At 26.6% G+C, this 72,089-nt stretch overlaps 3 protein-coding genes and 1 long non-coding RNA gene across 5 annotated transcripts; 1 reads left to right on the forward strand and 3 right to left on the reverse strand.

Annotated features, from left to right (window-relative positions):
* The first annotated feature begins 3,195 nt into the window (after nt 1-3,195).
* LOC135922930 (proteasomal ubiquitin receptor ADRM1-B-like) lies at nt 3,196-10,795 on the forward strand. The gene is made up of 8 exons (XM_065457465.1): nt 3,196-3,369; nt 3,424-3,540; nt 3,581-3,719; nt 7,470-7,620; nt 8,236-8,438; nt 9,110-9,282; nt 10,088-10,190; nt 10,503-10,795. Exons 1-8 carry the CDS (start codon nt 3,199-3,201, stop codon nt 10,574-10,576), a joined length of 1,131 nt encoding a protein of 376 aa, XP_065313537.1. The 5' UTR covers nt 3,196-3,198; the 3' UTR covers nt 10,577-10,795.
* On the reverse strand, nt 10,653-21,888 carry LOC135922929 (chondroitin sulfate synthase 1-like). Of its 2 annotated transcripts, none has more exons than XM_065457463.1 (4): nt 21,439-21,888; nt 20,625-21,131; nt 13,775-14,001; nt 10,653-12,700 (listed from the first exon to the last, which is right to left on the reverse strand). In XM_065457463.1, exons 1-4 carry the CDS (start codon nt 21,752-21,754, stop codon nt 10,985-10,987), a joined length of 2,766 nt encoding a protein of 921 aa, XP_065313535.1. In that variant the 5' UTR covers nt 21,755-21,888; the 3' UTR covers nt 10,653-10,984. The 2 variants fall into 2 exon arrangements, with proteins under 2 accessions (XP_065313535.1, XP_065313536.1); XM_065457464.1 differs by having other exon boundaries at nt 21,414-21,544.
* Nucleotides 21,889-35,476: 13,588 nt separating this feature from the next.
* LOC135931461 (acyl-protein thioesterase 1-like) lies at nt 35,477-48,759 on the reverse strand. The gene is made up of 7 exons (XM_065468590.1): nt 48,634-48,759; nt 48,560-48,591; nt 48,446-48,511; nt 48,355-48,402; nt 48,241-48,311; nt 48,028-48,203; nt 35,477-35,835 (listed from the first exon to the last, which is right to left on the reverse strand). Exons 1-7 carry the CDS (start codon nt 48,676-48,678, stop codon nt 35,626-35,628), a joined length of 648 nt encoding a protein of 215 aa, XP_065324662.1. The 5' UTR covers nt 48,679-48,759; the 3' UTR covers nt 35,477-35,625.
* A 10,356-nt stretch (nt 48,760-59,115) lies between these two features.
* LOC135925195 (uncharacterized) lies at nt 59,116-59,534 on the reverse strand. The gene is made up of 4 exons (XR_010571583.1): nt 59,463-59,534; nt 59,379-59,413; nt 59,215-59,289; nt 59,116-59,167 (listed from the first exon to the last, which is right to left on the reverse strand). It is a non-coding gene; the product is annotated as an uncharacterized LOC135925195 (long non-coding RNA).
* Nucleotides 59,535-72,089: the final 12,555 nt, after the last annotated feature.

Raw genomic sequence — 72,089 nt, forward strand, 5'->3', positions numbered from 1 at the left:
AATATTAGAAATTTTTGGTAAATCACGTTTAGTCCCCAAGTAATCGCTCTAATGGTTTATGATCAGTTGGAAGTAAAAATTTGCTTCCATAAATAAATGAATAAATTTTTTTAATACCAAATAAAAGTGCTCGAGCTTCTTTATCAATCGGAGCGTAGTGTTTCTCTGATTCTAATAAAGTACGTGATGCGTAGAAATAGGTTTTGTCCTTCCGTCTACTAATTGATGTAACAACCCCCCTAATCCTGAATCAGATGCGTCGCATTCCAAAATAGGCAAATGCGCGTTATAAGAAATTAACGTTTCCTCGGATGACAATAATTTCCTAACTTCATCGAAGGAATTTTGTTCATCTTTCGTTGACCGCCAAGGTACTTTCACGCTCGTTAATCTATGTAATAGCCGCTTTACAATGCAGATTACGAATAAAACGTTCATGATAATTCACGAGTCCTAGAAAAGATCTAAATTGTTGTATATTTTTAGGTTTTGGTGCATTTTGGATAGACTTCACCTATTCTGGATTAGGATGTATACCGAATTATCAATAATCACCCCTATAAAAATGAAACCGATTTTTGTAAAAATCTCACTTTCGTCAATTTCGTCTTAAAACCTGCTGTCTGTAATCTGTCTAACACGATTCGCAAATTATTTATGTGCTCCTCATCGTTGACCAGAAATTATTACATCATCTAAGTAGACACCAGTCATTTGGCAATCTTTTAGCAACTCATCCATATATCTCTGGAATATAGTAGGTGTACTTGCCAATCCAAAAGGCAATTGCTGGGACCGGAAATACCCCTTATGAGTCACTATCGTTAGTAATTCCTAAGATTCCGATTCTACTTCCATCTATAAATACGCATCTTACAGATCTATCACGGTAAATTTATCGCCACCTTGGATTTTCTCTAACAAATCGTCTAAGGTAGGAATAACATGATGGTCATACAATAAACACGGATTGAGTGTAACTTTGAAATCAGCACAATTCGAATATCGCCATTACTCTTGCATACATTTACGGTTGGCGTTGACCACTCTACCCTAATTATAGTCGAATCAATCTTTTCGATAATTGCAGCCTCTAATCATTCTAATTCATTTTAATTGCTTTGCGAAGTGGAAATGTTACCCTACGGGCTGGAAAAGATCTTGGTACAGCTGCTTTAAATGTATTCGCACCGCAAAATCATGTATATGACCCATCTTATTATCAAAAATTTCTGGATGTTTATTAATCAAATCTCGAATTCTAGAATCTAGTGTTATGCAACATTTTTCCTTTCAATAGTGTTGACCAAATTGCGTACTTGTTTAATCATAACCTGACGAGACATTCCTAAATTGAATGCTATAATCCATGGTAATCCGAAAAGAGGCACCCCAATTGTATTCATTGTTACCACTGGTAGGTTCCTTGTCTGTGATTCAATCCTAACATTGACTTGGGTCTCGCCATTAACGTCTAACCGATTATCACCATATGCAGTCAATAAACTGGTTGGCCTAATTTTCGGTCGTCCAATACTTGTCCATATATCAATTCCTAACAATAACGCTTATGCCCCAGTGTCAAAATCAAATTCAAGATCTAACCCATTTATCTCTCCAGTTAGTTTTGCTCGATTCTCTCGATTTTATTGAATCTTCCATATATTATGAATTGAATCACTTGATGACACTCTTGTATAATTTAAATTTTTTGATTTACAACAAACTGCAAAATAACAAATTTTTTTACATTTGTTACATACCGCATTTGTAGCTGGACATCTCACTTCTCGGTTATGAATAAACTCACATATATAACATTTAAGTTTATTATAATTTTTATCATTATTGTATTTGTATTTATTATTCTCTTTATCAATATTATTATACTTGACTTTATTATATACTTTATCAAATCAAATGTAGTCGTTTTAATTGGATGTTTATAATTATTATAATTTCTTTTGTTATTATCATTTATCTTATTAACAACAGGTATATTTTATTAGCCATTTCTTTATCTCCTCGCTCAAAAGCTAATGCCAGATCAAGAATAAATTTGAAAGTTAATACATTAATATCTCTATCAAGACCATCGGGGTATAAAGCTTTAAGATCTCTTTCCAATCCCAGCATTTCCATGCCAACCATAAAATGATCACGTAAACGCTCATCAGTATCATTAGGATAATGACAACGCTTGCCAATTTTTCTAATTTTATCTGCAGATTCAGTTATGGTTTCAGTAGTTCTTGGTAATCTAATGAAATCAAATCTAGAAGCAAAAGTTGTTGAGGTCGGTTTAAATAATTTATAATATATTGACTTAATTTTACTAAAAGATAAAGTTTCGATCGAATTAGGATAATAAAAACGGTCCATTAACTCAATTTTCTTATTGCCAAAAAATGTTAAAAATATATCTTTATATTGACATTCAGATGGGCTTACGTTTTTTAACCGAAAACTCTTCCCATTGAGAAAAATAACGAAAAATAGATTATTCGCCATCGAATTTATCAAATTTAATCATAGATAAATCCGCCAATTTTCTTTTATTCGTAAAATTTTCTGAATCACCATTTAAGGAATTATCTCCATTTAAGGAATCATCCATTCGTCGCAATTATAATAAAACGACTACGACTACTTATTAGCTATTTTAATATATATCGTTTATTTAATTTCAAAATTATCACATCATATTTATTAATTTTTAATTCGAATATTCCATTCTTTTTTATAAAATAAAATAATTTAATACAATTTATTACAGCAGTAAAATGTAAAATTATTGTCTCTTGACCAATGACATTATATCATTGCTCTTGACTTGACTCGAAGTGGTAATAAACTAAAATTTTATTAGTTAAAAAAAAATATTTTATTTAAAATTCTCCATTTTTATATATTTCAATTATGACAGCATTATTTTATTAAAAACTACAAAAATATAATTGTAAAATTGCCTATACCTTATAACGATGCTCATTCTTGTAAAATAAAATTTTCCACAAAATCAAGATAATCATAGCTATTCATTTTAAATAAAATAAATTAACTTCCAAATGACATTTAGATGATTATATTAAATATAATTACAATATATTTTATGAAACATCTTTTTATCCTTTTTATAAGCAGCCATTTTAGCTAATATTTAGATTTATAGGCCTTTTGTCATAATAAATGAAAGGCATGGCTTCTATAAAAATTGAAAATTTAATTGAAATGAAAGCTGGTAAGATGTATTTAAAAGGCGATACCATTTTCCCCGATAAACGTAAAGGGCTTTTATATTTATATCGTTCTGATGATGCCCTTGTACATTTCTGTTGGAAGGATCGAACAACTGGTCTTGTTGAAGATGTAAACATAAAATTTACTTAATAATTATTTTATCAAAAACTTTATTGAGATTAGGATTTAATCTTGTTTCCTGATGATGTGGAAGTAAAAAAAATTGAATCTTGTAAAGATGGTAGAATATATCTTCTAAAATTCAAATCTGCCCAAAACAAACAATTTTATTGGATGCAAGTATTTTACTATTTATTAGTCTTGCTTTAAAATAATTCAGGAGTCAAAAGTTGAAAAGGATGAAGAGAATTGGAAAAAAATTATAGATATTGTTAATGGGGATAATGAATCAGAAAATATGGATCATGAAAGCACCATGAACAATTTTAATTCTGATTTGTCAAGTATCAATTTAGGAAGTACAATTATTAAAATATTTTAAGAACTCAATTAATTAACCTAAATTATATAAAGTTTTAAAATTACTATAAATTGTTCTTTATAATTAGATAATCTTACAATGGGCATAACCAAAGGTGGGGATGTTTCTTCTCACTTGTTTGCTTGTTTTAAAATATCAATAAAAATTATACTTCTACAACCCCCCCCCCTTTGTCAAATATGTCACAACAATTTAATTGTAAAACTTGATAATTTTTTAAAATAATGAAAGTTTCTTTAAACAAGTAGTCCTGCTGAAGGACAATAGATGATCCCAAAGTTCTTCTATAAAATTATGAAAAACCTATCAACTTAAAAGTGTTTTACTTTTGTACTTTGTACCATTCATAGTAATGTTATTATTGCAACTAATTTTTGTGAAAAAATAAAAAGTAAATAGTTATTTTTTAAAATAGTCATAGTAAGCGCAATTGCCCTTTATCACTATATAAAATGGCAGTGTTATGTTTGGACTATCTCATACCATCAAATCGAATTAAGAAATTTAGGGTTGGCATAAACCCATCCACAATTGTTGGGCAGGCTGCAGTAACCTGTGCGTGCAAGGCAGTATATAAATTAATTCTTTATCAGGTTTAAGCTTATAGCTAGGCCAGATTCTAGAGTTTTTGGAGGGGCAATGCCCCTCCCCCCAGGAAAAAATCTGTTTAAAAAACCTATTTATTTATGACTGCTGGAATACCTAATAGCACCAACTCACCTCATATTTTAATGAGTAAGGCCATTTCCAGCCAGAACGTTTTTCCAAAGCAGTTTTTGGGTAATGTTACAAGCAATATTTTTTATTTCCTAACATAACTTTTCTAATTTTTTTTTTTATGTAATATTATTTATTTTTTTTTAAACTCTGGAGCCCCATTTCATGTGCCATTTAATCGTTATTAAAATCAAACCAGTTTGTTTTTTATTTCTGATTAAAATAATGGGAATCTGGATTGTTTTTTTTAAATATTATATTTATAAAAAATTAATTTGTCAAGTTATTATCCTTTGTTTGTAAATAAAAAAAAGATTGCTGGTAACGTTACCCAAAACCGCTTTGAATTTGTCAGGAAATGGCTTAAGGAGAAAATGTAAATGTGGATAGTGGATGTGTAACAGATAGGCCCCTCACCATCATCCTCAAACTTTACGGAGATAGAAAGCTTTAAATAAGCTTAAAAAACCACAAGGCCCCAGGTCTCGACAGCATAGAAGGAAGGCACTTGAAGACCTTGTCAGACGGTATTTCAAAATACCTACTAGCTACCTTGAGAAAAATATGGATTTCTAGCAAGACTCTCGACGACTGGAACAAATCAAGAATTTGTAATTTTCCCAAAAAATCTCATCCTTCAACCTTTGATGAATACAGAGATATTACCCTTACCTCCACAATTTCAAAGATCTTTATTGTACTTCTAAAAGACAAAATCTTAGCCTCTATCAGATTCTAACAAGTAACAAAAGGGATGCCAAACAGGGCTATGTGCTCTCCCTATTCTATTCAATTTAATCATTAACAAAATCATAAAAGAAATTACAAACACCATGAACCTAATAGATCTGGCATCAGGCAACAACAATCAATTATGAATTATCTTGTACGCAGACGACTTAGTCTTGGTTACTAAATCAGAAGACGAGATCCTAGACTTACTAACAAGTTTTTGCTTCCATAGAATAAATCTAGTTTAACCATCAACTTCAATAAAACAGTAGTAATGCCACCCCCAGAGCTGTCAATTGATAATATAATATTTGGAAATACCGAGATTAAAATAGTCACTAACTTCAAAAATCTCGGTGTTTAAATTGATAATAAAGGGAATATTAGAAGCGAAATTGAAGCCAGATTAAAAAATTCTAAGATAACCTTCATAAAATACTACATATTATGAACAAAGAGAGAAATCTCAGTCAAAACGAAACTACGTATACCAACACGGCAGATATCCCTATTCTCCTCTGGCAATGACACTTAGGACATAAATATATCATACAAAGAAAATACAGGTGTTCGCTCTCTTCGTCAACTTAATCGGATCTTCTACCCAATAATAATTTCAAATACCAGCCTAGTCTTTAATTAAATCATCTTCATTTAAATTCCGTTATTTTTAAACATTTTGAATATTAAAAAAAATGATGGGTGGTATAAATTAGTGTTCCAATAATTTAATGTATAAAATATTAAAGGTTTTAAATATAGGTGAAAATTGAAGTGTCAAATCTTTATCAAGGATTTTGGTTTCGGTTATTAATTCTTGGCAAATTACATTTCGCGTAGAACTTCTGAAAACTAGTCTTATTAGAAAGCTCATTTTAAGCCGATTTTTTGACTTCGACAATATTTTTATGGCTAAAATATTGAGTTGGCCGTTTTTTAAAATCGTCTCAAATCGAGACGTTTAAGTTTAACAACATTAATTGAAACCAAATTTAAAAGAATTCGAATTTGACAAATCTTTTATTAAGGATTTGGATTGGAGATTTGGCAGACGTTTTCCTAATCCAAAAATATTTTTAAAAGTTATAAAACTTTTTTTCTTTTACCCTTTGATGATAAACAACTTGTTTTTTTTAACTCATATTATTTAGTTTATAAATAACACCATATAATGTATACAATTTTTTTATTCTTTAAATAAAAATATTTCGTTTTATTTTGTTGAAAATAAAAATTAATGGATCTTAAGGAGGTAAGGAACTTTATTAAAATTCCTATATTTTCAAATATGTATATTTCGTTTTAAAACTTACAGTATATTAGTGAAAATACGTTATGCACGCTTAGCCACCTTCTTGGATTGTTTGCATTACAATTTCTGGCTTGATAATGGATGAATTTATTTAAAATTAAAATATTTTAATTTTATAACAAACATTGTGGTGTAGTAAATCTGGTTGCAGATAAAAATTATTTTGTTGCCCAATCGAGAACTGACTATGGAAGAAGAATTGAAAATATGTGAAGGATACGCCACAAGAAAAACATAATTTTAATAAATTTAAGTAGGAGTTTACTTAGTTAATAAATACTGGAAAGCCTATAAAAAATATTTAATAATTTAATGCAATTCGACAGATTCTAAAAGAGTCTTTTTGTCTGCAAATATCTGCACTAATATTAATCTAAATTATATGATATGAATAAATTCATTGGCTTTTTTGAAATTTTATTTTTTACATGGAAAAAATATAATAATATTTTTAAATTTAATATCCATTCGTTATATTGAATTAAAATAATAATTGAATTAATTGCCTATAAATGTTTAAATAAATTAAAGCCACATTATTTTAATGAGAAATATGTTATTAAAATATAAATAAATAATTTGAAATTTAAGGAAAAAATTTTTTTGACCAAATTTGAAGAATTAATGATTTTTAATTGCCTTTCAACCATAACATAACTACTGTCACTTTGAAAAACCCCATTTATATATGTGTTATTAAATATTAATATTTTGTTAAATAAATTTAGATGTTTTTTATATAAAGGTATCTATTTACTTTCATAATATAAAATTAGAATTTGTAATTGGATCTAATTTTTTCATTGGTGTCATTAGACTGGATCTAGGTTTTTAAAAAAAATTCTTGACCAGATCTCATAAAAATATTCAACTCTATTTGTACTTAGTTGTATTATTGTTAACTAAATTATTTGTAATCATATAATTATGAATGTTTTCATATACTATTTTTTTTTATCAAAAAAGATATGAATGATAGTGACCTGCAGACATTATTAGGGAGCTTGAATAGAAATCAATTAGTTCAGTTGTTATCTAATAATTTGGGTAATCTTAGTAGCATTCTGGGTATGAATTCTAATGCTTCTCAAAGTTCCCTCAGTAAAATTAATAAAAGGTAAATAAAATATATGTATAACTTTTTTTAAAAAAATATATGTATAATTTTTTTTTTTAAAAAAACAGTTATAATTCGAAATTGGCACAAATTGAGAAATTTTTTTTAACCCTTTAAAGTTCTGTGAGCTAATTTGACATTATCATATTACATGTTAACGTTTAAAACCACTCAATGATTTAATTTAACATTTTAAAATAAATATAGAATGTATTTAATCATATTTTTTCAATAATAAAAAAAAATATACTTTTGTATATATTTTATTATCACGTAACTTTTGACTATATTTCCGTTTCGATTTTTTTTAAATTACTTGATTTTACATAATACATCTTGGAATATCAATAAAACTTAAAAATATGTTATAAAACAAAAATATTTTAAGGAGTGGTTGGTAGCGGCAAATAAAATGAACCTAAGTTTTGGATCGGCTAAACCTATTCAATTTTGAACAAATTTTTAACGCTTCCGTATTTCAAGATGTTTATGTATAAAAAAATTAGCTGCTAATCTTGTGCCAATTCTGAAATATACATATTTATAATTAGTCCATTGGAATATCGGCAAAAATTTGTACAACCCTAATTTTATTCGCCACCCTTTTTTGTTCAGGTTAGGTGAACAATCTGGTACCAAAGCAGCGGCATATATTCAGGATTCCGCTAGTACAGATACTAAATCTAACAAATTATATTCACAAGCTCAAAAACCAAATGATAAAAAAATGCACAAGAAAATTGAATTGTCATTATTACAAAATGTCTTATCAAATTTAGATAAGTCAACTAATCCTCCCATCGAAGCTGAACAAAACAGTTACACATTTTTTTAAAAAAATATTATGCCTTTATGATTATTTTCTCTATTTTTTTCTGATTGAATTAGAGCCCTTATACGCCAAAAATTTTCTCAGGTTGGACTCTGAATGATGTTTTCATAATGCTTTTATTATTTCTATATTTAAAAAATCACATTTTCCTCGAGGACCTATACACTTTTTCCTCCTTTTCTTTATTAATAAATTTTAAAAATCGCATTCGGACTTTATATTTTTATAATATAAAAAGTAATAGTTCTAACTAGAGTCTGCAATGGGCTGGGTTTGATCCAACCCCGCCCGCCTATTGTTTTTTTCGCCAAATATTTCTAATTCACCTGCAATTTATTTTAAAAATATTTTTTAAACCCCGTCCTCTCACACGTAAGTATTTAAATTCTTTTACCATACCTGCCAGTCCATTGCAGATATCTAAGGAAATATCGAGTCGGATTGGTCGGACAATAAATTTTTTGATTGGACTAGGAGGTGTAGAATTGGTCTTATGCAAAGTTATAGTTTAAAACTGGAACCGATTTTTTATAAAAATTTTAACTTGGAATTGGAACAACTAAATGCTACTTAAAACATTTTTTTAACAGCCTTATTGTATAACACTTTTTATAATTATTGACGAATATTAAATATATTTTTTTTAAATATAAAAAGAAATTGTAGATAAATGTTCTGACTTCTTTAAATTAGATCTCATTAATAATGTTTGCACCTCCCACAGTAATGTTAAAGATCTTATGACTTACCTTCCCCAAAGACCTTCAAATTATGACATATCTGATCAAGAATATGTCAAAGAAAATTTATTATGTCCTCAATTTAAACAAGTATATTAAATTAAACGATCCCGTTTAATCTTATTCGATAGCTGTTAAATTTTTTTTCTTCTCCTCAGTTAGTATAATATGAAACATTAGGTTATTTTTTGAATTTAATAAACAAAAAAAATTGGAGTATTAAAATTTTAAAAAGATATATATAATATCATATTTTTTTGAATTTAATATTTACCACATGATTGATTAAAAGTAAAATAAATATTTTCCTTAACTTACAGATTGGGTGATTAATAAATGATAATCTCAGTACTATTTCTTTAATTTTACCGTTTAAACATAGATATAATTGAGTTTAATTGTAAAATTTTTTAGATTTTATACGTTAAGTACTCAATATATGCCCTCTAAATGATTGTTAGTTGTTTATGTTTTTATAAAATGTTCACATTGCTTATTATCAGAGAATTTATTTATTTTTTTGATTTGTTGATTTTTCCAGCCCTTGCGCATTACAATTACATATTTTTTTAAAAAAGATACGTCCTTTAATAAAAAAAATAAATAAGCATTCTTAGATTTATATTAAGTTTATTGTTTTTTTAGCAGGTCAGGCAATATACTAAATTGTGCAGAAACAATTTTATAATTCAATTGCATAATCTTGTATTCACAATTATCGCGAATTCGCGGTGAAATATACAAAAATACACCATATTATATATACTTCGCCGCGAGTTCACGTTAACAGTGAATGCAGGGTAAGTTTGGGTTTTATTTTGTAAAATTTTTACTCACGATTTTATGGCATTTTATAAATTTCGGGTTTTTTTAAAAAAATAAATTTTTAATCAAGGCATTTCGAGTATTTTACCAAGCCTTTTTATCTGGTCAGTTAACCTCTTTGATACAAGGTTTCGGATTTAAAGGGAAAGTCGTTGACGCTTGTACCAATGGAGGTAAATGAAAAATTTGCGAATGAACTATTATTATAACTTTATAATAAGTGCTAATAGTAAAAATAATTATTATCTTTTAAAATGGAATATTTAGAAATTAGTGAAATAAAAAGGCAACCTTAATTTAAGCAAGAGATGCGTTACGTTTTTTTAAATTAAGTACGGCAAAATACAAAAGCTCAATTTGTGCGAACTTATAAATCTGTTAATTTTAGATTAAATATACAATTTTTTTATAAAGTTTGATTAGCTAACATGACTTTGATAAAAAAATTATTTATAAATCATTCTTCATTATTAATAATTTTACAGACTGGGCACAATTTATTCAAGCTTTAGATGAGCATCATCAGAATCTAAAGAAAGATAATCATAGTTTGGATTAACCAGAAAAACAAATTTACATTAAAAAATATATTTTTCTAAATGAAATGATTTGTACGTTTATGTTAATATTTATTTTTTGTTTGGTAAATTTAAAGTTCGATTTTTTACGAAAAATTATAAAATTACGAATTTTATAAAAATTTATAGCAAAAAAAAATTTTCAATAATTGCATAGTTTTTATTCAGAAAACTTCCCGTATAATTTTTCTAATAAATGAATAATAAATTTATAATGGGTGTGATCTTATCAAATAAATACTTTAATTATATTTATAAATATTATTATTTTGGATGATAGTATTTCACGTAGATTGAAAAAATTTGTATTTTTTGAATTCTAACTTTATGTACCACCTTTTGAGATCAATATTTATAAAATTATATATCATATAGGGCTTAAAGGAGACTTACGATTTGAATAGATGATTATATAAATTGTAATGATTTCCTAAAGTGCTCGATTTTGATTTTATACACATTATGAATTGGTCATTATTCAAGGTTGGCGGACAAATTGAATCGTGAAACACGTGAATCAATCCCGGATCTGGCGCATGTATGACGTCATATTTTTTAGCTATACATTTGTCGAACAAGTCAACATCCTCTTTGCCCCACCCAAATATGCCCATATCAAACCCGCCAACCCTCGTGAAATCATATTTATATATACCGACTATGCCATAACCGTAACTCCTCCAAGTGCCCGTCTTAGCAGTCACCTTGAATGAATGTAAATCACGTGTGTTAGTTGAACTCGAATTATCTACGTTTTCATATAAATAGGATGGGAGTTTGCGTTTGTTGATAGAATCGTTCCCATAAGTGAAATCGGGATTAAATTGGCTAAATACTATGGGGAAATAAATGGATTCGTTTAACTTTGTAAAATATCTAACTCGTCTTAGGAAGTCATAATCGAAAATCATGTCCACGTCTATGAAAAAAAGCAAATCCTGACTTACATATTGCGACGCTCCTATTTCCAAAGCTAGCCCTCTCGAAAACTCTCCCTTTACCTGTAAAATGTTCATTAACGAACTGTAATCTCTGTACGCTTCTCTCAGTTTATCGATCAACGTTATCGTTGATTCAGTGTCGGTGGTAAGGTTAATATTAGTCGAATTCAAATCAACATTTAATTCTTCTCGCTTTATATCTTGCGGTGTTTTGAATAATACGATCAATAGACTCGTTTCGATTTTGTTTTTTAAGCAAATCGTTTCGAAGTTATTCAAAAATCGTTTGAAATTATTTAATCTTCCGCACAACGGTACTATAAAATTGATACGATATCTATTCGGTTCCGCTTTGTGCAACACGCTATATTTGGGAATATTATTTATTGCTCTAGCTGGTACTATATCCAGTGGTAGTGGAATATTATTTACAAATTTACTCAGCATTGGTTTCCATATTAGATTCGAAAAATCGATCAGAGAGTTAGAATATTTACTAGCTTTATGGTCCAGAGACACTTTGGCGTTATTCGAAAAGTTCGCTTCTTCGAATATCAGATTTAAGAACGGATATATAATCGAAAACTCTCCTTCTATCCAATTGTTGAGATCTGCTCCATCCTTATGGTAACAAAACATAATGCTAAGATACAGTTTATTGCCATATGGATTGTCTAAAGATATATAAGCCCAATGTATTTCGCCTTTAGTAAAATAAATATTCTCCGTATTCACTAATCTATTGAGTTGCGTTACTATTCCGTTTTTAATATCGTTAATTAGTACTCGGATATTGTTATCTAATTTTCTTTTTGGATTACTTCTCAAATGAGAAAGTAAGATGTAATCCTTAACTATGTAAGCGTATTGAGGAATGTCCTTTTTCGTTTTGTAAACCGGGTTATAATCGAAATCTTCGATTAAAGCTGCTGTCACTTTTTTTTGGGTGGTGGCAAACGTGGCTTTTTTTCTTAATAATTTCCACAAAAGATGTCGGTACGATCTAAGCTTTAGATTTAAAAAATGAGCTTGAGCGTCATAAAATCCCAAATGATTTTTGAAAGGGTGCAATGTGATAGCTCGGTTATAGGCGTTTATACTTTTCGCGCTGCTATTTCCCATCAAAATTGTACCGAAAGAATTATGCAGGAACAGCTTTTGAGTCTTATAAAATAATATTAAGGGAATTTAAAAAGGTAAATAAATATTTAAAATAATTACAAATCCTACTTTAAAATAATAAAACGCTGCTAAATTTAAACTTGGCTATATCAATGGATTCATAACGGATAACAAAAAGGTGCTCAGATTGCCAATTTAATATGAACGTGTTAAAAATTTTCACTTTAAGCCAAGACATATTTTTTTTCACATTTTAATGGATAAAATCGTTTAATATGCATAAAGTATAAGAGTTAGGCCTTATTTATAATCGCTCATGCGATGTGACACGCTTGGTATTTTTCGAGAACAAGCATAGATAAAATTTATAATGACTGCGCGATGGGATGAAATGAATTACATGGTTATTGATGATAAATTTTACCTATTTGCTTGTTTCTGTAAAATACTCAGCGATACACGCTTACTATATATAAACGAGGCATTAATCACATGGCAAGGAATGAGCATCAAATTTTATTAAGTGTCATGACTTGTATTCGCTTGTATTTATATTAGTTTTGAAAGCTTCTTTAAAACTTTAATGTTATTTTTGACAGCCTAAATTTAGAGCAAGAAAAAAATAATTTAACTCAAAAATGGATAAAATATTTTTAAAAATAACCTTCAAAATTTGATCGGAAATTATTTTTATTTAATAAATAAATAATGCTGGCACTTTCATCTTTTTTTCAAGAGTTATAAATATAATTATAAAATTAATTGAACTTAAATAACAATATCTGATTACACAAAAAACATAAAATACTAAATAAATCAGAAATTAATAGGAATACGTCCAAAACAATGAATTCCTATAACCAGGAAATTTAAAATAATATTCATTGTTCTCATAGAAAATGTTTGGAGTTAGTATTGAAAATAACAATGATGCTGAGTATGTTTAATATATAAAAATGAGTAATGCATTTTAATAAATATATGAATACCCTATAAAATGTTAGGCGCAAAAATCTCAATACCCTATAAAATGTTAGGCATAAAAATCTAGATTTTAAATATATCTAGTCCAATAAAAAAAATTCCTGGTTTTGAGCCAAAATTAAATAAACATACTTCATATGACCAGGAACATGGTATTCCGGCAAATGTTTTGACACACCTTCCGATTTCGACGTCTTCGTGAAAGGTGTAGAGATGATTAAGACAATATTTTATATGAGGAGCCATTTTGAATAGTGTCTCTCTGCTCATTATAATAGATGGTCCTCCCATGCAAAAGTTTTCATCGTAATTGAGATTTAATAAACCCATTTCTTCCTTCATCCCTTGTCCTGTTTGCCCTATTAACATATTTGACATTTAATCAATTATTAGATATTAGTATCAGAGGTGCATCAATGATGTATATATATACTATTAAATTGGTGATCAGTCATTAGATGCATTTAAAAAGATCCATACATAGGAGTATGTATGTACACTTTTAATGAATTTCCAATCTCTAGTAGTATATATACAACATTGTGGTTCATTTATTTTTGGCTGATACACAAGGTAAAGAAATGTCAAATTTATTTTAATGATTTAATGTTATCAATTAATTATAAAAAAATCTACGAAAGTGGCAAAGCAAAAAATATCATCAACTAAGACTTGAATCCGGTTAGAAACACCACGGATGTAACCAATCCCCTTACATCTTAGACTAACTTTTTCTCCATTTGAAAGTATTTTAGAAATGTAACAAAATACTTTAGTTGGAGTATTTTGCATATATCTTTTATATTAATGCAATTTGTGGTAGATTAGTATTTTTATGTTTTACTAAATTCAATATAATCCTAATAAAATTTTGTTTCAAATGCACCCTTGTTTGTTTTTCAACCTACCTTGGTTTGTTATAACGTGCTCCACTTTTTGGATAAAATTCAAATAAAAAAAAACTAACCCAGAAAATATCTTATCTATATTACATAACCGTAGAGGTAATCATCTTAGTCAATATCAAATTTCGACAGCAGTGGAAATACTTTTCCATCCGTTAGATTAATGAATGAAACAGTGGTTTGGATACAAAACATTAAAAATGGATATCATTAAAGGACAAATTATAATTTTTAAATTTTTTTATATGAATATTTGATTTAATAGGAATAAAGAAATTATTCTGACAAATAGGTATTTTACATAATGTATTTTAAGTATTTTATGTAATTTTAAACTACTAACTAAAAGCATTGTGTTTTGTGAACGATTTTAATATGCAACTTAGAGCATATTAGAGATCGGCAAATTATGGTCCGGCCCGAACGGGTTTGGGGCCGGTTCTATATAAAAAAAAATAATCTCTGTAGCTGCTGCTCAAATTTTTAAATATGATATTTTGTCAAATAAATTGATTTATTTTAAAATTCTTGTAAGAAAGGTGCTAATATTTTTTTATTTGTAGAAAATTTTTTATACAATAGAAAAAAAATTAAATTTTTCTATATTTAAATAAATCGGGCCTGTCTGGGGGAACAAATAATTTTTGTTTCGGGTCGGGTTTTTCGGTACAAATAAAAAAAAATTCGTTATTATGAAATACATCAAAAATATTTTGTAGCTTAACAAAATACATTTCCTATTTTGCATTTTTTTAAATATTTCAAGTGAAAAATATGTAGTGCTGTAAACATTTCTAAAAAAAATCGAAAGCGTTCGTTCATTGACAAAAATCGAATTCGTTCACGTTCACTTTCAAAAAAAATAAACGCGTTCACGTTCGTTCAAAATTTTATGATGAATTTTTTTTAAATTTATTAATATAAATAAATGTCTTATATTTTTTTATAGCCATGTTAAAAAATAACATAGTTTTGATAATATAATTATAAATACAATATAATATAGCGAATAAAAAGATATTTTTATTTATAAAAAATTTTTCTTATTAAATTTTAATAACAATTGTTTTCAAAATTTTTATCTTATAGACAGGAACACTTGGCAGTTAATACGGCATTAGCTATACTAAAAACGCGCTCTACACAGGGACAAATGAGGGAAATGAGGTATTATACTTGATAAACAGCTCTTTTACCGTAGAGAATAATTAAAAACATTTATTGTTTTGTCCTTTGCTTCAAAAAATGAGATAAGTTTTCCTCCTCCAATCCATCCTTTCCTTACTCGTCAAAAGAAGGATATCTCGAAATTAACAGTTCTTGCATTATCATTTCTAGCAATGCATTTTTTCAATAACGCTATATTATTTTTTATAGGTTCCTTCTGTGGAAGTTTTATCTATGGTAATTGAAGCTTGAATTAAATGTATAATTGCAGAAATAACATATTGATCTTTATATATGTTCAAATCCTAAAAAAATAAAATATATGTAATTAATTTGATAATAATAGGTTTAATACTTTCTAATAATCCCATTGAATGCGTCTCTCAATAGTTGACCACAATTTAGGCCATTAATTTTTTTAATTTTAAAATAACTATCGTTATTATTGGGGTCAAATAACCTTAAATGCATTTTTTTTTAAATTTGATGATTTTAGATATATTATTTAAATAAAATAATTAATATTACAAACAAATGTCGTTTTAAATTGGAACTTGAAGATTTTGAAACTGATATAATACTTTTTGGGCACATTTTACATTTGGTTAGTATTGAATTAGTTTCTTCAATATAGGATGTTACTGTAAAATAATTATCATATTTGGGCCATGGTAACGTTTATTCATGATTTTGAATTTTCAGAATCAGATAATGATGATGAAATAATAATATCCATCTAATCTATTAAATAAAAATATAAACAATAATATTCAAATAATAAACTATAATATTGGTGTGTGTTAAAAAAAAATGAAATGAGAAAAGGAAAAACAGTTAATTATAATATAAGACCTTTTTCTTAAAATTCGGATTAATATTAAATTTTTCAATTAAATAAAAATAAAAGGTGTTTTTAAAATTGAACGAACGTCAAATTCGAATGCGTTTGTCATAAAAAAAGGAAAGTTTGTCAAAAATAAAAGGAATGCCGTTCGCCATTTTTTTCAAAAAAACGAACTTCGAATTTAAAGTAATTAAATTATTTTTCAGTTCTCGGGTATAGGCTTTTGTTTTGTCCAACTTCTTTTGTTATTAGCCTATGGACGTTTAAACAACAGTTCTCGGACTGTTGTGCGTACAAGTATGCTTGCCCACAAACGTGTTAAAGGCTCCTCATTTTTCTCCCCCCCCCCCCCAATTAAATATCCAGTTTGATGGCCTTTGAGGAAAACCTAGCGTAGCTCTGTTGTATCCACAACCAGAGGGCGAAAACGCTTTCATCACGTAAAAACCAAAAAGATTTAAGCAAAGCCTATTTTATTTTTCGATTAAGGAATATAATGATAAATAGAAGGAGTAAACAAAAATCAATTGTTTATTTATCAAATATATTTTACGTAAAAAAAAATTCATTTTTAAAAAATCTTTAAATTTATTAATTTTTTGTTTTTTTTTTGAAAAAATTTTTCATGAAATTTTTATATTTTAAGATTTATTTTCTTTAAATTTAAATCAATTTATTTCGATAAAAATATGATATATATTCTATTTTAGAATAATTTCGATAAAATTATGTTCTTCGTCTTCGAACTTGAAGATGATACCTTTTTAGAATATAAAACAGTAAAAATTATTATTATAAATTAATTATTAGGGGATACCTAATTAATCGGATGTCTGCGATAACCCAACTCCGGATATAGTTGCATATGATAGTAAAAGTTCATAAATGGAATGAATCCACAAAATAGCTCAATAATTAGGTTGAATTGCCTGAAATTTATTTTAATACGCCAAAAAAAATTTCATAGGGATTAAGCTGGGGTGAATAGGGCAGTGGTATTCAATCTTATCTTTGTATGCATCGATTAAATGGGATTTATGAGTAGATGCATTATCCGTTACAATAATTGCATCAGGTATCAAAATATCAATATGCTCTAGCATGGAATCCCGGAATAATATACCATTATAAGCTTCCTCTATAATTTTATAATTAATTACTCCTCAGATTCCAATTGTGCAAAGAATACTAATATTTTTACCCTTCAACGGTGGGATCTTTAGAAAGAAAGAACTAATCGTCAGTAACTTCTATGGATTTGGGGAGAAAGAAGGCGGGCATAAACTGGTACCACTTGCAGGTTGATTCCCGTTTCATATAAGAAAAATAATTTTTCTTTTGGGATATTTAAAACTTTCAAACAGTAAATTTGACGAATATTTATAACTCCAGGCGTATTTCTTCTGTCAGGTTCTTTGCCGGTTCTTTTTATCGACCAGCCAATATTTTTTGTATATTTTCTTATAGTTCCCTTATTTTTGTACCAGGTGATAAATTTTCAATAATGTCTTGTATCCTTAACATATTATTTATCATTAATAAGTCCATGATATCTCTTTCAATGATAGGTGAATTTTTTTCTTACTTCCTTTATTTTGAATAGTGTATTCCTTTCGAAAATCTCCACTTATTTCTGGAAATGTGTCACGTCTAAATTTATGAACTGACGCTGTAGACATTCCAATATATTTAGCAATGTCTTTAACTTACATTTGTTGTTTTTTATAGAGACAACATTTTAATTTTCCTAATTATGCTGATTTTTTCTTTATTCCAATTTGTATATTTTTCTGGGTCTTGAAATAGTAGATTGATAATATATTATTTATCACAAACATTATATGTAAATTCAAGTAAATTTTTTTTTGCATAAAATATATTTTAAACATAAACTAGATAAGGGGTTTCATATTATCTCCCAAGAAGATGAAAAGACATTAATAAAATTAAATATAATAATTCTTCCTATCCCTAATACAAATAAAGGATTATATTCTTTAATCGAATGATAAATATGCTTTGCTTAAATTTTTGTTTTTAATTAGTATTTTACATATTTTTCACTATAAAATATTTTTTTAATTTTAAAATAATTTTAGTTTACAATTTCATTATCAATTATCGCCATCTGTTATAAAATTAAATTATGTTAATGTATTTATTTTAGAAGGTTGAGTTTATTAAAGTGACTGGCATTTAATAACCTTGTTTTCTACCTGACTAATAATATCTTAAAGAAGTCCTAAAAAATTAATATGTTAAAACATAAAAGTTCAAATTTTGACAAATTTATATTTCTTTTACAAATAAATTTGTATAATTTTGGGACAAGTCAAAAATTACATCTAGTTTATCGTTTTAAATTTTAGATCATTTCCGAAATATGGAGTAATAAGAGATCGATAATCAATATATAATCACTTCAAATATTATTTAATAATGAATGTTCGATCGTCATAATGGTGATTAAACTTAGTCGTTCTTGTCCCCTTGCCAACCTAACATATGTTTTAGCAAAGAAGTATAGTTCACACGAACAAGATGTAATTTATGTATTTTTAAAATAAGTAAATGAATGGTAATTTAATTATACATTTCTTATAGTGCGCACAAAGAATGTTTCAAACGATGCATTGCAAACGCGGAATGCGTTTTAAATGGTATCGTGCAAATTGAATAAATTACCGCTTGGGGATAGAAACCATTTGAAAAACGAAAACTGGTTTGCATTTTTCAATATTTTATACATTCATTTTGCATTTTAGGTCTACGACCAGTTCTTTGAGAACTCGGCTGTTTCGTAAGAAAGATGACAAAACTTTGCTACCTAGATAAAATAATCTAGGTAGAGGCACAAAAATTTTTCCCTGTTGTTCATCAATTATATAAATTGAAATGCACATTCTTTTTATAAAATAATCCACATAATATGTATATTAAATTAAATATTATATAAAATGTATAAAAAATTACTTATCCTTTAAAATGGAATAAAAAGGCAGACGATAATATAATTTACAAAAAAACCCTATTCTTTTTTATAACTTAGTTAAAATTTTGAATCGACGATTTCATTAAAAAGGTGACATCAATTTAAATAGGGGTGAGATGCACGTATATGCTCTTGTTGTGCGCCCTATTAAATATTCACATATTTTTAAAATATCTGCATTTTTTTGATCCCTGGGTGCCCAAGTAGCTCAAGGTAAAAAAAAAATAGCTGTACTCAAACTGAATTATTTTTCCATCTTTGCAGGTGTCATATTAAAAGATTAATTAACAAAATTTATATAAAAATAGAAATAATGCCATTTTTCAAGAACGCGTTCTGGGTCGTTCCTAAACATGGAACGGAACAGGGACCCTAAGACAGGAACAGATTTAGCATCGATAGACCTCTTCCTCTCCTTCTTTCATATTATACTAACACATGTTAAATTTATTCATGCTACCTATAATTAATCACTTTCGAAGATTCATTCGGATGACAATTCAAGGACATTTTTTGAAAGTCACATTATTTATGGAAAATAATTTTAAAAAAAGATTTAATAATGAATTTATATGGTTTCAATTTTTTTTAAAAAAATCTTAAAAATTTATCAAGGAATTAAAATATATTATGTTTTTTTTTAAAAAAAAGCCATTTTTGAAGTTTTTTAAAAATTTAGAATCATTGTCATAAATATCCTGGACAAAGATACTCAAAGAAAAGTCCTAGTCCACGTTCTAGTTATGAATATAGTATTGATTTTATTAATCGTAAAGTGTTTAAGTTGCATAATAAAAATAAAACTCAATTTCGGAATCATATGTTATTTGATAATATTTAAAATGAGTACAAAATGTCTGGATCATACGAATAAATTATTTTAATAAAATACGTAGCTAATTTAGTCAAGCTAGGACGAGGTATAAGTACTTAAATTTTTTCAAAATTGGAGTATTTTTGTCCACTCTCTTTTTGCGGAGTGGTTTAATTCCGGGTTTTTGCGCCCAGATGTTCAGTGGTTCGAAAATTAATGAATGAATAATTGTAATATCCCCCCCCCCTCCTAATATTTACCTATAAAGTAAGGAACGTTTTCATTGAGCGATTTTAGCAATCTTCCCAATTCTTCTCCTTTTATGAAAACATCGTCGTCGGCACGAACAAACCATCTAAACTCGTCGATAAAATTGTCGTAGAGAAATTTTAACATCATAAACGATTTTTTCTGCGGAGGATAATCGTCAGTTACTCCTGGTAAGGATATGATTAGAGGCTCGTTATCATCATTATCAACATCTTTGTCAAAATCTTTAAAGGCATAATTAATATTAGGATTAGATGTATCCACGTTGATTCTGACTCTCTGAGGTCTGAAATTTGGCGATGATTGAAAAATATTGGCAGTTGAACGAGAGCTACTATTATCTTGGATATCGCTACAAAAATATATAACCCGGCCCGGTATCGTATTAGCCCAGGTCCGATGGCCAGCGATAACACGAGTGTTTAAGAATTTTTTTGCGGTCATTACTCCCACAATGATCAGATTTTTAGCCGGGAATTCATTCATTCGCGAGCCATCTTATTAGAAAATGATTAATCAATTTAAATGAATAGATATTCCGATTTATGAAGATTGATAAGCTTTCCAGTTAAATTTATAAATGGAAGAAAGGAAAATATTTTGAATTTTATTTTTGAAAAAATAATAACTGAAGACAGGAATGCGATATAAATACAATAAGTTTTGGTTCAAAAAACTTTTAAAATAAAAATTTAAAATTATTTAAATAAATATTCATTCCATTATTATTAATATTGTAAAAATATAATAGTGTGTATAAATTATATAATATAATATACCGCATGAAATTCTATATAGACGTACTATAAATATCCTCGAATTCTTTCCCAACTCCGTCAAGTGAAGGTAAGTTTTGATCTAGTCTGTGTTGCTCATCATCGCGACGGTGTATATCTAAATTCGCGCTCTTTTCCGAAGGAGGGTAAGGTATAGATTTCGCTGCTTTATAAAAACTATAGAATATTTGGCAAGGAGTGCGCGACATAATTGAAATTTGAACTACTAGGCTAAGAATGAGACCCAATAGCATACTCATCATGAACTTCCACAAGGAATGCCTTTTCTTTTTATTGGAATTGATGTATTTAACACCGTATAAAAATAATCTATTTTCCTTCATAAAATTTTTTGATATTTTATTTTTTTTCTGATTTTTTTTTAATTAAATCTTTGTATACCAAAATAAATATAAAAAAATTTAAAAGGGAAAGAAAATAAAATTTAAATAAAAAAAATGATGAACTTGATTGCGAATGGACAAATATTTACGAAAGTAAAAACAAATATTTGAGGAGAAAAAAAGAAAAAAATTTTTGTTTTCTTTTATCATTTTTTTTGTCACTATAAACCAATTACGAAAGAAGAAGTATCAAAGATGTCATTTCCGAAATGACTAAAAAAATTTTAATTGGAAAATTAAGTTGACTTAAAGTGGGGATGGTGTGTTTCATTAAAGGTAAATTTTGTTATTTAACATTTCGGAGTAAAGAAAATAAAATCATTTATAGAGAAAAAATATAAAAAGAAAGCGATAAAATCAGAAAAATGGCCAAATATTTTTGATATCAACGTGCTATTTTTCTTAGATTATTATTATTTTTTTGCTGAAAATGCATTGTTTATTATAATGTTAAAAGGTTATATATATATATTAGTAACAAAAATTAAATTTAAAATAATGATGTTTATTTATTTTAAAAATAAGTAAATTATATACTACGCCATACCAATATCAACTTCGTTAAGATGGTAAAAACCCGAACAGAGTATAAAAAAATTTTAAAAAGGTAAATTCCAAAATGATATAAAAGAATTTTTTTTAAAATTATAATTATTAAAAATTTGAATATTATTTAACCATGTCAGGAACTAGAGGGGCATTGGGACTTATGTCATAAATATAAATTAATCTTAATATTACATAAATTATGAAATTTAGTCATATTAACTGGTTTAGTCATTAACCAATTATTTATATTTTCCTTTATTTAAAATTTATTACCTTGTGTTCTGATCTGCTTATTCATTATAAAAATCAATGGCGTAACCAGATCCAAAAATCATCCATGGGTAGGAAGGAAGAGGCAGAATGGGCCAAACTTAAAAATGTTTTTTAAATGGTCTAAAATAAGAACGAACATTTTTCTTACCAAAAATATGACCGAAATTAAATTAAAGACCAATTTTTATTATTAATAAATCACATATGTATGTCGTATTGGAATATGAAATCAAAGGGAATTCAGAACCTCTCAATTTTACATAAATTACTGAGAGTTATTTTAAAATTAAAAAAATTCGATTTAACCGGAAATGTATTTCAACATGTGTAGAGCATACCCTATAAATTTCGAAGAATTTTTCGCAATATTTGTGTGTACTTTTTAAATAAAAATTTATGTGAAAATTCCTCATAAAAAATAATGCAAATTACGAATATTTCTAAAGTTGGCTAGAAAGTTTAAAATTCAGTGTGGGTACATATAACATGCTTTAAATATATATCTGTCAAATCAAATTCTTCCAAATTTAAAAATCACCCTCAATAAATTATTTAAAATCAAAAGATTCCGATCCCCATGGATTCCGTATCGCATGGTATCGATCTGGTCGGGACCAAAGACCGGATCATTCCCTTACTACTAGGGTTGCGCCGATATTAAATATCGGATCGGATAGGCACCTATATTTAGTGCTTTCTAAAAATATCGGATCGGATCGATACCTGTAAAAAACCGATCCCTGTAAAAAACCGATCCTTTTAATTTCCCTTTTTTTGTTATTTTACGTTGTATACTTATTTTACATAATTATTTTTTTTATATATTATAATATAATTTTTTTTTAATTATAGACTTAATTGTAGAAATGATTTTTTGCATAAAAAATATTGATTTCTTAATTACATTTGGTTTAAAAGAGGGGGGGGGGGGTGAAAAATCATTATAAATATCAGATCGGTATCGGATCGGTTTTAAACTAATATCGGAAAATATCGGATCGGTGAAAAATATGTGGTTCGGCACAGCCCTACTTATTATTAATAAGATTGTCTGTTACTCTGAATTTACAATTAGCGCGAATTAGCGGCGAATATAAAAAAAATTTATTTTTGCATTCTTCACCGCGAATTTTTTAATCTTTACTGCGAATTCGCGCCAACTATGAATTCAGGGCTACACAATAAACACATATAAAAAATGCGACAGGTCGATATATATTTTACAAAAAAATATATTATTATATTTATAATATAAAACAACGCGTAAATTTGTAAATATTTATTTTGGAATGATATAAGTTTAAAAATTAATATAAGTCGATTTTACAAATAAATAAAATTTGCTGAAATAATTTAGTATATTATTATTTTAGCTTTTTATTTTTTTTAGCGAGTCATTTCAAGAAATTAATTTTGTTGGTTAATTTAATTGAAACTTGGTACACAAAATAATTTTTGACTTTGAAATTTTTGAAATATTTTAAAATCATAAAATAATATGCATTAAATATGTATTTTTTTGTTTACAAGAATATAACAAATTTAAAAATATTTTCTTTTTTATGGAGAGAAAGAAACAATTGGAGGAAATTCTGCTAGAGCCCCTCACCCCACCATAATTATTTCATAGATAAAAATATGCAATTACCTGTCAAATCAGATCGATATATGCAATTTTACAAAAAAAAATGAAGCCCCCATTCTCCCAGTGGCCCTTTAAAGAAATATTTTCTAATTATGGCCCTTTAACTTAACCTCAATATTGATAAAAGTTGCAGGAAATTTAAAACATAATTTTTTTATTTTCAATATAAAAACATTTTTTGGTGAAGTGGAATCGTTTTTTTTATATTTTAGAGTACTCCATGTTATAGAAAAATTTTACCAGCATTTTTTATAACCTTAATATAAAAATATATATTTTGGAAATATTTATTTGTTTGTTGGATTATTAAATTAAATCAAATGTAGGACCAAAGAAAAGAACATAATCACAAGGTAAAATAGCTTTATATGCAAGTTGCAATGGAATGTTAAAGTTAGGCATAAAAAATTGAAATTTTAATTTAAACATCTAGATTTTGGAAAAAATTGAAATTTTAATTTAAACATCTAGATTTTGGAAGATATTATGATAATTCTTATATTCTAATTATGATAAATTATTTTTATGGTAATGGATTTATAAAAAGCTGATGTTTCTGTTACTTTTCTTAAATTATAAGTATTTATTTTTCTAAACCATCTGAACCCGCCTTAACCCCAACCCAACCTGCTTCAGAGATATTTCACTGAACCAGAACCCAAACCTAAACCCTTTTTTTAGATGGAAGGTTCACAGCCCTGTAATAAACCACCAGAAAATTTAATTTTTTAAAATAAAGATGCATATATTATAAAACATGATAGTATCTTTTATCACAATAGTCTCTTAATAACAAAATAATATTCATTATCATAACCCTAAAATTTATCTTAGACTAAGAATATCTCTAGAGATATATAAATCTTCCACCCTTGCCTCTATGTCAGACGGGTAGGGTAGGTCTGTAAGTCGAAAGGCTGCATGATACGAAAGGCTATAAAATAATATTGAAAATAAAAAATAACAAAGAAAATGATTAAAAGAAATTTGATTGATTTATTGCTTTCTTTACGAGAAAAACATTTTAATAAGATTACATTATAATATATTAAAAAAATGTAAATTTTAAGATCTTTTCCAATTTTTTTAATCTTTAAGTATAAAAATATTGTAAGTACTGGATTACGAAGTAATTGACAAATATAAATTAAATGATAAATTTTTTTTTAATTTTTCGGTTCGAAATATTTTATTGTCGCGAAATATTCAGTGGGAAACTAACATTTTAAACGTAATTACAAATATTTTTATATCATTGAACTCAGAATTAAATTTCCTATCTTAAAATGCTTAGATGTATTTTTTTACGTTTTCTGTTAGGAATTTATTTTTTTGTCACGAAAACATTCAGAGGAAAAAGGCTAACATTTTAAACCTAATTTCAAATATTTTTATATCATTGTACTCAGAATTAAATTTCTTCTTTAAAAATGCTTAGATGTATTTTATTTTGTTATTTATTATACATACAAATAATGAAAGTAAAATAATACAAGACATTTCTAAAGATAATATTTTTTAATACAAAAAACTTATCCATTTATTAAAATATTAAATATTTTCGATTGCGTGTATAATTTTTTTTTTAAAGAATTACAAGTGATAAAAAAGGTTAACCTCAATTGATAACGGTTTTTAAAAACCACACAAGACAATATAATTTTTAGCAACCTACATTGACGAAAGGTCATTAATCTATTATAACTTTGTGTAACCATTTTAGGTAATGTTTTATAGAATTGACTAATAAGGAAAAATTTTGCAGGCCTAACCAAATCAATAATTCTTGAAGAGAGAATATTAACGACTAATCCATATCATAAAGTTGTGGTTAGACCTAGATGACATTATGGAAGCTAGATAAGTAATCGAGAAAATTATCGTGAAATATTAAATTTCTAAAAGATTATCTTCCATTTTTAATGATATATAAACGACTAGACAGTTGACCATATTCCTCATCTAAATTATGCCATCAAGTTCTCTCAGCAGCAGGAGTAATATTCTTAAATTACATAGTCACATAAATAATAGATTCTAGTTGATTTGCAATCATAGCCATGACACTCACAATGTAAACTCATATTAGAATTTATAATGTTAGATAAATTGATAAAATAAAAACACTAAAAATCTTTGGAAGAAATAATTATGCATATTGAAATCTTGAGTTATTTATATGGCAAGGATGCCACACAAGAAATGTAACATTTTATAACTAAAAAATAAGGACCAGAGTGATATGATAAAAGCAATTAGGATTTTATATATTATTGTTGCACCACTTCTAGTTGATATATTATATCTTAAAATAATAGTAGTTTGTAATATTATCAAGAATATATTCGTATTAAAAATTTAATTCAAAATTGTTTTTCAAAGAAGAAAAAATAACTTTCCTAAAAACATTTAAAAAAAGAGAAGGAAAAAAAGATATCTAAAGATTTTTAATTTTTATTAATATTTTTTAAATAAATAGATGGTGTTATAGAATTAAATGCAAATTGTTACTATTTATTATCAAAAGCATTGATCAGTTAAGTTTATTAAAATATTAACTGTATTATATTCTATAACTTTCAAATATGTTTGTAAAAGTGGCATTTTACCTAATTTTTTTTAACCAATTCTATATAATAGAGGGTTTTCAATTATATGTTACTTACTTTTTATAAAGAAATTTCTTATATTTATTTGGACCTTAAAATATTTTTAGAAAGAGGCATGGTGATTAAATTTTAAAATGAATACCATAGTTGATTAGTGATTTTGAACTCGGCTAATTACAATATTAAACTTGTTAATTTTCAATTAATAAATGATTATATTTATTTAATTAGGGTTATAAAATAATTTAAATAATAAAAATTAATTAAGCTTCAACTGTTAATGCTAAATTAATATTTCGACATTATGAGTGATATTGACATTCCATTTTTAACACAGAACTTGATTGCAAGCTGACATTGTGAAAATATAATTTATATGTATTAATCTAATCTAATAATTAAAAACTCATTTAATAAAATTTAAGATAGTCTTATTAATTTTTAAAGAAATCAAATCTATATAAAATAATTAATAGTTATATAAAGAAAATCGTTCAAGGGACTAAAAAAAATTATTTTAAGTTCAGGGGGTTATTAGGGAGTCATTTAAAAAAAAATTCGGGGGGTTATTCAAATTTTTCATGGGGCTTGAGCTCCTGAGCCCCCCCCCCCCTTGTGATGCTACAGCAAATCACATGTTGATCATTAAAATTTTTTTTAGATAATTATTGTATAAATAGGCAACAGATTATCTACCGCATCAATTAACTCTTTTTTTCTAATGTTTTAAAAAATAAAAAATTAAAAGATTTAATAGTTAGAAGATTTGATTAAATAAAATTAAATAAGAAGGGAAAAGAATAGAAGAAATTGAAAAATTTCGTAGTATTATTAAATTTCTAGAAAACAAGCTATATAACCAGAAAATTGAGAAAGGACCTTAAAAAAATTTATTCAAACAAAATAATCCGTGAATTATCTAATATAGCTAATTATGATATTGAAAATGAATTGAGAATTACAAAGAATAGAAAAAATAATTAAAGTGATTCATGTTCCAATATATATAAAAAATAATAATTTTTTGTCTTAATTATTACTTGATGGGGCAAAAATGTCAAATCAACATTTGAATATTTAAAGAAATGAAAATTTGGAGATGAGAAACCAGGGTAAAAATGAAAATTTGGACGTTATAGATCAAATAATATTTAAATTTATCATTTTAAAAGAAAATAGTAAAAATCGTTGAAAATAAAATAAAATAATAAAATTGAAATTAAAATTAAAAAAAATCGAATTCGAAAAAAAACCGAAATAAAATAATTCTGATTCCAGTGAAAATATATAAATATTCCTAATTGGCGAAAAATATAAACCTTCGTCGAAATATCCAGCGGAAAATATATAAATATTTCTACGTTAATATCTGACGAAAATTTATTAAAGTGGATGGAAATAGTGTTAAACCGCCCGATCGATTTTTAAAAACGGTTCGAGCAATATTTTGGCCAAACCGGGATTACTCATAAGTGTCAGAAAGGTTTGGGTCACTAGAGGAAAGAATTATATATACGAAATTAATGTGATATTTAAATTTGTTTTTAAAAAAATATATATTATGGGGAATGTAACCAATTCATTATTTTTATATTTATATTTTGAACATGTATTATCCTGAATTTTTCTAGTTTCTTCCGGACTGCTACTCCAGATCAACACATTATTAACTATTTCCATCAATAGAAGGTATCCAATGGAGTTCCCCATTTGAACCAATCCTTTTTCGTCTTGGAATAGATAGAATGATAGGAGAGATCAAAACTCAATGAATGCTTAATTTACACACTTGGTATATTGATGATGGAATAATAGCCGGCTAGCCACAGGTTAACATGGAATTGGCATATTAAATTTCTTTTTAAATATAGATCTAACAATAAATCCTTTGAGTGAATACTATCCCCTAAACAGTAATGTTCAAATTCAGGTTTGTAGGTAATGGAAATTCCTTCACTAAATTTTTTGCAGATACCTCAAATGAACTTAAACAAATGCATGGTATCTTACTACATCCCTTGGCACACCAGTCTTTTTTCCTACTAAAAAATTACCTTGTAATTCCGAAGATTCTTTATACCCTTCGATTAACAAGCATTTTTCAATATCCTATCATTCTTGCTACTTTGAACAAGAGATCAAAATATTCATCGAATTATCTTGGCTACAAGTCACCCTACCCACGCAGGTGGAATATAAATATGATCCCCTTTTCTCCGCCAGTGCCTTCATATATTTGCGTTTATCATGTGACCTAATTATTAGCAAATTAACGACTCACCCAGATCCTCACCTCTTTCGGGTCATTGATCTTTAAAAGTCTTCTTCCCAAATCGATCCTCCTTCAACCTCATTGCAGAGAGATTGGGATTTATTCTAGGTTGGCAACTCCGTCGCATTTCTCAAATCGAGAGTCAACCTGTGGAATATTCTTCTCTTTTCAACTTCATCGGAAAACGGTTATGAATTTTTTGAATATTTAATATATCTTCGATAACTTATAATATAACTTTTTGGGGTTTTTTTTAAACTAAATATTGAGTTATTTTAGGAATAGATTAATCCTCATTCGAGTTAAACCACTTGTAGTTTCACGAGAATCCCCATTATATATATAGATATTGCAATATCGTTTTACATTTTTTTGCACTAAACGTAATTGAGTTTTTGATCTTTATCATCAAATACATTTTCAAAATTGTCATATTTTGCTCCTATCTAAATGGAACAGGTATACACTTATATGTCCCTTTTCAGAGTTTGAAAATTTTTTCTTTTGGAGATAATAAAAATTGAAGATATTTTTAAAGAAGATCAACAAAAATTTTTAAAAGTAATTTCATTCATATAAGATTTTTATAACATTAAAATCATAAAAAAAATTTTAGAAAAAAAGTTTGAAATTTTAGGTAAAATTTGATCAAAAAACTTGTTTAAGCATGCTCAAAAAAAAGCGCTCTTTAAAAAAAATCTTTAGGCTGTAACCTGATTCGACTTATTTTTAATAATTATTTCTGTTTAGCCTTTGCTAGACAGAATTTGAACTAGAATATCATATTTTAGTTTATTTTAAGTGTGGACAAGCTCGTATTTTTTTTTAAAAAAAGTAGACTTAATATTCACCAAAAATCTTGCTTAATCACACTCAAAAAAAAATAAAGATGGAAACTATTAGATATTTTTGATTTTGAAGAAGTTTGTAAATCCTTCATGGAATGAACATCCCACCAAGAACAACAAAATTTTTTTAAAAAAAGGTAGACCTAACCATTTAATAAAATCAACCTCTAGGTTATTGCTATCACTGTTGAGATTCGTCCTCTAAATTAAATCAAAACATCTATTCAATCATGGTTGGCCAAACTTAGAAACGTCAAATATAATTAAATATCCAATATAATATTAATTTTATTTGTAAAGTAATACTTCACCAATAGGCTAAATTCTCTTAAATGACGAGATATATCCAAATTTAAAAAATGTTTAACCCTTCATTCTTGTTATTCGAGATTTATTTTTAAAAAGACAATTGTAAACTTGGCGATTTTAGGAAAATTCTTTTGTTTTACGATTCTGCACTTCTTTATATATATTTTTTTCTGGTGAAAATGTGTATTATTTTTGAATATCATTTTTAATGATAATCGACAAATATCTAAACTTTTGTTCCAGGATTGTTTTCGTCGAATAAAATTTTAATTTGGAATACATATTTATGAGAAATTAAACCAATTTTTTTGGTTATATGAATAATTCGTTCTATATCTTAGTTTGATAATATAAATGTTTTTCCCAATATACTTTTGGAGGTTCTATTAAATAAAGGTAAATATATATAACAATTCATAAATATATTTTAATTAAATAATATTTGATATTATACAAGGATATTTTTAATAGTTACTACGTTAGAAGAAAAAGGGAAGTTTAAGAGTTAATTTTTAACCATGTCACTTAATCGATAAGTATTTGATCAGTTCGAGCATTTTACACTTGAACATCCTTCGATATATTAATGTATTATTAGATGATTTCACCCTTCTAGAACAGCCATTATACCCATATATATAGAATCAGAATCTTAGATCCATAGTTTAAAAACAATAAGGGTTCTGATATTCAAGCTTGAAATACTTTCGCAAACTAACATTTCATTTCCAAAAAAAACAAATCAATATATAATTAAATTTTTATAACCAACAAAGTTTGTTTTAATAAACTTTCTGCGGTTTTACGAATTTATAATTTACATTAACTCATTATAACCATGATTTAAAATGGAAAGATTCTGAATTCACATTGATTCCATATTACAATACGACATATATACTAATAACAATCTTAAACTTTCCTTATGGCATGATAAACCATTATTATTATAAATTCACCCAGCATGGTAAAAATAAAACATTTTAACTAAATGATGAAAAATCAAGGTATTATTTTATTTTAAAAGAGATTACTTTGGAAACATCAATAAAAAGATTATTTTTTCCCCTTGGATAATTGCTTAAAAGATCAGCAATAACTCTTCATTTGTAAACGTTCTTTTTCCTCTTTAAAGCGCCTTAAAATAAATATGCGAGCTCGATTATGAGACCGGAACGTTCTAAGCCCGTTGGCTTTTAAGAAAATAAATGAGTTCAAAAAAAATTATCACTCATTCACGACAAATTTTAAACAGAATCAGAACAAACTAATTATAAATAGCACCTGAAGTGTTAAAAGTTTTAAGAACTGGATCTAACCATAAATCTTATCCATTAACAATTCTGTAACATCTCTTAAACTAATAGGCAATTAGTTGGTCAATACGATAGGCGTAGCCAGGATTTTGTTAATCGTATTTTAATAACTTTATTAATTTTTTTTAATTATAAATATCGTATACGAAAAGACTTTTGTATATTTAGGGCTTTGCTTCATATCCCTAAGTCATTGGCAAATTTTTTATAAACTATACAATCATTTATAATGTTCGTTTTAAATTTTGAAATACTCGATTTTGCTGGAGGCGTATCACGTAATGTAGAGAATACTTAACTTAGGCCTTGTTTATAATAAACGTGATTCGCTTAAATCATCGCTGGATAATTTACTAAAGTCAAGTAAATTTCAGGTATATAATTTATGACTGAATGATGCTATGAAACGAGTTAGATTGCTATAATGAAATCAAAAATCCTATGTTCGGATGCGATTCGCTTCCGCAAATCGCGCTTACTACTTGACCTTTCTAAAATTTCCCTTAAATTTTTGAATTTACTTAATTTATTAAAATTCACGGCTAAATTGTCGTAAATCAAAACATTTTATTAATACTTATTATAATATAACAAAAAATGCCAATCATTTTTATGAGCATCACATGTATTTAAAAATTAAGTACCCCCTAAATAATAACTATAATAGTCAGTAATGTATCTCTACCTAAATTTTAAAAAATAATGTCTACACAAGTAAAATCTAAAAAGAGTAAATAATTTTAAAAATTAAGATCCATCTAAGTTAAATAACACAAAAAATGTCATTTTGTAAAAGAATAGTCAAGCTTAATATCAAACTCCGAGATTTCTTGATTTAAATCGTATTTTTATTATTTTTTTTATAGACAAAAATATTTCATAAAAATCTAAGAATATGCAAATAATAATGGACGATTATTTCTTTATTCTAAATTTTGGAGAAAATTTAATCAAATAAATTAAAAATTCCCTTGTGCTCCTTTTTGCCCTTATTATACGTTGAAGATATGGGTGTAGGCGTATCGATATTGTATTCCGAAAAAATGGGATTGGAATAGAATATATCGGAGAACTGCCACCAATTATAATTCTTATCATATTTAAACGCGTACGCATCGCTAGTCGACGAAAGGTCATTTAAATACGCTAATTGGCTCTTAAGAGTAGCATCGTCAAGTTCATCCTTAAAAGATGTCGGGCTTTTGAGCTCTGTGGATGCTGTTCGCATATATTCACTATGATAATAATTCATAATCTCATTCCAAACCTGGTCTTTTTCAATGAACATACGAAATAAGAACTTATAAAATTTATCGTTTTTTATGTAAAGAAGGTAGTGCGAATAAAATGGTTCCTTCTTGAATCTTGCCACGTCTTTTTTTTCGCAATCAAATTCCCAGTGGCTGAAATCCCAATGGTAATACTTACTGGCTTTATAACGGTAATGACAACTTTTATGAAAACAATATTGCGCGTTATGTTCCCCTCCGTACCAATAAGGTATATGTTTTAATCCAATTTCCGGCCAATACGATAATTTATTTAAGGAGTTAATTTTAGACGCCATGTTTTCTAGATCCGTTCTGCTAAAAAAGGGTTTGAGCACGCTTTCCCCTTCCTCATTTTCATTTGAGGATAATCCACTGCTGTCTTCAGTAGGCGAATTATCGCCATTCGGAGAGGTATTGGGCGAATTACTCGATTTGCTTTTAGATTTTTTTAAATTAAGAATTTTTTTTAATCTGAAAAGGCAAAGTAATAATAACGTAATTGCTGCTATAGTCAATAATATAAAGATCAAAATGGTTTGATTTTATTGGGATGATTTTGATATGATATGATTGCAATAATATTAAAATGGCTTTTAAATTGTATTGTATTTGTAATTATGTTAACATTAGATAAACTTTTCTAAAATAAGAATGTGATATTTGGAATCATTTTTTTAAAAAAATATTTTATATAATTAAATTCTGTGATTAATTTTTTTTAGATCAAAATTTTTTTGGATCATATAAAGTGCAGTATAAAGAATAAGATCGATGCAGCAAGAACCACTTTTCGCCTATAAATACTATACAGTACAAATAGGAATCATAATAAATAAATTATATATAATTTAGAAATAACATTTCACGTTTTTATGGTTAGCGAAATCGTTTGACGCAGACCAGATGTTTAGAACTTCTATATTCTGGTATGATGCCAATTTTTTTTTCTTATATTACTAATAATTTTTTCCCCCTTTAAAACAACATTGTCCTAAATTAGAATTAGTGCTTCCAATTGTTCGGCCAAAATGGAGATAATATAAAAATATTTCTAAAAATCAAAATAACCACGGGACAATCAAAAAAACGAAGGCCAAGTCAAATAAGGGATAATAGGTAAAGCGCAAAAAATGGTAATCCACCCTACCCTCTTGGACAATGGTTACCTGCCGATCGAAAAATAATTTCATCAAAAAAAACTTACATACTTATTATTTGTGTTTATATATTTGTTGATTTAAAATCCATTTTAAAATTGCAATTTCTGTTAAAAAACAATATGTCTACTTATTAACATAAATTCGAACCGAACCCGGAGAAGAAAACCCTGGTTTTTGGAAAAAATTTGAACCCGAAACGAACCTGAACCCCGTTTATAAAATTTTACCCCGAACTGAACCTGGGAACTTTATTTGAACCCGAATTCAACCGGGTTGAGTGTATTGTTAAAATCATATATTAAGATATTTGTATAATTGTAAATACAAATATTAATGATTTAATTGAAATTTTATGTCAAATTTCCAATAAAGTGAAGTGTTAATAATTTTAAACAACTATTCATTTATGCCATTTTTTAATTTTTTTAATTTATTCACAAAGATTCCTATTGTGTTAATAAATTTTAAACAATTATATTCATTCACGCCATTTATTTTTAACTTATTCTCAAAGATTATTAATTAGAGGAAAATGAAAGTGAACAAGTCATAAATATAATAAAAAATTTATTTTTTATACCAAATTTATGTCTAGTTTTTTAATTATGATTTAAATATAGGTTTTTTTTGTATTCAAAAATTCTTCAAGCTAAACCAGGGTTCAAAAATATTTCCACCGAACTCTTATTTTTAACATTAACCGAACCCGCGCAAAAATTTTGCCGAATTCGCATCCCTGCTTCTTAACTTCGATTTCGAGCTCATTGCAGATGCAAATATAAGATTTTAAAATGGCAGTTTTTTAGTAAAAAGCTATTTATAATATTTAATAATTCCTAAGAATAATCATGAATGAAAAACATATATTATGAAAAATAAAATTTGGTATAATATTTATGCAATATTTTTTAGGGGGTGCAAAGGACTTTTTAGAGATTTTTTTGACTTCGAGACCTATTTAGACTTTTGAAAAGAAACTCAGGGTTGACAATTAGGATTACCATGCCTCAAGAAGACAATATAATGAATTGTAATTTTTAAAAGTTGGAGTAAATGTATGAGTGGTAATTAATGTAATCCATATCATTTCTAATTAAATAAATAAGTAAGCGTATTGAATTAGTATTTAATTTATTAACGGTATTATTATTTTATTATTCTGTATATTACATTTGATAATTTTTGAAAATATCCTTAATTAAATAGGCCAATCAATTTATTTATTTTATCCGAGATTATAATGAAATCTCCTGAGTAAGGATTTAAAAAATTAAATTTCTTGTCAATTTTTTTTATAATCTTTCCTAATTATATTTTTAGAAATAACAGTATATATACTGATTTGTCACAATGTGAAAAATCAGAGTGGACCTTTATTTATTGTCAAAATAAAATCATTAGTGAACACTGGAAATATTATGTGTAACGAGGTATATTATTTTTAATTATAACATGTAATCAAAATATTTAATATTATAATTTTTTCCAATGACTATATAAAAATATTCAGTTAATAAATATTATAAATTTTGGTAAAAAAATAATATAAAATGCAAAAATTAAGGTAATTTTTCGGAGATAAATTTTTTAACATCTTCCATTTCTTTTTCATCTGATCTATGTTCAATTGGGTAACTATGCAATTGTATATTTGGATTAAATTTTTTAATTTCGTCGTGTGTTCTTTGCCCAAAATGGTAATTTACTACATTATCCATTTTGCCGTGGGCCTGGAATATAGGAATATCTTTATTCTCCGCTGATAGTTCCTATCAATTTATAATTTAAAAAAATGCATAATATTAGTTTAAAAATTTTTTGGGTGGAGTAATTTGCATGTTCTGTTTATATTAAGCCATACTTGTAAACTCTTTAGGAAGACCAATAAGTATTAGCTTAATCTAGACTTCAAATCAAAAATAAAAACAAATTTTAAAAATATTTAATTTTTTTTTCGAATTGAAATTGTAATTACTCAATTTAAAATATTGAATTTTAAAAATTATTCTCTCCTGTATTTAGCGTTGCTTTTAACTCGATTTTGGCCAAAAAATATCTTATCAAATCTTCGAGATGCAACTAATTTTTTTCTAGAATAATCTAAGGGCGCGTAAATATATTCGATTTTAGGTGAACCTAGATTAATATATTTATTTTAGAATTTGAAATGTGGGAATTAATATTATTTATATATAATATTTCAATTGGTTAGTTTGTCCAAATTAGTGTTGTTAAACGACTCGAATTAGTCAATTTTAAATTAATATGCAGATCATTCCTCACCCATATATATTTTTAAAAGTTAAATGAAAAATATAACTCTTTTAACATTTAGAATTTAAATGACTTGTCCAAAATATATAAATACTAAAAAAAAAGATTTTTAAAAAATATTTAACTCAATCCAAAAGAATGACAATATTACCTCCTTCAAAATTTTTATCCATAACTCCATTCTAAAATGTTGCCCCCCCCCATGACTTTCCTCCTATCAAATAAGCTCTGCCCTCTTCCTCTAATTTTATTCATAACCACCATCCCTCTTCTAGTATTTTTAAAGATGATCTGGTATCTTATAATTATTTGGATATTGAAAATTTTATTTAATCATGCATAAAATTATAAAAAAATTTACCACGTAATTAGATTAATATATATATAAACTTAGATAAATTAATATTAGTGATATGTTAATGGACTGTTCTATTTGTTGATATATAATTGACATTTATAGACGTTTTTCAATTGATTTCGAATAAGAGATATATAACATATTTTTTATCTTTGTTATTTTTAGATCATGTGACATTATTATATAGTGATATATTTATGGATATAGCTAAGGAAATCGATGCTGATATGAGGTGCAATAAACTCTATGATGCCTATAAAAAATTAAAAAAATTTCAAAAACCCTCCAATTTTAAACCTTTGCCCAAACTGAAAGTTAATAACAATATTATTCGTGACCCAGACGATCAAATAAATTTATGGCTTGACCATTACTCTTTAATGTTTAACTCCGAACTCCCTTAACCGCCTCTGGGTGATAACCTTCTCTCCTCAAGGTCAAATTTTACCACGTAGGAGATAAAAGGGCTATTATGAAACTAAGAAATAATAAAGCCGCCGGACCAGATGGAATCAGAGCGGAACACTTAAAAGTTTCGCCTGATTATATCTCTACCTTTCTATTAATCATTTTTAATAAAATCTGGACTTCCGGCATTACTCCAAAAGATTGGAACCTGTCATTTATATGTAACTTCCCGAAAACTCCAAACCCACTCGTCTTTGATGACTATAGAGCTATTGCACTTACCTCTATAGCATCTAAAGTTTTTATGGTGTTAATAAAAAATAGAATTCTTTCTTCCACTAGACATCTACTATCCAACAATATCTGTGCGTACAGACCGGGGCGGAATATCTTGCAACCAATTCTTGCATTAAAAGTTACTTTACAAAAAAGTTATAGGTACAAACTACCACTTCTGTTTATCTTTGTAGATTTCCGAAAAGCTTTCGACAGTATTAAATACGAAGTATTATGGGAAATTCTGGCTGAGAGTGGGATTGACCTAAATATTATAAAAATCCTTAGAAATCATTACTGTTCTCTTTTTTCTTCTTTTAAAATCGATAACGTTCAATCTACTTCCTTCAGAATACGTAAAGGCGTTAAACAAGGATGTGTCTTGTCACCAATCCTATTTAATATAATCATGAATAAAATCATCGCCGACACTTTAGGGGCTTTTAATTTACTCAATCTATCCTCTAGGGATGATCTTTCCCTGAAACATCGCATAATCTATTATGCTGACGATATAGTTATCACTACCAAATCATTAGAAGAATCTTGCGACATTTTGAATATACTAAAGACATATAGTGAGAAAACTGGATTAACTATTAATCTAAATAAAACCGTTGTTATGCCTTCCCCGTGGGCAGATGTCGACCCAAATCGTTCCTTTGATTTGTTAGGATTAAAATTAGTACATGAATTCAAATATCTGAGGGTAAATCTAGATAATAAGGGCCACATAAAAAATGAGGTTGAAATGAGGTTAAAGCATGCCAAATTCGTTTTTTATAAATATTTTAAACTATGGAACGCCAGAGAAATATCTGTAAAGAGTAGACTTCAAATGTTTAATTCTATAATTATACCCATTTTATTATATGGTGGTGACACTTGAGACATAAATAAAACACAAACTAAGAAACTTCAGGTCTTTATAAATAGATGTCTAAGGCTTATAAATGGGTATATTTATCCCAAAATTATTACCAACTGTTTATGGAGACTCTCGAGACATGCTCCTGTTTCAGTTACACTAAAGAGACGAATTCAACTTTTTGCACACATAATTAGGAACCAAGAAGACAACTTAGCATATGATGCTCTTAGTTGGCTTCCATCCAATAAGAATAAAAGATACTGCAGCTACAGATCCTATTGGTTAAATAAAACTATTTCAGATATATTGCATCTAAATATCAGCTTAACACAATTTGTCCACATAAACAATAACAAAAACTCTATTAACAAACTTCTCAAATTAAAAACTAACTTCCTTCTGGAACATTAAATTAATTCGTATCATCTTTGGACATTCCTATGACATTCCTTTTTTAGCGTATCATCTTTGGACATTCCTTTTTTTAGAAATCGACGTCCTCAATATTTAGCTTATTTATTACATTACGTTCAGATAGTTTTAATTCTATACTTTTAATGTAAGTCTTAATTTTATCTTTTTTGTTAATGGACATAATTTATTTTATTCTTTTTGACCAAACCTTTTTACTCTATAGCTAGTCCATACTCCCTCTCCATTAATGTCTAATATAAATATGTACATTTTTAATCACTTTTTGGTTTTAGTCCTTTTCCTATTTTGTTTTTAATACAAGATACAATTTAATTTTCAATACAAAATTAAAGATATGTAGTAAATTTAAATAGTGACACACTGCTAATTGATCTTCAAGATACTTATAAAGTATTATTAATTAAAAGTATTTTTTTTTACAAATAATTTAAAAGTAGTTTTACAGTTCTATTTTCTTTTCAGTTTTATTTTTTCTTTTTTAATTTTAGTTCAGGATACTGTATAAGGTAATATTTAAAATATGTTAAGTATTAAATGTGTACATTTCTATTTTACTTTTGGTTTTAGTCTTGTTCTATTTTATTTTTAATACAAGATACAATTTAATTTAATACAAAATTAAAGATAAAATGTAGTAAATTTAATAGTGACGCACTGCTAATTTATTTTCTAGATATTTGTAAAGTATTATTTATTAAAAGTATTTTACAAATAATTTAAAAGTAATTTTATAGCTTTATTCTTTTCTTTTTTCAGTTTTATTTTCCAGTTTAATTTTAGTTCAGGACACTGTATAATATCAATTACAAGTCATAATAAAATTTAATCTATGTATATTCTATTTCCCAGTTACTCCTAAGACTTAAATTGTAAATTGTAACATTGCCAATATGACCCTTCCATAATCAAAACTTACTTAATCGGGCATGGGCTTTTATCTGTCCCTTTTACTTCCCATGGGCGTTTAAGTGAGTGGCTTTGCCACTTACGCGCACAGGTAACTGCGGCCTGCCCAAAAATCGTGGATGGTCCTCTTAATTATTTTCCCATTTTTTATCCCAGTTTGATGGGTTTTTTAAGAGAACCAAGCGTTGCTCTATTGTATATATAACTTTTGCTATATGTACGACGTTTAGGGCTAGTGCGCTTAATATCACGTATCACGTAAATAAAAGAAATCGTGGAATTATCATTATAGAATCATTTATTTTTAGAGAAGTGGTGCCGTTTTCACACGGAAAAGATACTTGGGAAAAATTTGATGCAATGTAAGTTATTAAAAATATAAGATCATGGACCATTAGAATTATAAGGGTAAAAAATAAAAAAATTATATTTGTATGTAATGTATAAAATTAAAGAAAATAGAGAAAAATTGGAATGGATAGAAGGCAAAAGGTAAGAGATGAAAAAAGAGAAATTTAAACGTAATATGTTTTGAAAAGGGATCTTTTTAATATTCCTGACAAAAGATACAGATAGATTCTTTTTAATATTCATGTTTAAAAAATTTACATATCACAAAACATAACCTATTTTTCTCCATAAAATCTTATATTAATTTTCTTATTTTATTTCGCCATATAAATTCACAATTAACATTAAGATAGATAGATAGATAGATAGATAGATAGATAGATAGATAAAAAATAACACAAAAATGAAATAAGTAAAGAATATATTTTACATATAAATGTAACTCGATAGAATTTCATTACTAATTTTATATTCTTTTTTAATTTGTAGGATGGATTAACATTCATGGTAGTGAAGAAGAAGGTAGCGAAAATGAAATTATGAAAATAAATTTCCTGAAATAAAATCCCAATCTAAAATTTTAGATGGAATTTTTTTAAATAATATGTCAAAAAAGACAATGTGCATGTTAATAATAAAGGGTTCAACAAACTCATTTAAAAATTTTGTTAAACATATTAAAATATATTATTTTTTTAAATCATAGATGTCATTTAGGCATTCAATATAAGTTATATCTAAAAGAGCAGAGAAGAAAACAAACAAATCCACCACCATAAAAAGATGATTCAACCCAGTATATCAGCTTCATTTAATGCCATTAAATAAAACCAATAAACAATAAAATTGATAAGTTGATATCTCCATTTATTGTCAGGGGTTTACACCCTTTGAGCCTAGTTGAATAGTCTGGATTTATTACAATAATGGAAAGTTATATATTGATAAATATTGATACAGGGGCGGACTGGCGACGCCACGGCCTCGTGGGCATTTTTTTTAAAGCGGCCTCATTTTTATGGGGGATTCGCCCCCATACTTAAATTTTGTTTTGCCCGGCCTTCGGTCGGGTTCTCTTAAATGACTTCTATGAATTATATGATTTTTATAACTTCTTATTTTTGAAAATAGGTACAAACGATGTACATTTTTTTTAAAAAAAAAGAATAATGACACGATACTCATATATATTTTATTTCATAAAATTGCACATCTAAAATCATATTTACTGCACATATATTTTATATTAGATATACAACGATAATGCACTATAAAATTAAATCATACATCACATGTTAATTATAAAATAATACATAATACTCAATATATAAAATCAATTAATTTCAATTATTGCAATTATACAATATTGCACAAAAAATAAAATTGCTACCGCCGATCATATTAAATAGATATAAATAAGATTTAAATAAAAGAATTAATATAAATTTTTAAGTTAATAAATCTCTCATTAACTTTGAACCTTTGCGCAAATAAACAAGAATATCTTTTAGTTCAATCTGCGCTAAAAGTTCCCGTTCAACTGACATCATTAAAAATGCTTCTAATTTTTCTTGTCCTATATTTGGTCTCAGCCTATTTTTTATAATTTTTAATTTACTAAATGTTCTCTCACATTTGACTTGCGTAAATGATAAAGTTAAAATGTAATCATATGCTAAAAATAAATTAGTGTAAGCACTTGTATGCATATTGTATCTTTTAATAATTTCGTACACACATATTAAACACTTGTTACATCTATTATCACATTTTGAGTTATTATCATTTTGTAATATTTCATCTTCTTCATATGAATCCTCACTTGTACATACGATATCATTGTCCGTTTCATTTAATTCTTCCACTAAATCTTTGAATACACTGGCAAATGAACACAATTCGTTACGTAATTTAACACTCGATATATTTGCCAATTGTGCCAGTTTTTCTAAGGCCTTTTCAGAAATACCTTTACTATTTATATCCTCAAAATGCCTTGGATGCAAATATTGCACATTCAAAATAAGCTCTTTATTCGCAGAAAACCGTTCCGACAAGCTGTTTATAATTTGATCAATTATAGGACAAAATACTTCGACCCTATAAAGGTCAATCGATTCTTGAGGACGTTCATCTTGGCCTTCGTCACTATATATTCTCTTTACTCATCCTATTCGATTTTTTGGCAGAGCAGTTTGTACCCAGATACTCTCTGGGAGCTTTAAATATGAAAGTGTTTCATTTAAATTAGAAGCCATTTTTGTTGCTTTATTTTGAATTGAAGTAATAGTTATAGATGACACAGAAGACTTGGCATCTTCTATCATTTTCCACGCTGATAAAATATCTAAATTCTTAGTTTGAAGATATAATGACAATGGCCCCATTATTTCAAAAATTTCTAAATATATTATATCAGTACTTAGAGTCTTAATTTACATAAATTATCAATCAAAGACTGTGCTTCTGATGAGGGTTTTGCCTCAAATGATTTATTATCAATTATAAATTGTTAGGCACTTATCGTTATTGGAAGTAGGTTCTCTTTGCCATATATCCATCTAATAGCTTTTTCATGTGGCCACCATCTTTTCTCTCCTATTTTTTGCAGTCTTCTCAACTTATTTTGGCCAGATGAGTTATTCTCTTTCACCCAAGCATCCATCCTTTTATATGATTCACCAAAGAAAGTTGCTAGTCTGTTCAACAATCCAAATAAATTTTTGCCTTCAACATCGTGGCATGAATCACATATACATAGATTTAATATGTGACTATAACACCAAATATACAAACTACTTGGAGCCTCTTGTCTAATTCAAATGATTCTCCAATTATATTTCTCATTTGAATTCCATGTTTTAAAAGCATTCACTCAAGATATCAAAAAATCCTTTTCCAGAAGAGTTTGTAACTTTTGTAAGTGCAAAAAGCCTTTCTGTTATTTTGCCATTATTTATGTATCGTAGGCAAATAGTTGCTTGATCATAAACAATAATGTCTTGAGTACTATCCATTTGCAAACTAAAACGTTTGTTACCAATCTCCTTTTTTATTAAATTCCTGATCTGATCAAGAACAACATCTATAACTTTGTTAACAGTTGTTTTCGACAACAAGGTTATGAGAGAACCTCTTCCCTTTGATTTTGATTTTTCAGAGAGTTTAAGCTTTTCTTTTCTACGTTTGCTCTTTAAAATAGCCTTCTCTAAATGATCTCTTAATATTTGATCATTTTTTGATATAATACGAATCATTTCCAGGAAATTCCCATGATTCAAATTTTCATTTTCAAAGTGGCTAAGTGTTTCAGTAACATTTGATCCTCTATAGGATAAGTTTTGTTTTCCTAAAAACTTTATTATTTTAAATATTTGTTTTATTATGTGGACATTGCTATAAATTTGTCGATTTTTTTCATTTAATATTTTAATACTAATTGAATTATCAAATGACTTATTTTTTGATGATTAGAGGTAGGCCTCGACAGCACTAATATGTACTTTTGTTTCATGTATTTTAATTAATGAATGCATATGACGAAAATTTGTTGAGCCTGTTGTAAAAGTGTTTTCACATACTGCAAATGCCAGGCAGATTGGGCAGTAGACAGCTTTGGCTTTATTGCACATTAGTTCTATTGTAATCCATTTTCTAGGTATTTTTTCATTCATTACCATTCGATAATATAATTTATCATATTTACTATTTATTGGTTGTATAGGATGTTGCATTAAGAATGCAAGTTTTTGTGGTATAGTAGCTGTTAATTGCAGCTTAACATTTTCATGTTTATGCATATCCAATTCTGATAATCCACTTTGTGAAATATCTAAAGGCATTATTGATGTAGTTGCTTCTGACAAGTGTGAGGATAATAAAGATGGAATTGCTGTAATTGTAGATAATGTATTTTCAGGGTGTGTGAATGATTTATCTGCTGTAATGGTTGGTAATATAGTTATAGGTGGGTGTGGCAATGATTGAACTGATGCAATAATAAAAGAAGATGTTGCAGATAATGTAGTTGTTTCAGGTAGATGTGAATGGGAGGTAGTTGCTGATATTCCTAAATAAATAGATTTTTTAATATGAAGTACTAGTATTATAAATACTTGGTACTGATTTATCAAAGAAAGATAATTTAAGTTGTTTTGGATCAGCACCAGCTGCTTTGAGACAAGCAACATATTTTTCTCTTAATTTTTCAGCTCCACCCTTAAATTTCCTTTTGGCATTTCTATGCATGATAATATAAAAAATTTATTATTATTAATTTATAACTTAAGGCTAAAAAAAATATTACAAGATGTGAACTTTACAACAGGCTCAACAAATTTTCGTCATATGCATTCATTAATTAAAATACATGAAACAAAAGTACATATTAGTGCTGTCGAGGCCTACCTCTAATCATCAAAAAATAAGTCATTTGATAATTCAATTAGTATTAAAATAAATGAAAAAAATCGACAAATTTATAGCAATGTCCACATAATAAAACAAATATTTGAAATAATAAAGTTTTTAGGAAAACAAAACTTATCCTATAGAGGATCAAATGTTACTGAAACACTTAGCCACTTTGAAAATGAAAATTTGAATCATGGGAATTTCCTGGAAATGTTTCGTATTATATCAAAAAATGATCAAATATTAAGATATCATTTAGAGAAGGCTATTTTAAAGAGCAAACGTAGAAAAGAAAAGCTTAAACTCTCTGAAAAATCAAAATCAAAGGGAAGAGGTTCTCTCATAACCTTGTTGTCGAAAACAACTGTTAACAAAATTATAGATGTTGTTCTTGATCAGATCAGGAATTTAATAAAAAAGGAGATTGGTAACAAACGTTTTAGTTTGCAAATGGATAGTACTCAAGACATTATTGTTTATGATCAAGCAACTATTTGCCTACGATACATAAATAATGGCAAAATAACAGAAAGGCTTTTTGCACTTACAAAAGTTACAAACTCTTCTGGAAAAGGATTTTTTGATATCTTGAGTGAATGCTTTTAAAACATGGAATTCAAATGAGAAATATAATTGGAGAATCATTTGAATTAGACAAGAGGCTCCAAGTAGTTTGTATATTTGGTGTTATAGTCACATATTAAATCTATGTATATGTGATTCATGCCACGATGTTGAAGGCAAAAATTTATTTGGATTGTTGAACAGACTAGCAACTTTCTTTGGTGAATCATATAAAAGGATGGATGCTTGGGTGAAACAGAATAGCTCATCTGGCCAAAATAAGTTGAGAAGACTGCAAAAAATAGGAGAGAAAAGATGGTGACCACATGAAAAAGCCCTTAGATGGATATATGGCAAAGAGAGCCTACTTCCAATAACGATAAGTGCCTTACAATTTATAATTGATAATAAATCATTTGAGGCAAAACCCTCATCAGAAGCACAGTCTTTGATTGATAATTTATGTAAATTAAAACTCTAAGTACTGATATAATATATTTAGAAATTTTTGAAATAATGGGGCCATTGTCATTATATCTTCAAACTAAGAATTTAGATATTTTATCAGCGTGGAAAATAATAGAAGATGCCAAGTCTTCTGTGTCATCTATAACTATTACTTCAATTCAAAATAAAGCAACAAAAATGGCTTCTAATTTAAATGGAACACTTTCATATTTAAAGCTCCCAGAGAGTATCTGGGTACAAACTGCTCTGCCAAAAAATCGAATAGGATGAGTAAAGAGAATATATAGTGACGAAGGCCAAGATGAACGTCCTCAAGAATCGATTGACCTTTATAGGGTCGAAGTATTTTGTCCTATAATTGATCAAATTATAAACAGCTTGTCGGAACGGTTTTCTGCGAATAAAGAGCTTATTTTGAATGTGCAATATTTGCATCCAAGGCATTTTGAGGGTATAAATAGTAAAGGTATTTCTGAAAAGGCCTTAGAAAAACTGGCACAATTGGCAAATATATCGAGTGTTAAATTACGTAACGAATTGTGTTCATTTGCCAGTGTATTCAAAGATTTAGTGGAAGAATTAAATGAAACGGACAATGATATCGTATGTACAAGTGAGGATTCATATGAAGAAGATGAAATATTACAAAATGATAATAACTCAAAATGTGATAATAGATGTAACAAGTGTTTAATATGTGTGTATGAAATTATTAAAAGATACAATATGCATACAAGTGCTTACACTAATTTATTTTTAGCATATGATTACATTTTAACTTTATCATTTACGCAAGTCAATTGTGAGAGAACATTTAGTAAATTAAAAATTATAAAAAATAGGCTGAGACCAAATATAGGACAAGAAAAATTAGAAGCATTTTTAATGATGTCAGTTGAACGGGAACTTTTAGCGCAGATTGAACTAAAAGATATTCTTGTTTATTTGCGCAAAGGTTCAAAGTTAATGAGAGATTTATTAACTTAAAAATTTATATTAATTCTTTTATTTAAATCTTATTTATATCTATTTAATATGATCGGCGGTAGCAATTTTATTTTCTGTGCAATATTGTATAATTGCAATAATTTTTTATGTGAAATTAATTGATTTTATATATTGAGTATTATGTATTATTTTATAATTAACATGTGATGTATGATTTAATTTTATAGTGCATTATCGTTGTATATCTAATATAAAATATATGTGCAATAAATATGATTTTAGATGTGCAATTTCATGAAATAAAATATATATGAGTATAGTATCGTGTCATTATTATTTTTTTTTAAAAAAAATGTACATCGTTTGTACCTATTTTCAAAAATAAGAAGTTATAAAAATCATATAATTCATAGAAGTCATTTAAGGGAACCCGACCGAAGGCCGGGCAAAACAAAATTCTGGGTATGGGGGCAAAGCCCCCATAAAAATGAGGCCATAGCATCGCCAGTCCACCCCTGCTCAGAGACTGCAGAAGTGTTATTTGTATAGTCCAGTCTGGATTTTTTTTTCAAATTTTTAGAGCCCGGGTTTTAAATTTTTAGGCCCAGCCTGGATTTTTTTCAAATATATTTTATTTATTTTTACTTTTTATGGCTAATAATTGTGATTTAAAATATTTGGTTTTAAAATAATTTTTAATAAATTTAAATATAATAAAATTTGTGTTTTAAAAATTTTTTGGTGATAATATTGGTTAATGATGCTTACTACCTTAAGGTACTACTTATCAAATTTGAATTTTGTTCATTTTTCATTTGGATAGGCACTACCAAATATATTTATAATATATATTTGAAAAATCGTGGTTTTTGGAAAGCCTCTATGGCCTAGTAGGCAAGAGCTTGGCTTACTGATCCCATAGTTCCCAGTTCAAATCCCGGGAATGGTCATGTTTTTTTTCTTAATCTAACTTGGTGGTTCCATCCTTGGGGGGATAATATATAGGAGGCAGGACTCGACCACGTGATTCCGTATTAATATATTAAATAATAAGGGTCTTATTACATTTCAATAAATTTTGGTTGGTATTTAAAATATTTCCATACATTCACTTGGTAGTAAGCATCATTAACCGATAATATTATAATAAAGGAAGGTCCCAAAAATAAAAAAAAATTTTTATATGTAGGGCTGTGCCAATTTTAATTTTTTTCACTGATATCTTGATATTATTACTAACCCTATCCAATATTTATTTTTATTTACCATCTAGCCATAACCCTTCACTACAAATGTTGAAAAAGCTGCCTTAACTACAAAGTTGAGGTCTATTTCACCCCAAATTTTGATTAGCTATATTAAAGTTATAAGATCTAAAAATTTAAATATATATTAAAAAATATCGGAGATAATTAATACAAAATTTTAGATTTATGTTTATTTCCAGGAAAAAGTTATACTAATTTTTCTAGTTGCTGAATTTTCTATAGAATTTAAGTTTTTGAATAAAGTTTTTTAATGTTTTAAACACAGGGTTGAAAATAGGACTTTAAAAAAATGAAATAAATATTAAAATAAAACATAATATCTTGACAAAGTATGAAAAATATTAAAATGCTTTGTGAAATTTGAATTTTATTCTTATGATAACTTAATATCACAATATGTAGTGTTAAATAATTAGTTTACCTGTGGAAATGATTTGTGAAGTGGAAGCCAAGCACTTAATGCTATTATTCCTGCTAATGGTTTCTTATAAGTAAATCCTGAATATAAGGCCAATGCTCCGCCTTGTGAAAATCCTCCTAAAATTATTCTTTTTGAAGGTATACCATTTTCGATTTCTTTGTCTATCATATCATGAACTAAATAAAATTAAGCAGATTTTAAGATAAATAGTACTAGAATAGGCTGCTTCTTTAATGCCAATTTCATCTTCTTTTTCTATCATGGACAAACCATATAAATCAAACCTAATAAATGTTGTATTATAGTAAACGTATTACAAAAATTTACCAAGATGGCATCTTAGATCCTGCATTTAAGGTCACTGAAATTATGGGGCTAAAATTATAATCATAATTTAGTTTTTTAAAGATAAAATTACGCATTTGGAAACAAGTATTTAATATGAGGAGAAATCATTTCTTGAAACTGACTTGACCATCCATACCTTAAATTTAAGTATATAAATAGTATATTGAATAAAATATATATTTACCCTGTATCGCCTAACCCATGCAAAAATATGACCTAGTAAAATAGATTTTCAAAAACTCTTTTATATAATTTTACCGTTGCAGTTTGTGCTATTTTTGATTTTAAAATAATATCATTCATTTCCCGAATATGTCATATGAAGGTTAATTAAATTACAACTAAGCATAAATAAACAAGATATATCTGATATTGACATTAGATTATCTGTCATATGACGTGATTTATTAGAAAACCATATTTTTGTTAAAAGACTGGTATAGAAGGTTGTAATAATATTAGATTAGGTTAGTATTAGACGAGGCATATCTATAAATAATTAAATTCTATCAATCATTTGATTGTATTTAATGAGCTAATAATTTCTATCCTATGGTGTCGGTACTAAAGATCTGTGAAAGTAGATTTGGGCAGGCTTTGGGCCGAGCCTGGCCTATTTTAAAAAAAAAAATCTGGTTCGGGCTGGATCGAGCCTAATATTTTTAAAAAAAATTCAGGCCGGGTCTGGTCAGGCTTTGGATATTTTTTTAAATATATATATAAAAAAAATTTCTAATTATATGTTAAATTTTTAATGTAAAATAAAAATATTTGTTGCGTTATTATATTCTAATTAACCTTATTATTTTTTATAATCTAATTTTATAACTTTATTTTTTATATTGCGTAACCTTACTTTTTATATTTTGTAATATTTTACTTTTTGTTTTTTTAATATTGTATTCTAATTTTGATTTGTAAAATATATATATAAATGAAGTGTAAAAGGGAAAAAGTAGAGATAATAAAGTTAATAATAATAAAATATATTTTTACTTACTTGCACGTTTATCATGATTCTCTTCATGGTGCTCCAGTTTAGGCATAAAAAACTCGCCTTATGGAAATTAAAAATTTTCTTTAAAAAAAAAAAAATTTTCTATATAATGGAGAAAATAAACGAATTTACACATAAGATTCCTAAGTATGTTTTCATTCAAATTGATTAATATTCCCCATATAATTTCAATTTACGATATTTTATTTGACTTAACCTATAACAGTGACGTGAACTATTCTAGAATAAATGGAACGGAAGATGTTTTGTTTGAGTTTATCAATTTAAGAGATATGATTTGTTGCTTCGAATTGTTGAATGGGAAGCATTATATATAGTGATAATGATTTTATCGAATTAACTTGTATATTTACCAAAATATAAATTGCTAAAATAATAAATGTTATAATTGCTTACATATATGTCTTATTAATAAAACATGGAAATAAAACAAGAGTTTATACATAAGATTCCTAAGTTAGTAGGGCCACTTACCGAAATTTATTTAGACAGAATATTAAATTATTTTTCGACCAGTACATTATCGGACTCTATTAAAATAAATACTTTGCTTAATAATTTATCAGACGAAGTTTTTGACAATATTAAATCAATTTGTTCTGATACCGACATTCTAGAACTTAAAATTGTGATTAAAAAATTAACTTACCTTTTACCAGCGCAAGATTTAAATACTTTAATTAATAAGTTTAATCTGCTTCAACAAAACTCATCAGAGAGTTTTATGCTGTGGTACATTAGAGTATCGAAACTTCATAAAAAATGTAATTTTTTGGACGACAGTAGATTAAAAGAAAAACTACGTACTTCTACTTTAAATGATAAGATAAAATATAAATTCTCTAAAAACATTGACTTAACATTAAACCAGATGGTTGAATTAGGGGTGAAACTGGACTGTAGTAATATTAAGTCAGATGATAATAATATAAGTAATATAAATAATAATAAAAAGTCCGATAAAGATAAAAATTTTTACAATAAAAATAGAAATGACAATAATAATTATTTTAGACCTGATAATAATTTTAGAAACAATTTTAGAAATAATTATGATAATAGAAATAGAAATGGGAATTACAATAATAATTTTAGATACAATTATGGTAATAATAATGCGAGATACCACGATAATTATAACAATTATAACTACAATAACTATCGCTATAACAATAATAATCAATCTAATTATGGTATAAATAATGACATAGTAATGGAAGTGAAAAGTTGTGATGATTGTAACATATATCACGATAATCCTATAAAGATACAAAAACCATGGGTTTTGGCAACCAAACCGTTTGAGAGGATACACATAGATTATGCGGATTCGTTTTTCATAAAAAATTGGTTGATAATAGTCGATGCCTACAGCAAATTTCCAATTATTATTCCTGTTAAAAATATTACGACTGATGTTACTTTAAAAGAAATCTTTAAAACTACTTCGCTATATGGAATACCTGAAACTATAGTTACTGATATTGGCACTAACTTTACGAGTAACGATTTTGAAAAATTTTGCAACAATTTTGGTATTAAACATGTGCTCACATCTGCATATCACCAGCAATCCAATGGCCAGGTAGAACGCATGGTTAGAACGTTCAAAACACATATGGAAAGGAATATAAAAATTGACCTAGATATCGCAATTGGAAAATTTTTATTTAATTACAGAAATACGCGTAATGATACCACAGGTGTTACACCTTCTCAGAGAATGTTTAATCGAGACATTAGAATTGTTGGAGGAGAAGGAGAATAAAATAAACGTTAATTTACCACGAAATTGAACCTTTAACGTAGGAGATTTTGTTTGGTACAAAATACAAGGTGATGATAAATGGTGCAAAGGTATTATCACACATAAAGAAAGTGATATGATGTTCCAAATTAAGACAGAGAAAGGTATTTTGAGGAGACATTTAGATCACAATTATTAATTACTAGTTGATAACCCGTCAAAAATGACGGGGATGAGAATTTTATTCGTTCTTTTACGATAATTCTTTTAACCCCTCCCCCTCCTCCTTCAGGCCAATTCCAACCAATTAAGACTAAGAGAGAGGAATTGTCTTTTTTATTCAATGATTGATGAATAATATATTTTACCTTTATTTGATGATGGATGAATCAGACATTTTCCTTTTTATGAGATGTGATTTCGAAATTTATATTTTAAATTACAAAAATGAAACAATATCTCTTATTAGCACCCTAAATACTAACATTATTTACCAGAGCTCCTGTTAGTCAGAATTACTGTTCACTCCCCACCGCGTGAAGGTAGGAGATGGATTTTAGGGGAGCAAAGAAATGAAAAAAAGAATGAAAATAAGAAGGAAGAAATAGAAAAAAAGAGACAAAGATATGAATTATAAGAAAATATAATAAATATTTATACTTCAAGAGTTGATGATTATCGGGTTACAACACATATGCATTTGTAGCCATATAAAAAATATAATATAATAAATTTTATAATATAGAAAATTTTACCTAAAAAAGGAGATTTCAATCTCTTTTCGTGGTTTCGTTTTTGAAGATGATGTTGTGATTTCCTTGCTCGTAGTTTGTCGTAAATAACCTGAAATAAAACGTGTAAATTGAAATTAAATAGAATATACTGTTGTTGGTGAGGAAGATGGTTTAGCGATGGTGAAGAAGTTCTCTTTTCTTTGCTCAAGGTGGTTTCGTTTTTGAAGATGATGTTGTGATTTCCTTGTTCGTAGTTTGCCGTAAATAACCTGAAATAAAACGTGTAAATTGAAATTATAAAATAGAATATACTGTTGTTGGTGAGGAAGATGGTTTAGCGATGGTGAAGAAGTTCTCTTTTCTTTGCTCAAGGTGGTTTCGTTTTTGAAGATGATGTTGTGATTTCCTTGTTCGTAGTTTGCCGTAAATAACCTGAAATAAAACGTGTAAATTGAAATTATAAAATAGAATATACTGTTGTTGGTGAGGAAGATGGTTAAGCGATGGTGAAGAAGTTCTCTTTTTTTTGCTCAATGTAGTTTCGTTTTTGAAGATGATGTTGTGATTTTCTTGCTCGTAGTTTGCTGTAAATAACCTGAAATAAAACGTGTAAATTGAAATTATAAAATAGAATATACTGTTTTTGGTGAGTAAGATGGTTTAGCGATGGTGAAGAAGTTCTCTTTTCTTTGCTCAAGGTGGTTTAGTTTTTGAAGATGATGTAAAGTTGGTGATTTGATGGTGAATAACAAAGTTGGTGACTTTTTTAAATTTCTTACAAATTATGAATTTAAGATTTCATTATATACGATATTTTGTGTGAATGTTTTATCATTTTTTAAAATTTTTCCTTGTAATTCTGATGGCAAAATCATATTTTTCATATTATTTTGAGATTTACATCTAGTAAGAGCCACATATAGTTGTCCATGGGCAAAGACGGGCTCAGGGAGGAATAAGCCTACATGATCAAAAGTTTGTCCTTGACTTTTATTTATTGTAATCACAAAAGCGGGAATTATAGGAAACTGTCGTCTTTTTAAAGTAAATGGTAACTGAGAGTCACTTGGAGCTAGATCTATTCGTGGGAGAAAAACTCGATAACCCTTATTAGTGCCTGTCAATACCTCAGCGTCGATAAAATTAATATGTAAATGTCGTATGATTAAAGGGGTACCATTACAAAGTCCTTTCTTTGGGCTCAAGTTGCGTAATAGCATAACAATTGTACCAACCTTAAGTGTTAGCTTGTGAGGTGGCATACCGGATGGAGTTTGTGAATGCAAAAATTCTAGTGGAAAATTTATTATATCATCCTTATTATCGCTTTCAATGGAATCTGCACTATAATAATGTTTGATAGGTGAAATTATATTAATGATATCGTTGTTGAGGGTAAGTGCAATATTATTTTAGTAGAAAGACTATCTATATCAGCAATTTCTATAGAATTACCATACACACATTTTATTAATGAATCATTTTCAAGCAAATAAGGTGGGATTTCAACACTATTTGTAGGAAGATCAGAATTGCTGCGTGATAGCCCATCTCCAATTTTAAGTAACCAAGCATTGTAATCAACTTGATCTGATGAAATACGCATATTATCAATCAAATGTATTATTTTAAAATGACTCCATAAATATAAACTTTTTATACAGGACTCTATAATATCGACTTTGGAGCCTTTAGGCACTACTGGTAAAGTCTGTCTAAAATCACCACCTAATAAAATTACTTTTCCGCCAAATGGGTGGGAATTTTTCATAATGTCTTTAAGTAATCGGTCAATGCATCGCAAAGCGTGTTTAGTCATCATTGTGGCCTCATCAATAATAATCAATTTGCTATTTTTAATATCTAGAGCTAGCGAACTATGTAAATTGATATGGGATGTAGAAGTTTCAAAGATAGGCACAGGTAATTTAAATCCGCTATGGATGGTTCTTCCCCCCTTTAAAAGAATAGAGGATATGTCGGTGGTTGCAAAAGGCAATACAATTTGATTTTTTGCTCTTATTAACACATTAAGGTATTGTAAAGATACGTTTTACCTGAACCTCCAGCCATCCACGAAGAAATATCTTTCTGGAATATTTTTTAATTCAATCGCTTGTATAATTAAATCAAAAGCATATTTTTGTAATCGGTTTAATTTAGATATACGCTCGATTGAATCGGCAGCTTCAACATGGGCATCATAATGTTGTTTTGGGGGGATTTTTGTAGGTGAAGGAAGATCAAAACTTTAACAGCATAAACCATGATCAAGAAAAACGTTTCCAATGTCCATTAAAGCCATGTTTATTGCAATTACTTCTGAATATTGACGCAAATAATCTTCAATCATCATAAATCTGAACCTATTCCATAGATATGCAGGATTTTCAGGCTGACAAAAAATGCAGATAAAGGCAAAAGTACTCCGAAGTTGTGACGTTTGATATATTGATCCCTCTTCTAAGCATGATTCCCACTCTTTATCAACTGATAACAAATTTCTTTTAATAGCTGCCTCTTTAAAAGTACTCATTAAAATTCCATTAATAGTTTTTAAATAATCAAAACTTGTAGCCCCGCAAACATGAAGTAATAATAATCGAAGGAAGAATCGTTCATCAGAATTAGGATGAACGGAATACATTCTCGAAATTACATTTAATCGTTTTTTTCTTAGTTTCCAATGGTAATTTGTAGTGCTGTAAACATTTTTAAAAAAATCGAACGCGTTCGCGTTCAACGTTCATTGACAAAAATTGAACGCGTTCACGTTCACGTTTAAATTCAAAAAAAGGAACGCGTTCAAGTTCATGAACGCGTTCATACGTTCAAGTTCATGAACGCGTTCATACGTTCAAAATTTTATGATAAATTTTTTTTTTAATTTAATTTAATATAAATAAATGCCTTATATTTTTCAACAAAATATATTAGCCATGATAAAAAATAATAGTTTTATTTTGATAATATAATTATAAATACAATATAATAGAGCGATAAAAAAAAAATTTATAAAAAAATTTTCTTATTAATTTTTAATAATAATTGCTTTTCAAAATTTTCATCTGATAGGCATGAACGCTTGTCAGTTAATACAGCGTTAGCTATACTAAAAACTCGCTCAACAAGGGCAGATGAAGGGATTGCGGTGTTATACTTGATAAACAATTCTTTTAAAAGGGGGAATTTATTAAAAACATTTAATGTTTTATCCATTGTTTCAAAAAATTGAGCTATGTTATCATCATCCAATCTGCCCTCTTCTTCCTCGTCAAAAAAAAGCATATCTCGGAATTATTTTAAAACAGTGAAATATTTTTGATATTTGGGCCATGGTAATTCTAATTCATCTAATATTGAATTTTGATTTTCAGAATCTGATGATGAAATATTTATATCCATGCAAATGCTAATCTATTAAATTAAAATATAAAATATTCAAATTAATAAACTTTAATCTTATCTTCTCTAGCAGTAGCACTATGGTACGTTAGTTGCAATATGAAAAAGGAAAAAGTAAAAACAGCCGATTAAAAAATATAAGACTTTTTTGTTAAAAAATTGGATTAAATATTAATTTTTCAAATAAATAAAAATATAAGACTTTTTTGTTAAAAAATGCGGATTAATATTAATTTTTCAAATAAATAAAAATAAAAAGTGTTTTTAAAATTGAACGAACGTAAAATTGAACGCGTTCATCAAAGAAAAGGAACACGTTCAAAGTTCGTCAGAAAAAAGGAACGCCGTTCATCACCTTTTTTCAAAAAAACGAACTTCGTTCACGAACGCGTTCATTTTGAACGCGTTCGTTTACAACACTAGTAATTTGTAAACACATAATGATAAGGTATTTCCCCATAAAGATATCTAGCATTTAGATCTGTCTTATTTAACTCAAACCATGCCGTTAAAGTAGTATGTTTATTTTCTGATCTCAATAAAGCATCTCTTTCATGTCCAGCAGTGAAATATACTGGCTGTTGTAAAGGTAAATGAATTCCTAAGCGAATAACAGCGTGCGAGCGATCATGCATATTATTTTCTTATAATCTCCACATTGATTCACATGCACTCACATATCGCGCATTTAAATGTGATTTAATTTCGTCATGAATATTTATATTTGAAGCAACATTAATGTCAACATTAGTACAGTCATAGCCCTTATAAATATACTTAAAGATATATTTTACCGATTTAATAGATGTACAAATTTCCACGTTAATATGAGCATTGAATTTTAACATTAGATATCGATTATATGGAATAACATAACGATTATCCGTAGGTTTACCGGAAAGAATTGTAATACCATTATCTCGCCTTTTATAATATGGATACCCATCAATATTTGGTCTTGTTTCCATTTGAAAATCCTTCGGAAATTTTTTGGTACATATGCCATTTTCCATGCAAGGCGATTTGGGGTTAAATATCCCGCAAGGACCATGTATCATAAAATGAGTAACAATCTGAAAAAGTTTAGGATCGAGAATTTTATCTGGCATTTCGGCACAAACAAATTTATCTATAGCTTGAGATGTTTCAATTTTGCTATCATCGTTTAAAATAATAAGTATATGGGCATGAGGCAAACCTCTTTTTTGGAACTCGATTGTATATATAAAAGCCATAGATTTACCAAATAAATTTTTTTTATTTATATCGAACAATAATTCATTTAATTTCAATTTAAAAACACTATTAAATCTGGTCTATCTGTAGGACTTTGCCCGGGAAATAGATTTTCCTTAATTTCACGCCAATTAGGATTGCATGTAAAAGTAATAAACAAATCAGGTTTGCCAAATTTGAGCACAATGGCCATTGCATCGTGATAGCGTTCTCGCATATTTCTTTGAGAACCTTGAAAAGATGATGGTAATATTACTGATTTGCCGGGAATTATATTGTTTGACTTTGTTTCCAAGTAGTCCATTAATCCAGAATATTCATCTACTCGTAATTTTGGCTGATTTTGTCTAATAAAATTTAAATTATTCGCCTCGACCTGTAAATAGGAATCAACAATATATTGTTGTGATAATTTCCCAGCAAAAAGGATTGGGTTGAATTCATTTTCACGAATTGCTAATCTAAATATTTTAAACTGTATTAGTGAGATATTTGCCCTTGTACGCCCTGTATCTTCACCCTTTAAATCTGGTTTCCAACCAGGGTCACCAAAAGGAAATAATAGAGGATATACCATTGGATCAAGATTAGGGCTTAATATATTTATATTTATCAGATCACTACCATCAACTCGAGGATAGACCTTGATATCCCGTTTAAATGGGGGTTCACCATCATCATTTGTAAAAATCATAGCTACTTCATCTATATTAGGAATGTTATATCTTCGCTTGTCACTTGAGCGATCTGCACAAAAAATCAATTGATTTTTTGAACTGGACGATTTTCTTGAATAGCCCTATTTTTTTCTTCTTTCTCAATTTCTCCCAAGGTTTTAAAACTAATAGAAAATGGGTTATTCTGTCTTATTAAAATATCTAATCTTTTTAAGAGATCCTCATTGCAACCAGAATTTTCTTTCATGTGTAACCTGCCATTAACAGCCTGGGTGGTCTCAAGGACATATAGTTGTGCAAATTTAGGAGGCATCCCAGTGGAAGGATATAAATGAGATGTTCGGTGATAAATTTGCCCATGAACTCTAAAACAATATGGGCCTGGGTTTAAACTATTAGAAATCTGTGCTCCCATGGATGCGAACGCAAGTAAACTATTATAAGATCTTATATATTTCATAAAGTTTGAATGAAATTCATTGTTAGGATTAGATAAAAGGTCTTGTAAAAAAGGAATATATCGGATTGATGGTATCTTAACTTTACCCTTATGACAGCAATTCTTAAATTTGCCATCTGTGGGTTTTTCCAATAAAAAATTTAGAGAATCGCAATAATCGCACTTAGTGTTGAGTAATCCACAATAATGTTCTTCTACTAATGATTGTTGTGCAGAAATATTTATCTAAAATAAATAAAATAAATTTGAGGCCTGCTAAAAATTATACATATAATTTAATATTTTTGTGATTATTCAGAGACCTGCAGATCCGGTGTAATTGTAAAATCAATATCATCAAAAATCAATACGTTATTGAATTTTATAAATCTTTGATTCGACATTTATATATGAATCACAAAATTTTATAAACTCAATCAATAAGGTCCATTTAATTTATTTGAATTCATAATATCATTTATAAAACTTTGAATCAACAATTATATAGCACTTCACAAATTACAAATAATGAGTAAACAAATATAAAATATATAGTATATCAAGAATTGTAAAATAAATAAATTCCCTGATAAATTATATAAAAGAATAGAAAATCATATTTATCATTTTAATATATTTAAAACTATTAAATCTATTTTAAATAAAATTTTTACAAATCGAAAATGGCTGCCAATATTTATAAAGCGATGAAAAAATATATAATAAATAAATATTTTATAATTTTAATGGTCGCCAATATATTTGAAGCGATGCAAACATCTTAAAAATCTATACGGTATTGATTCTACAATAGCAATATATCACTACGGTATTGAATCTATAATGATATTAATACGGTATTGAAGTTACAATGGGTATTGATTTCACAATCAATACACCGGCTCTGATGTAAACATATTCCAGGCTTATAATAATTTTTTCTAAAATATTCCATGGGTAACGATTATGTAGCACATACTTATTTTATCTTATATTTTGCCCGTCAAGATGATAGTGAAATAAGAATTTTCTTTTTTATTAGTTGATGAAATATATTTTTTATTGTGGACATAAATTAAAATTAATAACCATTCGCTTCATAAATAAATAATAAATTTTGAATTTCCCCTGATGATGGATAAATCAAAAATTTTCTTATCTATCTTATGAGATGTGATTCAGAAATTTATATTTATTAAAATATTTGTTATACATAAATTAAAATTTTTAACTTGGTTTGTTTTTATTGATTTGGGTAGATTAGATTTTGGTGAATAGTAGATTTTGGTAGTGTCTAATTTAAAAAAATTTATTTGTTAACATAAATTAAAATTTTTAACTTCGTTTGTTTCTATTGATTTGGGTAGATTAAGATTCTGTTGAATGGTACATTTCGGTAATATGATTCGTAGAATCTAATTTAAATAAATTTATTTGTTAACATAAATTAAAATTTTTAACTTGGTTTATTTTGATTGATTTTGGTAGATTAAGATTCTGCTGAATGGTACATTTCGGTAATATATATCGTGGAATCTAATTTTAAAAAAATCTATTTGATAACATAAATTAAATTTTTTAACTTCGTTTGTTTTTATTGATTTGGGTAGCTTAAGAGTCCGTTGAATGGCACATTTCGGCAATATGATCCGTGGAATCTAATTTAAATAAATTTATTTATTGTCATAAATTAAAATTTTTAACTTGATTTGTTTTTATTGATATAGGATCACTGAAAAAATTATACTTAGATATTGCACCAAAGGTATCTTGTGTAGGAATCTAAAAAAAATAATAAAATAGATTTTAATGGCCCACAGTAATGTTCAACTTGTTCTTGATTTTCAATATCTTCAAGATGATTGGATGTTGAAGCAAATTGTTCATTTCCAGTATCTTCAAGATGGTTGGATGTTGTAGGAATAAGACTTTGCTCGTTCCTTTTCTTGATACGACAAAGTGCCTGTCTCTTTCTAGCTTTCTCCTTATGTTGATTTATTATTAAATTTTAAAAATATAAGAATTACTCAATTTTATAAAAATAAGTTTAGTTTAAAATATTTATTATTGTGGACATAAAATAAAATTACTAAATATATACTTCATAAACATATTTATAAAAAATAATGGAAAATATTAGAATAGCCCCTCACCTAATAAATATATATTTCGGAATCACATCTTAAAAATATAAAATTTGCTCTTGTTGAAGCAATAATGCCTTCTTTAGATTTTGGTAGTATGAAACGTTCCATTGTTTGGTTTTGTTGAATGGTATCTTGTGTAGGAATCTAAAAAAAAATAATAAAATAGTATTTATAAAAATTTTAACTTACATTGCCTATGAGATAACCTTAAAAAACTTATTTAATATTATATGTATTTATTATGTAAGTTTGTATTTTGTGCAGGAATCTAAAAAAATAGTATTTATAAAAATTTTAAATTACATTGCCTATGAGATAACCTTAAAAAACTTATTTAATATATGTATTTATTATGTAAGTTTGTTTTTTGTACAGGAATCTAAAAAAATAGTATTTATAAAAATTTTAACTTACATTGCCTATGAGATAACCTTAAAAAACTTATTTAATATTATATGTATTTATTATGTATGTTTGTTTTTTGTGCAGGAATCTAAAAAAATAGTATTTATAAAAATTTTAACTTACATTGCCTATAAGATAACCTTAAAAAACTTATCTAATATTATATGTATTTATTATGTAAGTTTGTTTTTTGTGCAGGAATCTAAAAAATAGTATTTATAAAATTTTTAACTTGCCTAAATCTGCCACTTAACGTGTAAAATAGAATAGATAAATGAATTTTCAAATATAAAATAAGATGCTCAGATAAAACGTAAGTATATGTAATGTTCAACTTGTTCTTGATTTTCAGTATCTACAAGATGATTGGATGTTGAAGCAAATTGTTTATTTCCAGTATCTTCAAGATGATTGGATGTTGTAGGAATAAGACTTTGCTCGTTCCTTTTCTTGATACGACAAAGTGCCTGTCTCTTTCTAGCTTTCTCCTTATGTTGATTTATTATTAAAATTTAAAAATATAAGAATTACTCAATTTTATAAAAATAAGTTTAGTTTAAAATATTTATTATTGTGGACATAAAATAAAATTACTAAATATATACTTCATAAATAAATTTATAAAAAATAATGGAAAATATTAGAATAGCCCCTCACCTAATAAATATATATTTCGGAATCACATCTTAAAAATATAAAATTTACTCTTGATAATGCCTTCTTTAGATTTTGGTAGTATGAAACGTTCTATTGTTTGGTTTTGTTGAATGGTATCTTGTGTAGGAATCTAAAAAAAATAATAAAATATGTATTTATTATGTAAGTTTGTTTTTTGTACAGGAATCTAAAAAAATAGTATTTATAAAAATTTTAACTCACATTGCATATGAGATAACCTTAAAAAACTTATTTAATATTATATGTATTTATTATGTATGTTTGTTTTTTGTGCAGGAATCTAAAAAAATAGTATTTATAAAAATTTTAACTTACATTGCCTATGAGATAACCTTAAAAAACTTATCTAATATTATATGTATTTATTATGTAAGTTTGTTTTTTGTGCAGGAATCTAAAAAATAGTATTTATAAAAATTTTAACTTCCCTAAATCTGCCACTTAACGTGGGTAAAATAGAATAGATAAATGAATTTTCAAATATAAAATAAGATGCTCAGATAAAACGTAAGTATATGTAATGTTCAACTTGTTCTTGATATTCAGTATCTTCAAGATGATTGGATGTTGAAGCAAATTGTTTATTTCCAGTATCTTCAAGATGGTTGGATGTTGTAGGAATAAGACTTTGCTCGTTACTTTTCTTGATACAACAAAGTGCATGTCTCTTTCTAGCTTTCTCCTTATGTTGATTTATTATTAAAATTTAAAAATATAAGAATTACTCAATTTTTTAAAAATATGTTTAGTTTAAAATATTTATTATTGTGGACATAAAATAAAATTACTAAATATATACTTCATAAACATATTTATAAAAAATAATGGAAAATATTAGAATAGCCCCTCACCTAATATATATATTTCGGAATCACATCTTAAAAATATAAAATTTACTCTTGTTGAAGCAATAATGCCTTCTTTAGATTTTGGTAGTATGAAACGTTCCATTGTTTGGTTTTATTGAATGGTATCTTGTGTAGGAATCTAAAAAAAATAATAAAATAGTATTTATAAAAATTTTAACTTACATTGCCTATGAGATAACCTTAAAAAACTTATTTAATATTATATGTATTTATTATGTAAGTTTGTATTTTGTGCAGGAATCTAAAAAAATAGTATTTATAAAAATTTTAAATTACATTGCCTATGAGATAACCTTAAAAAACTTATTTAATATATGTATTTATTATGTAAGTTTGTTTTTTGTACAGGAATCTAAAAAAATAGTATTTATAAAAATTTTAACTTACATTGCCTATGAGATAACCTTAAAAAACTTATTTAATATTATATGTATTTATTATGTATGTTTGTTTTTTGTGCAGGAATCTAAAAAAATAGTATTTATAAAAATTTTAACTTACATTGCCTATGAGATAACCTTAAAAAACTTATCTAATATTATATGTATTTATTATGTAAGTTTGTTTTTTGTGCAGGAATCTAAAAAATAGTATTTATAAAAATTTAATCACACCTTAAAAATATAAAATTTACTCTTGTTGAAGCAATAATGCCTTCTTTAGATTTTGGTAGTATGAAACGTTCCATTGTTTGGTTTTGTTGAATGGTATCTTGTGTAGGAATCTAAAAAAAATAATAAAATAGTATTTATAAAAATTTTAACTTACATTGCCTATGAGATAACCTTAAAAAACTTATTTAATATTATATGTATTTATTATGTAAGTTTGTTTTTTGTACAGGAATCTAAAAAAATAGGTATTATAAAAATTTTAACTCACATTGCCTATGAGATAACCTTAAAAAACTTATTTAATATTATATGTATTTATTATGTATGTTTGTTTTTGTGCAGGAATCTAAAAAAATAGTATTTATAAAAATTTTAACTTACATTGCCTATGAGATAACCTTAAAAAACTTATCTAATATTATATGTATTTATTATGTAAGTTTGTTTTTTGTGCAGGAATCTAAAAAATAGTATTTATAAAAATTTTAACTTCCCTAAATCTGCCACTTAACGTGGGTAAAATAGAATAGATAAATGAATTTTCAAATATAAAATAAGATGCTCAGATAAAACGTAAGTATATGTAATGTTCAACTTGTTCTTGATTTTCAGTATCTTCAAGATGATTGGATGTTGAAGCAAATTGTTTATTTCCAGTATCTTCAAGATGGTTGGATGTTGTAGGAATAAGACTTTGCTCGTTACTTTACTTGATACGACAAAGTGCATGTCTCTTTCTAGCTTTCTCCTTATGTTGATTTATTTTTAAAATTTAAAAATATAAGAATTACTCAATTTTATAAAAATAAGTTTAGTTTAAAATATTTATTATTGTGGACATAAAATTAAATTACTAAATATATACTTCATAAACATATTTATAAAAAATAATGGAAAATATTAGAATAGCCCCTCACCTAATAAATATATATTTCGGAATCACATCTTAAAAATATAAAATTTACTCTTGTTGAAGCAATAATGCCTTCTTTAGATTTTGGTAGTATGAAACGTTCCATTGTTTGGGTTTGTTGAATGGTATCTTGTGTAGGAATCTAAAAAAAATAATAAAATAGTATTTATAAAATTTTTAACTTACATTGCCTATGAGATAACCTTAAAAAACTTATTTAATATTATATGTATTTATTATGTAAGTTTGTATTTTGTGCAGGAATCTAAAAAAATAGTATTTATAAAAATTTTAAATTACATTGCCTATGAGATAACCTTAAAAAAACTTATTTAATATATGTATTTATTATGTAAGTTTGTTTTTTGTACAGGAATCTAAAAAAATAGTATTTATAAAAATTTTAACTCACATTGCCTATGAGATAACCTTAAAAAACTTATTTAATATTATATGTATTTATTATGTATGTTTGTTTTTTGTGCAGGAATCTAAAAAATAGTATTTATTAAAATTTTAACTTACATTGCCTATGAGATAACCTTAAAAAACTTATCTAATATTATATGTATTTATTATGTAAGTTTGTTTTTTGTGCAGGAATCTAAAAAATAGTATTTATAAAAATTTTAACTTCCCTAAATCTGCCACTTAACGTGGGTAAAATAGAATAGATAAATTAATTTTCAAATATAAAATAAGATGCTCAGATAAAACGTAAGTATATGTAATGTTCAACTTGTTCTTGATTTTCAGTATCTTCAAGATGATTGTATGTTGAAGCAAATTGTTTATTTCCAGTATCTTCAAGATGGTTGGATGTTGTAGGAATAAGACTTTGCTCGTTACTTTACTTGATACGACAAAGTGCATGTCTCTTTCTAGCTTTCTCCTTATGTTGATTTATTTTTAAAATTTAAAAATATAAGAATTACTCAATTTTATAAAAATAAGTTTAGTTTAAAATAATTATTATTGTGGACATAAAATTAAATTACTAAATATATACTTCATAAACATATTTATAAAAAATAATGGAAAATATTAGAATAGCCCCTCACCTAATAAATATATATTTCGGAATCACATCTTAAAAATATAAAATTTACTCTTGTTGAAGCAATAATGCCTTCTTTAGATTTTGGTAGTATGAAACGTTCCATTGTTTGGTTTTGTTGAATGGTATCTTGTGTAGGAATCTAAAAAAAATAATAAAATAGTATTTATAAAATTTTTAACTTACATTGCCTATGAGATAACCTTAAAAAACTTATTTAATATTATATGTATTTATTATGTAAGTTTGTATTTTGTGCAGGAATCTAAAAAAATAGTATTTATAAAAATTTTAAATTACATTGCCTATGAGATAACCTTAAAAAAACTTATTTAATATATGTATTTATTATGTAAGTTTGTTTTTTGTACAGGAATCTAAAAAAATAGTATTTATAAAAATTTTAACTCACATTGCCTATGAGATAACCTTAAAAAACTTATTTAATATTATATGTATTTATTATGTATGTTTGTTTTTTGTGCAGGAATCTAAAAAATAGTATTTATTAAAATTTTAACTTACATTGCCTATGAGATAACCTTAAAAAACTTATCTAATATTATATGTATTTATTATTTAAGTTTGTATTTTATGCAGGAATCTAAAAAAATAGTATTTATAAAAATTTTAAATTACATTGCCTATGAGATAACCTTAAAAAACTTATTTAATATTATATGTATTTATTATGTAAGTTTGTATTTCGTGCAGGGATCTAAAAAAATAGTATTTATAAAAATTTTAAATTACATTGCCTATGAGATAACCTTAAAAAAACTTATTTAATATATGTATTTATTATGTAAGTTTGTTTTTTGTACAGGAATCTAAAAAAATAGTATTTATAAAAATTTTAACTCACATTGTCTATGAGATAACCTTAAAAAACTTATTTAATATTATATGTATTTATTATGTATGTTTGTTTTTTGTGCAGGAATCTAAAAAATAGTATTTATAAAAATTTTAACTTCCCTAAATCTGCCACTTAACGTGGGTAAAATAGAATAGATAAATTAATTTTCAAATATAAAATAAGATGCTCAGATAAAACGTAAGTATATGTAATGTTCAACTTGTTCTTGATTTTCAGTATCTTCAAGATGATTGGATGTTGAAGCAAATTGTTTATTTCCAGTATCTTCAAGATGGTTGGATGTTGTAGGAATAAGACTTTGCTCGTTACTTTACTTGATACGACAAAGTGCATGTCTCTTTCTAGCTTTCTCCTTATGTTGATTTATTTTTAAAATTTAAAAATATAAGAATTACTCAATTTTATAAAAATAAGTTTAGTTTAAAATAATTATTATTGTGGACATAAAATTAAATTACTAAATATATACTTCATAAACATATTTATAAAAAATAATGGAAAATATTAGAATAGCCCCTCACCTAATAAATATATATTTCGGAATCACATCTTAAAAATATAAAATTTACTCCTGTTGAAGCAAATGCCTTCTTTAGATTTTGGTAGTATGAAACGTTCCATTGTTTGGTTTTGTTGAATGGTATCTTGTGTAGGAATCTAAAAAAAATAATAAAATAGTATTTATAAAAATTTTAACTTACATTGCCTATGAGATAACCTTAAAAACTTATTTAATATTATATGTATTTATTATGTAAGTTTGTATTTTGTGCAGGAATCTAAAAAAAATAGTATTTATAAAAATTTTATATTACATTGCCTATGAGATAACCTTAAAAAACTTATTTAATATATGTATTTATTATGTAAGTTTGTTTTTTGTACAGGAATCTAAAAAAATAGTATTTATAAAAATTTTATACATTGCCTATGAGATAACCTTAAAAAACTTATTTAATATTATATGTATTTATTATGTATGTTTGTTTTTTGTGCAGGAATCTAAAAAATAGTATTTATAAAAATTTTAACTTCCCTAAATCTGCCACTTAACGTGGGTAAAATAGAATAGATAAATGAATTTTCAAATATAAAATAAGATGCTCAGATAAAACGTAAGTATATATAATGTTCAACTTGTTCTTGATTTTCAGTATCTTCAAGATTAAGATGTGTAAATTGAAAGTATATGGTTTTGCTCGATGTGGTGTCTGTTAAAAAATATAATTATTTACTGATGATTGAAGGTTTTGCTCGATGTTGTGTCTGTTAAAAAAATATCAATTATTGTAATTATTATATTATTATATGTTTTGTAATTGTTTTTTGTATTGAAATTCTTTTTTGAAAATGGCGGTTCGATTTGGTTTATGAATGCGTGTTTGATATGTTTAAGCTATGATGATTTTTATTGAATATATATATTATAGATTTGAATTCCTTAGCTCTTGTAGGATTATCTGCAAACATTTTTTTCATACTAATGTTCCTTCCTGCCTATTGCCTCAAAATACTTCTGAAATGCTTTCCATGATTTATAGGAGATTAAATCCATTTTGCTAATATTATCTAAATTGGCTTAAAATTGCTATGATAGATAGATAGATAAATTATAGATATATAGAAAGAAGAATATATTTGACATCAATTAAGACAAAATATTTACATTTCAACTTAGAAATATAATGCTATTTAAAATAAAATTTAATATTATAGATGGCGCTAAATATCATGGAGATTAAAACTACAATTTAACATAACTTATATACTTCCGAATTTGTTAATATTAATTAAATATTATTAAGAATCACTCCCTATTTAAGTAGGACATACGTCCAATAATTAATAAAGAAGTTGAATATTACATAATATATTAACAAAATTATAATTGACTATTATCATAAAATAATTGACTATATAATGTCACAGTTGTGACTGTGAATGCTATAATCATTTTGATTGGACAAATAATATTTAAAAGAAAACTATTGGCTAAATTTGATTGACATTTTTTGAGGATTATATATATAGATGACTCTAAGGATTCTTTTAAGAGGGAAGTGTGCACAAAAATATAAAAATTACTGATATAACACCTATTTCTAGACCTGTGCGAATAAAAAAAAACCTGTTTATTTAAAAGATTACATTAAAATATAAAATAAATATTAAATTGCATAAAATAAATTAAATACTAAAACGCTTACACTAAAACGCAAAAGATTAAAACGCTGAAAATATTATATAACAATCTTATTGATTTATCATTCTTCTTTTTTCTTATATGATGAATATTTCTTATTATTCGTAACTTATTGATGATAATAACAATATTGAAAAATGATAATAATAACAACTGAGTATCACAAGCACAAATTCACGATTGATATGGACAACTTACGATAAGGATATCAAGCTTACGATTTAAACAAACCAACGTACAAACACGATAAACGATTGGGACAAGCTAACGATATGATGACTTGTGAAATAACATTTACAACCAAAACGATAAACCACTTGGACAACAAACTCTCTATGACTTCTCCGATGAAATTATCAGAAGAGGGAGAATGTTGCGTTATTATATTCTAATTTTTTAACCTTATTATTTTTTATAATCTAATTTTATAACTTTATTTTTTATATTGCGTAACCTTACTTTTTATATTTTGTAATATTTTACTTTTTGTTTTTCGTTTTTTTAATATTGTATTCTAATTTTGATTTGTAAAATATATAAATAAACGAAGTGTAAAATGGAAAAAATAGAGATAATAAAGTTAATCATAATTAAATATATTTTTACTTACTTGCACGTTTATCATGATTTGATTCTCTTCAATATTTAATTTTATTTATCATATAAATTATAAAAATTAATTTCTATATTTAAATAAATTCGGTTTTAAAAAAATTTCGGGTTCGAACCGAGCCGTTAAAAAAATTTTGGGCCGAGCCGGGCTTAAAAAATTAGGTCCGATGCAAATCACTAGTCGGTATCGTATTTGGACAAAAGATCATCTTGTTAAGAAATTGCAAACTTTTATTTTTATAATTACGTTGCGATACAAGGGAAATAAATCCAAATAATTATTGAGGTAAATAATAAAATTTCAATTTAATTTTGTTTTTAAAGTAAATCACTATTTTTTGGCATTTAAGGAAAAAGAAAGGTAAAATTTTCAATTCCTCATAATTTTAATTTAGGCTTATACATTCAAAACCAGCGATGCGAACCCGGCAGAATTTTAGCCCCGGGTTCGGTTCGGGTTCGGTTTAAGTAAAAAAATAAAAGTTGGGTTCGGTTTGGGTTCGGTTTATGGAAATATTTTTGAACCCGGGTTTGGTTCCGGGTTCAGTTCGGGTTTAAGAATTTTTGAATTGATATTAAAAAACTAGACATAAATTTGATATTAAAATAAATTTTTTATTTTATTTATAGGCAAAATACCTTTAAAAATACAAAACAGTCATATATCGATTTTAAAAATTTTATTTAGACGGATTAGCATAATATCTTCCAGGAGTTGTTTACTCATCCTCGATCTATGTGGTGAGAGAATGAATTTCAAATGTGAAAATGATCTTTAAACGCTGACCTATCAAATGTCTTTCTAAATTAGACAAATGATTACCAGACATTTTTAATTTGCAATATGAGCATACTGATTTTGTATCAAAAGTAAAATGCTTCTCAAATATGACTTTATCTTTTATCTTAAATCTATATAATAATGAGGAACTTTTATTAAACCTTGAAATAAAAGAGTTAAAGAGGAATAGCTATGATTTCATAGAATTAAAAAACAGATATATAAATTTAATTTCAATTATAATATACATTTCATTAATATATATTAAAAATTAATCTGAACAAAAAATAAATCAATTTAATAATCTTTACTTTGACTTGTTCATTCCTTTAATTAGTAATCTTTGAGACTAAGTAAAAAATTAAAAATAAATGACGTGAATGTATTTAATTGCTTTAAATTTATTTAACACTCCAATAGGAATCTTTGAAAATAAATTTAAAAAAAAAATGGCGTAAATGAATTAAGTTGTTTGAAATTTATTATCACTTCGCTTAAAAGGTTTTATGATAATATTATAAAATCTCAATTAAATTATTAATATTTGTATTTACAATTATACAAATATCTTAATATATGATTTTAAACAATACACTGAACCCGTTTGAACCCGGGTTCATAAAAATTCCTGGGTTCGGTTCGGGGTTTTAAAAATTTTATAAATGGGGTTCATGTTCGATTCGGGTTCAGATTTTTTTATCAAAAACCCGGGTTTACTCCTCCGGGTTCAGGTTCGGTTTAAATCCCTGGTCAAAACCGTTAAATCTTGGGATTAAAATACTTAATTCCTATCCAATTTTTCGCAATTATATGAAAAATCAATAATTTATTTATTAAAAATCAGTTTGTGTTTTTTATAAAAATATTTATCATCTATATATATTTCTTTCAAGCATATAAACCATCAAATATAGTAATAATTATAATTTATTACTTAATATAACAACTATATATTTAAATTTGAATAAGTTTTAAAACGAATAAAAAAATAATTTTTAAAATTTGTCTGGTATGTTTAAACATAAGAATTTGATTTTTCCCACGTAAATATCAAGAATTTTTTAATACTTAGATTATTCAGTGTTCAAATAATAATTTTTATAGTTACTATATTTCAATAAATTATTTTATACATTTATGTAGACTTTATATTTGTAAAGTCAACTTTATAATATATATGTTTTTTTGTCCTTGTTTAAATTTCTACATCAAAATACAATAAAGATATTCAATTTATTTTCTTTAATCTTTGATTTTGTTAAAATATATTGTGGCTAATTATGTAAACATAAATATTAAAAAGCAGGCCAGGCCTTAAAATTTGAATTTATTAAAATTGTTTTGTTTTAAATTCCATAATATTTGATTTGAAATTATTTTACTTTATACATAACATGATTATAATATAAATATAATATTTATGAAAAATCTTTTATAAAAAGAGGTGGTATAATTTTCTTCCATCAATGTTATCATCTTTCTCATGATACCCTTTCTATAATGACATTTGAAGGACCTAATTGCATTAATGTCCTAAATTTGAATTAGGGATGTGGTATATAGTGTTGTTAAAAACCCGATTTGGGTCTATTTTTCAAAACGGTCCGATAAAAATTTTAGCTAAAATAATATTATGTAAGCATCGAAATCTGATAAATAGATGTTCAAGCATTTATGCCAGCTGCAATATCTTTAGGCTTACCTAATGTTATTTTGGTTATAATCTTAATAGGGCAGTTTTTAAAATCGACTCGAATCGGTCTTTTTAACAACACTAGTGGTATTTGCTGGCAAAAATATTTATTTTATATTATTAAATCCCAATTTTTCTTTGGACAAGATGCATTCATTAATGAGGAATCCCATTCTCTTAGGATATCCTCAAAAGTTGAAATTGTCAAATTGCTTTTATTAGAGTAATATTTTACTCATAATTTTTTTATTCTTATAAAAGGGTTTTTAAATTTCCCTACAATATAACTTTTTATCAGATTCATCCCCATTTATGATAACTTGTCTGATTTTAAGCCCAGTGTTCCACTAGATCTCATTGTGTCCTTTAGTAACACTTGGTAGTTTAGTCCTGTTTCATTAGAATTATAAATATTGTTCCTTTAGAAATCTTCAATCAGAGATGAGAATGTATTTTTGCTCCATTCATTTGCATTAATAATATATGCACTCCCTTTTTCATTGCAAACATTATAAAAATTAATATTCTGTCTTTCCTAAATCTCTGTAACCAGCTACTGGTAGGCTATAACTTATAATTATACATATTATAAAAACTTAAATTTACCTTCATTTAATGTCTAGGTAAAAAAAACATTTGGACTGCAATTTCTACTTCGCTTTAGTGTAAACCATATCAAGCTGCTTCTGTTTTTGGGTAACAACTCATTCTAACTTTTTTAATTACAGAGGGTGTATTCCTTAGAAATTGTGAGCATATACTTGCTTTATTAACTTCCAATCTATAAATTGTGGAAATATAACATTTTTAACTTACGCTAGTTGTGTTTTTGAAGTAGTGCTTAATTTTTCAAAATGTATAATAAAATTACCATTCTTGTATTAAAAATAAGTTAATGATGTAGTTCGTGTAAAAAAAAATCACAAATAATTTTTCCGATAAAATTTATTTATTTTTTTACTTATCCGATTAAATTAGTGTTATATAGTAATTATTCTCATATTAAAAAAAACTACTTTTAAATTAATAACTTGCTTCTTTATTATCTCAATGATCAGCAATTCTTTAGTAAAGTTTGCGTCAGATATAGTGATAAATTAGCCTCGTTTAAATTTTTAATAATTATATGGGTAACCATAATGACATCCCCATCTGCTTTTTATGCATCGTTAGTCTAGGTATTATTATATGTCATTTTATGCCATAATAATTTTTATCAAAATTGCAGAGTTTTTCGCATTTAAAAGTGTTTTCTCTTAAGCGATAAGCAATTAAACAGTTTTTTTACTGTATTGATATAAGATCGCAAATTAGTTTGGTCCAATATTGTATTTTAAATAGTTTAATGAGAGAATTTGTGGTGATTTGAGTAGATAAATTTGAATGTAAATCAAGTAATGTTTTATGTGAATTTATTCGCATCCCAGTAGTATAAAAAGTATTATATGTATCATAAATCATATTTTAAAATATATATCTCTGAATTCACATAATACCTTGAAGAAATGAGAAACATATGGATTTTCTTTAAGTTCATATTTAAATATTCTTTAATTATATAGATATCGGAATATTAAATTTGTAATATTATTTTTAAGATATAATA

This window comes from Gordionus sp. m RMFG-2023, chromosome 1, assembly GCF_954871325.1.
Source record: "Gordionus sp. m RMFG-2023 chromosome 1, tfGorSpeb1-WG-v2, whole genome shotgun sequence".
Classification (NCBI taxonomy): Eukaryota; Metazoa; Nematomorpha; class Gordioida; order Chordodea; family Parachordodidae; genus Gordionus; species Gordionus sp. m RMFG-2023.

Coding starts and splice junctions, on each gene's coding strand:
- LOC135922930 (XM_065457465.1), top strand. CDS start 3,199: ATGGCTTCTATAAAAATTGAAAATTTAATTGAAATGAAAGCTGGTAAG. Junction 9,283..10,087: donor TATGTCCTCAATTTAAACAA/GTATATTAAATT, acceptor TTTTTAATCAAG/GCATTTCGAGTATTTTACCA. Junction 10,191..10,502: donor TGACGCTTGTACCAATGGAG/GTAAATGAAAAA, acceptor ATAATTTTACAG/ACTGGGCACAATTTATTCAA.
- LOC135922929 (XM_065457463.1), bottom strand. CDS start 21,754: ATGAAGGAAAATAGATTATTTTTATACGGTGTTAAATACATCAATTCC. Junction 21,132..21,438: donor AGAATTCGAGGATATTTATA/GTACGTCTATAT, acceptor TTTTCTAATAAG/ATGGCTCGCGAATGAATGAA. Junction 12,701..13,774: donor CATGTTCCTGGTCATATGAA/GTATGTTTATTT, acceptor TTATTTTATAAG/ACTCAAAAGCTGTTCCTGCA.
- LOC135931461 (XM_065468590.1), bottom strand. CDS start 48,678: ATGAATGATATTATTTTAAAATCAAAAATAGCACAAACTGCAACG. Junction 48,512..48,559: donor CATGGGTTAGGCGATACAGG/GTAAATATATAT, acceptor CTTAAATTTAAG/GTATGGATGGTCAAGTCAGT. Junction 35,836..48,027: donor TTCACAAATCATTTCCACAG/GTAAACTAATTA, acceptor ATAAATTGATAG/GAACTATCAGCGGAGAATAA.